Raw genomic sequence first — 72,089 nt, 5'->3', positions numbered from 1 at the left:
GGTTTATAAACTGCAGAGCTCGAGGCATTCCTCTGTCCCAGATATGCCTTACACACGTTCATAATAAATCCACGAGCACTGTTATAACGCCTCGTGAGGACAGCAGACACACACCTCTCATCCTCTGGGCGTGTACGCGCCTCATGATGAGAGACAGAGTGGAATACAGCGTGTGGAAACTCCCTCGCAGCTTTTTTGCTTCACGGGCAGCAGCGGCGAGGGTGTGGCACGTCACCATGACGACCATTACGGCACATCACAGAGAAGCCTCTCCCCCCAGCAGTTACATGGGATGCAAGAAACACTCCCGTTATCCCAGGAACAGTGTTATTTCCGGCGAATTTAACCGAGGGGCTCGCAGAACGCAGCAGCCGTGCTATGCGAGGAGTATGGAGACTCAGACCGGTGTCACGCACACTGGCGCCTCAGTGGGATTTGGCTTTGGTGTTACGCGCACTAAAGAAAAACCCCATTTGAACCTTATCAGGTTCCCCTTAACTGTATTCAGCCAAAGTAGTACTGCTTTTGGCTCTATCAGAGGAAAGGGTGATTTGTCTGCTCTCCCGGTGGCTCCGTCATGTCTCCGGATCCATGGAGATGCAGTTCAGCTGTTTTACGCCCTAACCCGGCTTCATGCCTATAAGGTCATCACAACTCTTTTAGGTCAAGAGTGATCACCCTGGCTGGCTTCTTCCCCCCTCCTCACAGGTCGGAGGAAGAAGAAACATCTCATCTCCTCTGCCCGGTGCGCGCGTTGTCTGCTATATAGCGCGCACGGCGGCATTGCGCCGTTCTCAGCGCCTGTTTGTGCACTACAGAGAGCGCTCGATCGGGCAACCTCTGTCTACACAACGGCTGTCACACTGGCTGTGTGAGGCTGTGTCACAGGCATATGTCTCCTCTGGGGTGGAGCCCCCGGAGAATATCAAAGCGCACTCAACCAGAGGAAATTCCTCCTCCTCGGTGTTGCGCGGAGGAATGTCAGTGGAAGATATTTGCACAGCTGCATCTTGGTCTTCCCCCTGTTCATTTATTCAATTGTATTTGAGGGATGTCTCCCTTTCCTCTCTGACACGCCCTGTACTGGGTGTCCTGTCAGAGTGAGTGACGTCAGGGATCCAGCTGTGCGCCTCTCTCCTGCCTCGCGGCACACAGAGAGCGGCCCTTTTTCCCCTCGTAGGAGAGGGACGTTCCCCTTCCTCTGACACACTTCGTAGGGAGTGCCTGGTCAGAGTGAGTGACGTCAGGGATCCAGCTGAGAGCTCTCCTACCTGGCTGACACGGAGAGAGCGGCTGTTCCCCCTCTATGATCGCAGGACAAGGTGGGACCTTCGTCTCTACTTTCTCACAGCGGTCGGTATATATTGTTCCCAGCCTTCACCCCGTCAGGAAAACAGGTATGTTTGCTCCAGGGACGGGGATGTGCCATTACGCATGGCACAACAGGCAGGGGGGTGTTATTAAGCAGGTATGTCTGTGCTTCTAGTGCTGGACGGACCCAGTGGGGCGCAGACTACATCATGCTTCGCCCTTAACCCAATAGCGATAGCCTTAGAGGGCGAAGCCATATACGAAATAGAACTGAGGTTACCTAACTGTAACCCAGCTTCTATGAGTATTGGCGCAGCCCTCTAAGCGCTGGGCCCCACTGGCTCTACGAATAGCTGAAGAAAATATATATTGTATGGGAGCAGATCGCCGGGCAACCTCCTTATTTATACCGGAAGGAGGCCCGAGGGTGCGGCCCACCTAGCGGGTGGGCGTGGACTACAAGTGTTTTCAGTACTGTGCGGGGGCGCAGAAGGGTAAACCCAATAGCGATAGCCTTAGAGGGCTGCGCCAATACTCATAGAAGCTGGGTTACAGTTAGGTAACCTCAGTTCTGTACCGAGCGGCAGCGGTGCCTCGGAGCCAAGTAGGCCGTCTGGTTCTGATAGCGATGGAGTAGCGGGAGAGGAAAAACAGAGAGGAGGGATGTTGGAGGAGAGGACGACGAGGACTTGCTATGTGGAGGGGAGCCAACGGCAACCGGACAAATACATGAGGGAGGCCCGATACGTCACTCATCTGGAGGAGAGGACCAGGCGCGCGCGGAGCAGAGTGGAGAAGTGCGATCACAGAGCCTGCCGAGGCTATAAATGACTTTGATTTGTTGTTTAAATAGGGGGCCTACAAAACCTATCAGCCCCAGGGCCTGATGGCAGGTTAAGGCGGGCTTGCCTATAGGATGGGAAATTCCTGACCTATTTGAAACTTACCTTGTGTTTTCACTCTCACTTAAGTCCCTCTCCCTTTGTCATCAATCCAAAATCAGCTGAGCTGCAACATAATACAGACAGGTAATAATCAACAGAATCACAAGGACATTATATGACTCTGCTAAAAACACTCACCCATAAGTTACGTTTTTGTTTACTGTTTGGAAGTCTCACATATGCACTCTAAATCCATATCAATAGCGATGTATCACAAAAATAGCTCTCTTCCTTATTATTGTGTAACATTAACTATAATTGAACTTGAACTATAAGTATAAAGGAAATTAGCGGCAAGCTACTATTGAGAGGCTCCACGATCCGCCATTGCTGTACAAAAAAGGTGTGCCGGCCGGACCAGCACACATGTTGCTGCCATTACACAGGTTAGACCCAGCGCTACCGCTGTTTTCCCGTTTCTGCCATCAATAAATGAACGAAGCGTACACGGACCATGCAATCCCAAATGAAGCTAATTCACAGTAAACATACACACACACGCGGCTAACGTAAATTAAACCGAGGCCACAAGTGAAGATTAAAAGATGGCAGTGTTATTTTTGTTTGAACAGCGATGGTCTATCATGTTAGTTAGTAGTGACAAACTGTAAAGCATTAACTCATCACTGTACCTTGTATGCAAGGGCTGGTTTACTTTCACTAACTGTATGGAGGCTCAGTCACTGGTACATTTTTATATACAAAGCCATGTTAGGGAAACTTCCATCTTATATCTGCTCCCTGATCTCATGGAAAATTGTAAGTGGCTACTGCATGAGATCGAATGCTGTGGTTTTATTAAATGTGCCAACTGCTAGGACTGTCTTAGGGAAGACAGCTTTTAGATGCGCAGCTCCTCTGTCTTGGAATAGTCTGCAAATTAAATGGAAACTGAACAATCTGGTGCCACTAAATGTTTTTAAAGCTTGGTTGGATGCTACTCAATCGGAAGCTATTGGTACCTGTTTATGTGGATAATTATGTAAATGATGCTGTATGATGTCCTTTTGTTGTTCTATTTATGTTTTTATGTTTCATGTGGAACTACTTGAGCAGGTCTCCCTTGAAAAAGAGATCAATGATCTCAATGGGATTTATCTGTATAAATAAAGGTTTGAGTAGTAGGCTTTTTTTTCAATAACTGAATAACGTATGCCTGTCAGTAATTTAGAAAATGTTGGATGTGTCCCCCCCCCAATTAGCCAATATAAAGTCAACTTTGTAACCTGAAAATGCGACCTGGAGCTCAACCATTCACAGCATAAAGCTGGAATGTAACTAACTAACTGTATACCAAGGCAGGTTTGCCATCACTTACTGTAAAGAGGCTCAGTCATTGGTACACGTTTATTTATAAAGCTTTGTTGGGTAAACTCCCGTATTATATCTGCTCTCTGATAACACAGAGAGTTGCAAGCAGCTATTGTCTGAGATCGCATTATGTAGTATTGTTAGATGTGCCAAGAGCAAGGACTGTCTTAGGTAAGACAGCTTTTATGTGCGCAGCTCCACTTGCTTGGAACAATCTTCAGCAAGAATTGAAACCGAGCAATCTCATTCCTCTGCATGTTTTTAAAGCTAGGCTAAATGAAATGCTTGTTGATACTATGGGCACTTGTAAATGTCTATAACTAGGTAAATGTATCCTGTAAATATAATGTATGATGTCCTTTATGTTATGAACAAGGTTACAGGACGCAGGACCCAAAAGCAGGATTCGGAGACAGTTGTCCAAAAATAGAATGTTCTTTAATCACAAAAACTAAATCGTACTTTCAAAAAATAGAAAGTAGTTAAAAAGCCAAAACAAAGTTGTACAGCAACACAAAAACTCACTTGACAAAAGGTCTAAATCACAAGGTACGTATCAGGAGTCAAAAGGCCTAGGTGCTCACGACATGAAACATAACGAACTGAAAAAGGAACAGAGAAACACCAGGGCTATATATAGGTGAGGGGGATGGGCACAGGTGAAAACAATCAGGGCAGGGCCAAGCAATCTCACGGGCGGGAAACACACAAAGGCAGGAAATGTGGGATCTGAAATGACAGGAAAGATTACTTTCAAAATAAAAACAGGAAGTGACAAGATAAAAACACAAAACTAGAGTAAAAACATAACTAAACCTAACATATCTGTCGAGTCACAACATTACCCCCCCCCTCTAGGGACATCTCCTGACGGCCCAGGCAGATTAGGGTGTTGCCTGTAGAAATCCCAGATCAACTCCTGATCCACAACGTAGCGAGATGGGATCCACATCATATTCTCTGCTCCATAGCCTTTCCAGTCAACGAGGAACTGCCTGCCACGTCCCCTTCTCCGGACTGCCAGCAGTTTCTTGACCGTATAAACAAGGCCACCATCAACCATTCTGGGGGGGTGGCGGAGGTTTAGTTGCGGGCACCAAACTGCTTTCCTTGACAGGCTTGATCTTCCCAACGTGGAATGTAGGGTGGACCCGCAGGAATCTGGGGAGTCGCAGGCACACAGACACAGGGTTCACAATCTTCGTTATTGGAAAGGGACCAACAAACCTGGGGGCTAATTTTCTTGAAGCGACATGGAGGGGTAGATCTTTCGTGGACAACCACACCTTCTGCCCAGGCTGGTACACTGGAGCTGGCCGGCGGTGTCGGTCAGCCCCCCTTTTCATTGAAGAAGAACTCCTTAGAAGGGTTCGACGGGCAGCCGCCCAGATGCGATGGCAACGTCTGACCAGGGCATGTGCAGACGGGACCAAGACCTCCTTTTCAGTCTCAGCAAATACGGGTGGTTGGTAGTCAAAGACGCACTGGAAGGGAGTCATACCTGTGGCAGAGGTGGGAAGATAATTGTGGGCGTATTCCACCCAGGTTAGATGCTTGCTCCACGATGAGGGATTCTGAGCCACCAAGCACCTCAGACATGTCTCCAACACTTGATTTAATCTCTCCGTTTGTCCGTTGGACTGGGGGTGATACCCAGAGGAGAGGCTAGCGGTGGCTCCAATGAGACTGCAGAACTCCTTCCAGAACTTGGAAACAAACTGTGGGCCCCGGTCTGACACAATATCCCTGGGAAATCCATGTATCCGGAACACATTGACCATCATAATTTCCTCCGTTTCCTTGGCCGAGGGTAGCTTGGTCAATGGAATAAAATGAGTCATTTTTGAAAAACGATCTACCACTGTTAGCACAGTGGTATTGCCTTGAGACACCGGGAGTCCAGTGACAAAGTCCATGGATATGTCAGACCAGGGCCGTTGGGGAATGGGCAACGGCTGCAGCAACCCAGCCCGAGGCATGGAAGAGGTTTTGCTGCGAGCACAAACAGGACAGGCATTCACATATTCACCAACATCTTTAGCCATGCGTCCATGGCTAAAGATGTTGGTGAATATGTGAATGCCTGTCCTGAAAACGCAGAAACGCTGCTTAAGTGCGAACATGGTTCCTCTAATCCTAGGATGACAAGTGAGCAAGGACGTGTGAGCCCAGTGAATGATCTTGGAGCGTAAGGGCACTGTAACAAACAGCCTATTAGGCGGACACTCACTAGGTGCTGTAATCTCAACATTTGCTTGCTGCACCTCTTTTTCTATCTGCCAAGTTACCATTCCTACCACACGGTTCAGTGGTAGGATGAGTTCTGGTTCCTTGGCAGCAGGCTCAGGGTCAAACAGATGGGACAAGGCATCTGGCTTGGTGTTCTGGGAGCCAGGTCTAAATGACAAGGTAAAATCAAAACGACTGAAAAAAGTGTCCATCTAGCCTCGCGTGAATTCAGTCTCTTAGCCTTTTTCATGTATTCGAGGTTCTTATGGTCTGTCCATACCAGGAACGGCTGAGCGGCCCCTTCTAGCCAATGTCTCCACTCCTCCAAGGCTTGTTTCACTGCCAGTAGTTCACGATTGCCCACGTCGTAGTTCCTTTCCGCTGAGGACAACTTACGGGAGAGATAAGCGCAGGGATGGAGCTTATTATCCTTTGCAGCCCGCTGAGAGAGAACTGCCCCCACACCGAGGTTAGAGGCATCCACCTCTACCACGAACTGTCGAAGTGGATCTGGGATGGTGAGGATGGGAGCAGAGGTGAACATCTCCTTTAGAGCTTGAAAAGCGTTAGCAGCTTTGGAGTTCCATTCAAACGGGACATGAGGAGAGTTAAGTACATGTAGCGGGGAAGCAATAGAACTGAAATTTATGATGAAACGTCTATAAAAATTTGCAAACCCCAGAAACTGCTGTAGTTTTTTCCTGTTGACAGGAACTGGCCACTCGGCCACGGCACTGACCTTGGCAGGGTCCATCTTTAGTTGACCGGGGGCAATGATGAAACCCAGGAACGATGTGGTTTGGACATGGAACTCGCACTTCTCTGCTTTAACATAAAGTTGGTTCTGTAGCAGGCGGTCGAGGACTTGACGGACATGCTGCTGGTGGGTTATGTTGTCAGGAGAAAAAATCAAAATGTCATCAAGATATACAAACACAAACTTATTCAGGAAGTCCCCCAACACCTCATTTATGAGGGCCTGAAACACTGCCGGTGAATTTGTCAAGCCAAAAGGCATCACTAGGTACTCATAGTGTCCACTAGGTGTGTTAAATCCAGTCTTCCATTCGTCCCCCTCCCTGATTCTCACCAAATGATAAGCATTCCTTAAATCCAGTTTGGTGAAAAATGTTGGCGTCTTGCAAAAGTTCAAAGGCGGAGGAGATGAGTGGGAGAGGGTACCTGTTTTTGATGGTGATTGCGTTCTGAGGGCTGTAGTCTATACAGGGCCGGAGTGATCCATCCTTTTTGTCTACGAAAAAGAAGCCCGCTACCGCCGGTGACGATGAAGGGCGAATGAGTCCGGCCTGCAAGGAGGTCTCAATATAATTGTTCATGGCCTCCCTTTCGGGTCTGGAAAGAGAGTAGAGGCGACCCGTGGGAATTGGGGAGCCAGGTACCAAGTTTATTGCACAGTCATTCGGCCTATGTGGTGGCAGGGCAGTGGCTCGGGCTTTACTAAAAACCTCCTTTAGGTCCCAATAGCAACTAGGCACCTTGGACTTGTCAGGGAAATCTTGCTCCTGTACTTGGATAGCCTCAGTCATTTCTGTACATGCAATCTGAACAACAGCTTGGGTCTCAATCCTTCTAGCATGGGGAGTGTTGTCACCAGTCTTATTGTCTCTCAAACAGAAATGCTTGCAGTCCTCTCCCCATCCCTTAACTCTCCCAGATCTCCAGTCTATGTGTGGGTTGTGCTTGACTAACCATGGGTAACCAAGAATAAGTGGATGCTGAGCAGAGTCAAATAAATGGAAAGTCATGTGTTCAGTATGTGTTGCATTTACGGTTACTTCAATGGGCATAGTACAGTGGGTAACGGTAAACAATAACCGACCATCCAGAGCAGAGGCCTTTAACGGTTGCGTCAAAGGAATTACCCCACAGTTCCACTTCTTGGCCAACCCCCAATCCATTAAACTTCCATCCGCACCAGAGTCTATGAGAACCCCCTGAGTTAAAACATGTCTGTCTATTTTTTCTTGTACCTGTGGCAAGGTACGAGGTGGGAATCCAGATGACAACCGGCTCACCAGGGTCCTCATCGTCCCTGATGAGCACGATGTTTTGCTGTACATGAAGCCAGGAGGTGCCCCTGCTCCCCACAGTAAAAACACCTGCCCTCCTGAATGCGCCGAAGACATTCCTCCGGAGTCAACTTAGCCCGACCCAACTGCATGGGCTCCTCTGAGACACTAGGGAGCACTCTTCTCTCAGGAGGAGTATCGGCAGGAGGTCTCCAGGCGGGACGATGGCTTGGTGTGTCCCCTTGGTGTCGAGGCAGACATGCCACACTCTTGAACCATTATTTTTGTCTTTCGGCCAGTCTATTGTCTATTCGAACTGCCAGTGCAATGACAGAATCCAAGTCTTCTGGGAGGTCCAAAGGTATTAACTGGTCTTTAATGGAATCCGAAAGACCAGACAAAAAGGCGTCGAGCAGTGCTGAAGAATTCCAGCCACTATCTGCTGCAAGGGTCCTGAACTCAATGGCATAGTCCGATACTCTGCGCTGACTCTGCTTAATCTGCATCAGTGCTCTGGCTGCCTCCCTTCCAGGAGCCGTGCGATTAAACACCTTGGTGAGAGTGTCTGTAAATACATTCAGAAAATTACAGGTAGGTGAATCTCTCGCCCATTCGGACGTAGCCCAGGCCGCTGCTCTCCCCGTTAAGTGGCTTACCATGAAGGCCACTTTAGAGTGATCAGTGGGGAATGCAGCAGGGTTATATTTATAATGGAGATCACAATGAACAATGAAAGGGCGGCAGTCACCGGAATCTCCGGAGAATCGCTCTGGAGATGCCAGACGAGGCGGTGGAGCATGGAGTGGCACATGGTCAGCTGGAACAATTGGTGTGTGAGCAACAGCAGGGTGCTGAGGGGATGAACCAGCTTCCAGGTGAGCGAGGACACAGTGCAGCTGTTCGGCAAGGTGATTCACCTGAGTATTGACGGAGGCTTGAACATTTTCCTGACGGCCGGTCAGTTCCCTCACCCCCAGGTTGATGGCGCCCAGCTGCTCCTCATGCTGGTGTGGTCTTGTTCCTTGAGCTCGCAGAGCTATCTTCACTGTCTCTGAATCCGCTGGGTCCATATTTTGGTCAGTTCGTACTGTTATGAACCGAGATACAGGACGCAGGATCCAAAAGCAGGATTCGGAGACAGTTGTCCAAAAATAGAATGTTCTTTAATCACAAAAACTAAATCGTACTTTCAAAAAATAGAAAGTAGTTAAAAAGCCAAAACAAAGTTGTACAGCAACACAAAAACTCACTTGACAAAAGGTCTAAATCACAAGGTACGTATCAGGAGTCAAAAGGCCTAGGTGCTCACGACATGAAACATAACGAACTGACAATGGAACAGAGAAACACCAGGGCTATATATAGGTGAGGGGGATGGGCACAGGTGAAAACAATCAGGGCAGGGCCAAGCAATCTCACGGGCGGGAAACACACAAAGGCAGGAAATGTGGGATCTGGAATGACAGGAAAGATTACTTTCAAAATAAAAACAGGAAGTGACAAGATAAAAACACAAAACTAGAGTAAAAACATAACTAAACCTAACATATCTGTCGAGTCACAACACTTTATTGTTTTATGTTTCATGTGGAACCTATATGCTGCAGGTCTCCCTTGAAAAAGAGATCTATGATCTCAATGGGACCAATCTGATTAAATAAAGGTTTGAAATGAAATGAAATGAAGTGCATTTACTCGAGTACTGTACTCAAGTATAATTTTGAGATACCTGTAGGCTACTTTATACTTGAGTATTTCCATGTTATGCTTCTTATAATTCTACTCCACTACACTTTGGAAGACATTGTTGTACTTTTTACTACATTTATTTGACAGCATTAGTTACTTTGAACCATGAGATTAGTTCAAAAATCTAAATCTAAATTATGATATATTATTATGGATTAAGCTACCCTGCAGTATATAAAGTAGTCAAAAATAATGTCTACGTTTACTAGCTGCAACATTATTGATGCAACACAAATTGGCTTGGGGCCACTGCTGGTATTCTCATGTCAAAAAAATACTTTTTTATTACCATTGCTAAAATAGTTTCGTCATACTTAAAATGTCTTATAATTATATTGTTGTTTTTTTTTTAAATAAGTGCATTTTACTTGATACTGGAAAGTAAGTTCTACTTGAAATTACAGCAGTACAATATACTTAAAAGTGCAAATACTGACTAGGATTTAATCAAGTGATCCTACAAGTCGTTTCTTTCAGTGTGAACTAAACATCATCTCAAGGCCAGCTCGTTCATAAGTACCATAATGACCTACCTTTTCTAGAACATAGGTGTAGGAAGACTAGGCAAAAGGAACTATGTTATATATCACAAACATGTATTCAATTCCCTTTTTTACTGATCATGCCAGGTAGTTAACAACATTTCACTGGAATAAATGTAAAAGTGGTAATTCCTGATCTGGATTAGATTTGTTTAATATCACTGAAACATTGTATATATCAACCCTACAATATAATTAGTCTATTCCAAACGGGTTTTATGAAAGGGAATGCATGTTATGTTACAGAGCTCACCTCTAATTTACCAATATTTAGTGCCTCTCCATAATCTATAAACAAGTTCCAAACTATATTGTGTCCCGTATATGTCATGACACTAAAGTGTTCCCACTGACACACAGCCACATCAATATTTTTCTTTACAATTACCCGCTCTTGATTACCCGCATGGATTCCTGTTTTAGGGCGAGTCACTGCACCACTCAATATAAAAGCTGTGGATGTGGCAGAGGGCTTCATGTGAATATGATCACATTTCTGAAACAGTGCTGCCTTCTGCTGGTAGTACACAGCTACTACATTTTATAACAGCATCACGTCTGCTGTTACTTTGAATCATATCAAACAGCACTGAATGAAATGTATTGTCTGGGATGAGGGTATAAATGATAGTTTCAAGCTGCTAAACAGACAGTCATTTTGTGGAAGCTCATCATTAATGAATCCTTTGATTTAATTGAATTCATACTGTTTAATAATAAGTGAGATTAATTATATGAATTATTAGCAGGGGCGGTTCTAGGGGGGGCAAACAGGGGCCAGTGCCTCCGTAACGCTGACCCCCCTGTGGCACCCTTCCTAAAAAAAAGTTTATAATATTAGGATTGATTGGTTATAACTTAAAGCTCTGGCGCAATAAACAAAACTAATGTAAGCATTCTAGTCAGACCCCTTAGAGCTGTCCGGCCGAAGCACAACAACACGTGTCATTCCAAAGGCTGCTCCCTTTTTACTTCAAGATAGATTTGAACCTAGAGGTTGAGAGACTACAAATCACAGAAACCGCAGGATGTTGTTGCTGTAATGTGGAAGACGAGAACACCTCAGCCGGATGCAGAGACCCGGATGTACAGCAGAGACTGAACTGAACCTTCAGTGTTGCAGCAAATACTGTTAATGTGATTGAATAAAATGTTAACTTAGTTACTAAAACAAGTAGTGCAATTTAATAAAATAACTACTGTAACAAAGAACTGTAACTTAAAGTTATTGAAATAAATACCTGTACAGAAACAAAAAACAATAACTGTATCTTATCTTTTTTTTTTACACAATTACTTTATACTGTCTTTGTCTTTTTTAATTAAAAAAAACACAAAGACAATTGAAAGAAAAAGAAGATACAATTGTTCTAGAATCTCCACTGATTAAAAGGTATTTTCATACACAACATTATGAAAGGACTTGAAAGCACACTGTGCTATCACTGGCAAATGGTCAAATATTAAGCAAAGTTTACACCTCAAGAGAGAGGTCTGAGTCTGTCACACAAAAACATGTAACCTGTACATTTAGAAAGATATTCACAGATATTTTAATACTAAATAATGGATGGATATATTACAGGTGGTGATGAGTAGGTAGAAATTGGCATTACCCCTTTCTGAAGACCCTTTTTTCTTTTCCATCAGTTGTTTCTGTCAGTTGCTAATTATTAACCTGTATTTCAGGTTAAGGATGGGGGATAAAGAATGCCATTTAAATGTATATGTATCAATTAAATAATCAATTAGAAAACTACTGAAAAAGTCAGAACACTTCATTCAAACTCTCTATTAAGCATATATAACCAGTACCAAATATTTTCATGAATATTAAACACAACAACCTCTAAACATTACAAATATTCGCCTCAATTCAACCTGGAACCTCTCTCATACAATACAATAATACAATACAAAGTGTGTGTGTGTGTGTGTGTGTGTGGCCTAGCATTACTATACTTGTGGGGACCTAAATATGTTTACATAGTCATGTGTGGGGACTCGCCTCCCTTATGGGGACAAATTGGAGGTCCCCATGAGGGGAATCATTAATTTTAGGGTGAAGACTTGGTTAGGTTTAGGGTTAGGGTAAGGGTAAGGTTAATGGTAAGGGTTAGGCATGTGTTGGTTATGGTTAAGGTTAGGATAAGTCTCCAGGAAATGCATGTAAGTCAATGTATTGTCCCCTGAAGTGATGTATACATGGTATAATAATAATACGTTTTATTTCGAGGCGCCTTTCAGGACACCCAAGGTCGCCTTACAGTGCATTTAAAAGTTAAAACAGCTAAAACAAAAACGGAACACAATTTAATCGAACCGACAAGGCAATACAGCAGCATAAAAGCATAAAACAGGCAAGACCAGGGGTGTGTGTGTGTGTGTGTGTGTGTGTGCGTGTGTGCGTGTGTGTGTGTGTGTGTGTGTGTGTGTGTGTGTGTGTGTGTGTGTGTGTGTGTGTGTGTGTGTGTGTGTGTGTGTGTGTGTGTGTGTGTGTGTGTGTGTGTGCGTGATTGTTGGAGCTATGTGCAACTCAAGGCATATGCTCGAACGGGAGCTGCCTGGACGCTGCAATCATGTTGTGCGCACTATCCGTGCTGAGTGAGCTCACTTTTCGTACAATGTCCCACTGTCTGGCTCTGGCTACCTGCATAAAGTCAAGTGCTCTGCGCAGTTGTCGGCGAAATGTCGCTCCTCTGTTTTCATTGAAACAGCTCCTTATATCCGTTAGCACAGCTAGCTAGCACCAGATGCTAACAACAACAATACACGCAAGGCAAGGCAATTTTATTTATATAGCACTTTTCAGCACGTGGCAATTCAAAGTACTTTACAGATTAAAAGCAAACGACATTTAAGAACAAATACAGCACAAATACATTATTAAAAAGGCATTTAAAAACAGGCATAATAAGCAAAGGTAATGAAATCAATTAAATAAATAAACACAGCAGGTACAGAATACATGACTGAAAAGGCATACTGTAGTGTGAGTATGGGCAGCTCAATTAAAAGCAGCGGCAAATAGGTGCGTTTTTAGTCGGGATTTAAAAATAGGAAGTGTTTCGGTGGACGTGCACGATTTAGGCAGTTTGTTCCAAATTGTTGGGGCATAATAACTAAAAGCTGCTTTTCCATGTTTAGTGGTTATTCTCGGAACAGAGAGCAGACCCGACCCAGAAGACCTGAGACTCCTGGATGCTTCATAGTGATGGAGGAGGTCGTTTATATACCTCGGTCCTTAGCCATTTAGTGATTTAAAAACTAGCAGTAGTATTTTAAAATCAATTCTTTGGCAGACTGGAAGCCAGTGTAATGATCTCAGAACCGGAGTGATGTGATCCACTTTTCTAGTGTCAGTGAGTACTCGAGCAGCAGCGTTCTGAATCAGCTGCAGCTTTCTGATAGATTTTTTAGTGAGCCCTGTGAATACACTATTGCAGTAGTCGAGTCTACTGAAAATAAAAGCATGGACAAGCTTTTCTAAATCCTGTTGCGACATTAGTTTTTTAATCCTTGATATATTCTTCAGGTGGTAGTATGCATACCTAATAACTGTTCAGGTCTGAGTCCATCACTACACCCAGATTTCTTGCTTTGTGAGTTACTTTGTAGTCTGCCGACTGAAGCTCTGTGATTACTTTGAATTGGTCCTTCTTTGTTCCAAAAACAATGATCTCAGTTTTTTGTTTGTTTAATTGGAGAAAGTTCTGAGTCATCCAGTCAGTGATGTGCTCAATGCACTTGCTCAGTGTTCTAATCGGAGAACAGTCTCCCGGTGTAATTTTAAAATAAATCTGGGTGTCGTTTGCATAGATGTGATAGCTTAGATCGCTCTTTTTAATAATTTCAGCCAGAGGTAGCATATCAATATTAAAAAGCAAAGCTCCTAAGATGGAGCCTTGAGGAACCCCGCATGACATATTTATCAGGGTTGATTTGTAATTGCCTATTGAGACAACGTTTGTTCTGTCCTTCAAGTAGGAGCTAAACCAGTTTAGAGCTGTTGCTGAAACTCCCACCTAGTTTTCAAGACGGTCTAAAAATATGTTGTGATCAACAGTATCAAAGGCAGCGCTGAGATCTAATAATACTAACAATGATATTCTGCTAGTCTGTGTTCAAATGGATGTCATTTAAGACCTTAACAAGTGAAGTCTCAGTGCTGTGGTTAGGTCTAAAGCCCGACTGAAACACATCAAAACCGTCAGTTAAAAACATGAAATTACTCAACTTTTGAAAAACTGCTTTTTCAATCAATTTGCTTAAAAAGGGAAGGTTTGATATTGGCCTGTAATTATTCATTATGGTTTTGTCTAGGTTATGCTTTTTTAGGAGCGGTTTAATTATTGCAGTTTTCAGGGCCTGTGGAAATACACCTGATTGAAGAGACTTGTTTACTATGTGTAGTATATCTGAGGCCAAGCAATGAAAAACAGTTTTGAAAAAATCCTGTCGGGATGATGTCGAGGCTACAGGAGGAGGATTTCAGATGTTGAATAATGTCTTCCAGGTCTTTAGCATTTATCAGACGGAATTGTGACATGGTGTCTAAATTGGCTTTAGGTGAACACAGGGACAAAACATTTGCTGTACCTGATGCAGAGGCAGTGACTGCCTGTCTAATTTGCATGATTTTGTCAGTGAAGAAGGAGGCAAAAATCATTGCAGGCCCTGAGGCCTGTACTACGAAGCAGGATTTTCGCTTGGCCCTAGGCTCTGGAATACTTTGCCCCTCCATGTGAGGTCGGCCCAGACCCTGGGTTTTTTTAAATCAACACTTAAAACTCACTTTTTCTCTCTGGCTTTTGTTTAATTATCTATTTATTCATTTATTTATTTATTTAGTTATTTATTTATTCATTTAGTTCTTTATTTTAATATTTATAACATAGGATTTCATAAAGTATTTTTTAAATAGTTTATACATTATTCGAATATAGGAATAGTAGATAGGATTACTTAAAATATAGTACCTTATATTTCATATTTTTTCCCTTTAGACCCTTGCGGTTTATTCTTAAAAACCCTTACCCACCCCCCATTTTCCCTCTGCTGGTCTATGGCCTTGTAGAGGGTAACGGGGTACAGAGTCGCTTAGATAAGCGGGGGAGTGCATCTGACGAAGAGATAGGTTGTTGTGCTCCCTATCTCTGTTTCTTATCCTATATATAATATAACTGCTCGGATCTTGATAGATTGAGTGGGGAAGTTCATGAGATCTTTCTAGAGGGTTATCAAGAATAACTTTTATCCAATGACCTTTTCCCTCTCTGTCTGTGTCTGTGTATTCTCTTGTTCCGATTAACCCAGCCAAATCTTTTTTCTTGTTTTGTATCTATATCTACGCCGGGATCCGGAGTCAAGGCTGATCCTCTTGCTGTAGTCCTGTGTCTTGGATCCTCTATCCTGAATTCTGGATTAAGTCGTGGACTTCGGGTCGTGGCTGAACCTGTCTCTGCGGTCCTGCCTTGGGTCTCGTCATGCTGCTTCCCTGATGGCTTCCACAGGATTGTAGCTGACATCCTCGTGGATTCATCTTCTTATTACAGACACATGCATTTCCTAACATTCGGTCTATATGCTGTAAAATGTATTATCTCTTCGATTTACACACGGCATCTATTGCACGTCTGTCCGTCCTGGGAGAGGGATCCCTCCTCTGTTGCTCTCCCTGAGGTTTCTCCCATGTTCCCTTTAAACTGTGGGTTTTCTCTGGAAGTTTTTCCTTGTACGATGTGAGGGTCTAAGGATAGAGGGTGTCGTTTTTCTCATACTGATATTCTGAACAATCTGTGCTGTTGTATTTGCTGTAAAGTGTCTCTACTGTAGGCTATTTTTATTATATGTACAGCACTTTGGCTCGACCAAAAATCGTTTATAAATGTGCTATATAAATAAACCTTGATATGATTTCATTTGATTTAGCCGGCTGGTTCTCTTTTTAGCGGGCTAGATCTCCATGGTAACTTATGCTGTGCGGCTAACCTGCCCCGGAGCAGGTTAGGTTGCAGGCTAAGAGATCAACTCAGTGAAAGCACCGCCTGCTGACCAATCAGAGCTCAGTGGAGTTTAAAGCGATCAAGTCATATTACAGGAGAAAGGAATTACAGAAAAACTGCCGTTGCAGGAAAGACGGCCGGCAAAAATCACCGACTGTGTGAACGTGAACATTAATAGAATATCACCTCCCATCTTCAGAGCAATCTGACTATTATAACATTAGCGTTAAGAAAGCTTAATTAAATATCTGCCACAACATAAGTAACCGGATCAAAGTAACAGTACAGTCCGCGGCATATCACTTCATAATGTATCATATATTTCCTTATCTGAGTCAGCTTCTTGAGCCGTATCTGGCCGTGCAACACTCACAGTGTCACATACTGTATGCAGAAGTATTATTTTAAGCAACACATTAAGTTGACGAAATACTCGAGTCAAATGTAATTAAAGTCAGATCGTGTCTTAGACAGGGCAGTGATATCATAAACCATGTACGCATTCAAACACTTGTTCTTTTACCAGCTGTATTCACCTTGCAGGTGCAGCTATGTGGCTTTTATCCTGGATAAAATGTTTAAGTCATGGATGTTTAAAGTTTAACTTCTTCATATGTCTAATATTATAGTTGACTTTTCATTCAGGAAGTATGACGCGCTGCGCTGTGCCTATGCTTCTCCATGTCTGTGATTGGTCGAATGCTCCAAATACCACCCCTTTCATGTGAACGCGCACCTAACTAGATAGGACACGGCTGGCTTGAACGATCCACTTGATAACCCGCGTCGTAGTACAGTTTAGCGAGAACGCGTATGTTTTGGATTAGGCCAACCGGCTAACTCAAACATATCCAGGTTAGGTTGAACCAGCTTCGTAGTACAGGCCTATGGTGGATAGAAATTCTGAGGCTATCGACACTGGGGGGGTTGTTAGGTCGTTGACGGTAGCAAACAAGGCACGTGAGTTGTTTTTATTTTTGCTAATGATGTCAGAGAAGAAAGACTGTCGTGCCTTTTTTATTTCCTGATTATAGAAACCGAGTTTCTCTTTATATACAGTATTTCCAAGTGAACCTGGAGATTTGTTTTTCTCCACGTGCGTTCAGCTTTTCTGCACTCAGTTTTTGCTGTTCTCACAGTCATGGCTTTTCTCCATGGAGATATTTTCTTGCCAGATACTTTCTTTATTTTAATGGGAGCGATGGTATCCATGACATTTGTTATTTTAGAATTAAAATGATTAACTAGCTCATTTACTGAGAAGTTAGCATGGGCAATTGAGGGAGTAAAAATCTGGGCAAACATTTCCTCCGCATTTTCTGTTAAGTGACGTCTAGTGGTTACCTCTTTCTTAACAGTTATATGGACGGTAATAGAGCTCTCAAAGAAAACACAGGAATGGTCGGGGATCGCAACATCAGTCACCACAAGCTTAGAGATGTTCAGACCCTTTGATACAATTAAGTCCAGGGTGTGCCCCTTATTGTGCGTCAGACCCTTGACATGCTGAGTCAGTCCAAAATTGTCGATAACACAAAACAATTCTTTAGCCCCTCTGTCCTCAGGGTTGTCAATATGGATATTAAAATCGCCAACAATGATTAAACGGTCAAAGTCAATACACACTATAGACAACAACTCGGTAAAATCATCAAAAAAGCTTGCACAGTATTTGGGTGGTCTGTAGATGTTTAGGAAAAGAGCTCGTGAGGAGCATTTCAACAGAAGGGCCACATATTCAAAAGAAGCAAAGTTTCCGTACATAGTCTGCTTGCATTTAAATAAGTCATTAAACAAAATAGCTACTCCACCCCCTTTCTTATTTAGTCTTGCCTGACTCATAGAATTACAGTTGGAAGGAGTTGATTCTATAAGAACAGCTGTGCTGTTGTTTTGGTCTAACCAAGTTTCAGTTAAAACATAAAATCCAGGTTGTGCTTGGTGATAAAATCATTGATTAAAAATGATTTACCTGCTAAAGACCTGATATTTAATAAAGCCAGTTTGAGTGTGTTTGACATACCACCACTCTGACTGTTAACGACAGACCGTGGAGTACGTGGAATCACTACACAATTTGATACATTATATACATTCAGACGGATGCCCTTGGATCCTCTGTTCTCAGTCCGAGTCGCCAGCCTGTGTAAGCAGGCCACAATACAAATGGGACGCTGCACTGGTATAGAAGCCTCTGGTCGTTGGGTGGCGCCAGAGAGTGAGACGGCAGGCGAGGAAACAGTGGCCTTGGATGATACCGCCGGAGAGTGTTAGTGTGTCAACGTGTCGCTGGAAAAGTCAGGGAGAGGTCTGAACAGCGTGATGCATGTTAGCCGCTAGCATGCGGCTACCAAGCCTGCTGGGGTGGATTCCATCAGTGCCGAAGAGGGCGGGTCGGTCCCAAAATAGATTGAAATTGTCAATAAAACCAAAATTGGCAGCTCTGCAGGCGGATTGGAGCCAGGTGTGGAGGCTGAGGATCCTAGTGAAGCGCCCTGCTCCACGGCCTAGCGTTGGGATCGGACCTGAGATAAAAAACGACTTTTCACAGCTCCGTAAAAGAATAAAAAGTTTCTTAAAATCCTTTTTTGTCAGCTCCGACTGCTGGCGGGCTGTATTGTTAGATCCCACATGGACGATTGACAGAGGACGGGAGTGAGTGCAGCAGCCCCGGGAGTTTCTCAAGGATAACCGGGACGGTGGCTCCAGGGAGGCAGCGCGTGGCCGCGTTGAAAAATCGGATGTTTCTGATTATGGAATCCCCGATTATTAATGTGGTTGGGGTGAACAGGGGACGAGGGGGTGCCGGTGATTGAGGATGTAGTGACCGAGCAGAAACAGCTGGGCTCGGAGAGGATTTTCTTGCCGGCTCAGGGCCCGAAAAACTTCCCGAGTGTCTCAGCACGGCCTCTTTGAGGAGTCTACGACGTGAAGAGGTGGTCGCCGGACGGGATGAGGGACGCCGAGTTGACTCCACAGTGGCCTGGGAAGCAGCACAAATGCTGTCGGCTGCCGGCGCAGAAGTTGCAGAGGCGGCAGGGTGCAGATCTGGACGGGTCGGTGCCGCGGGAGCATCAGCTGGACGGGCCGGATCATCTGGACGGGCCAGCACTGCGGGAGCACCAGCTGGACGGGCTGGATCATCTGGACGGGTCAGTGCCCCGGGGGCATCAACTGGATGGATCGGATTGTCGGACAGGGCCGCAAAGCGGTTCCGAAGGCCCAGGCGAGGTGGTGAAGTTACCCCATTCAAAAAGCTCATGCGCAACACTTCAGACCACGACTGCTGGTTGCCAGGAGTCGAGGAGTCGGAAGGCCGCAGACAGGTGGAAGGATCCCACAGAACTGTGTCGTGGATAGTTGCATTGAACGAGGCAAACTGTTTAGACTGCACCGATGCTACCTCCATGAGACCGGACACGAGAGACTCATTTTCTTTCAGCTCGTCAGAAAGCCGTCGGATATCCTCCTTAAGGTCTGTTATCTGTTTATTAGCTCTTTGAAGTACCACATCATACTCAGGGTGTTTTGATGGCATTCTTGAGTGTGAAAGGTTTAGGGCAATTACTGTCCCACGCAACAATGCCAAACTGCGTCAAGATGTTGTATAAGCAGGGATGGCTAAATGTTTGACGTAAGGTGTGCGCGTTCTCTCTCGCTCGCGCCACACATACACACACCCTCCCGGTCCTCCCGATGGCCAGTCCGGGCCTGCCGGTGAGCGTGGAAGTGTGGTCTGCCGCAAGCGGGCGGCAGGAGCGGGGCTGTCAGCATCAGCTTGTAGATGGTATTTTAAACTCGATGCGCTCTGAAACTACGTGGGTGTGGGCGGCTGGTGGAATTCACCTCCTCTCGAGGGGTCCAGGGGCATGCTCCCCCGGGAAGATTTTTTTTAAATATTGAAGTTAAAAGCATCAATCTGCTGCACTTTGAGAGCAACATTAGGAGATCTATGGATACATCTCTCAACACCCATATGAAACAGAACAGATTTACTTTTTCTTTATGGATATTTGACAAATCACTCCCCTTTTAAACTGTATTTTTGTGTTACTGTCCTACAGAATGAGTTGGAATTATTTCATACCTGTTATTTTCTTATTTTTTATAGCTATAATGATCGGTGTGCCTTGAAAATACTTGTTTACATAAATGAGTACCAAACCGTTTGAGATCCACTACTTAGACTAAAGTTAACTATCTAAACACTCAGAGTCCTTCACCTCACTGAGCTGTAGTTAGCAGCCTCTCAGTCTGACAGGACAGGACTCTCCCTCCACCTCTTTAATAACAGCGCCTTATATCCGGGTGCTAGTGGAGCACGCTCGTGAACTGTTAGCACCGGAGCCTCGCAGCAGGGAAACTGTGGCGTGCATAATTTTACAACTAAAGACACAGCTACGCAAAACACGCAGCATGTGTACGGCTCATGTGTACGGCTCTGAGAATCTGCCTTGGTACAAAGTAGCAGTGAAAACATGGTACGGAATTTCATTGATTTGGGCATTCTCACAATAAGCAAGTGGAATGGATTTGATAATGAAGCACTGACATAGCGCTCTACAGAGAGAGGCGAGCGGATAGATCGATTCACGGACTTTCCGCATAGTAAAAGTGGGGGGGTCTAAACTAATCATTTTTAAAAGGTGGGGGGGGACTTGTCCCACCCTCATATAATGGCTGAGACACCCATGCAGGATATACATGATATACTGTTTATTAATATAAAGTGTGTGTACATGTTTAAATCATTAACATTTGTTTGATTCCATTTTTTCCTTTTTTTTTTTATTGATTTTTTTTTTCTTTTGTTGCCTTTATTTATACATGTGTAAAATCTCATTGGGACACAAGGTCTCATTTTCAAGAGAGACTTGTCAGTGGTAACACTACCACACAAAGTTACAGACAGACAGGACACTAAACACAGAGGCAACACTAAAATACAACATCGTAAAAAAAGGTAGTCATTGAAATCCATATACAGTAGTCAGATATAGCAGGTGCAAACACCCACAGATGATTTCTCCAGCTTTTTTAAAATTAGTTTAAAATCCGTGGTGGGTATCAAACTGGTCAGTTTAAGTTCCTGCTGAAGTGTGTTCCAGGTCGAGGGGGCAGAGTATGATCTGGCTTTTTTCCCAAGCACCATGCGTACTGAGGGGTGTAATTTTGAGATCGTAGTCTATAGCTGTACTGTTTGTGTGATATGTAAGTGGATATGTAGAGGGGCAGCAGTCCAAGCATAGCGGTATGAGTTTGTACTACTGAAAACATCTGGCCTTGCACACACACTACTGAAATCCTCTCACATTCACTACTGAACACCTCACACACACACTACTGAACACATCTGGCCTTGCACACACACTACTGAAATACTCTCACATTCACTACTGAACACCTCACACACACACTACTGAACATTAACCTCACACACACACACAACTGAAAATGAACCTCACACACACCCTATTGAAATACTTTCACATTTACTAGTGAACACCTCGCATACACAACTGAAAATTAAACCTCACACATGCAACTATAAATTAACCTCACGCACATACTACTGACATACTTTCACATTCACTACTGAAAACCTCACACAGACACACTCCTGAAAAACATTTTACTGAAAGGTTCTCAGTAGGGAATGTGCATGTGTTTCACCTATGTTAGGGTGACCAGACGTCCCCGTTTTCCGGGGACAGTCCCCGTTTGTATTGGCCTGTCCCCGGTTGAAATTGTCCCCGGAAATGTCCCCGTTTTTTAATATACGTTAAAAACACATAGCAAGGTGAAATAAAACGTTTCATGTCAGGAAACACTGGGTAAACAGACTGTGGTCAAGCCAGCCCTCACTTCGAAAAACACAGTCAAGCCAGCCCGCACGTTGTATTGCGGTGCGCGAATATCCTATGGATTACGGTCAGTGTTGGGCAAGTTACTTCCATAATGTAATATATTACATATTATTTATTACTGTCTTTTGAAAGTAATAAGTTACATTACAATATTACTGTCTCTGAAATGTAATGAGTTACACTACTTTAGTTACTTTTGAGTTACTTTCACCAAAATAACCGCAAAAGAATGGCTAGGTATTTTAAATGCTAAAATGTAGTTTAGTGCAGCTCATTATACATCCAGTGAAAGGCAATGTGGTATAGCATAACAACTGTGTAGGCCCTTAAGGCTACTAACAACTTGTATTACACGGCTTAGTTGAATACTCGATTCTGATTTTAAATTCTTAACATGTGACACGTTGTTAATACAGTACAGACCACTGTCAAGGACTATAATGAAGGTTGCTAAGGAGGATCAAGAAAGAGAAAGGAAAAGAGGTTAAAAGACGGAGCGCTGGACGTCAGATAAATCACAAGACGAAGGCAGAGAGGAAGTAAACAATAACAGGACACGGAATGGGCTCTGTAGTGTGTTTAGTATATGGCCATGTACAGGCCCGGTTCCAGAACAAAATGACTCAGGGTGCATCTGAGATTACAGCGGGTTGTTGTGGCAGACGTCATTCTTTGGCGGGGGCTCCAAGGCCCCCCTCTGCCTCCGCGCGTCCTTTTGTGAATGGGTCAGATTAACAGAGGAAGAATTCAAAGCAACCATTGGTAAAGTTAGAACAAATATGCTGATTTAATGGCAAAAGATACAATAACACAACATCACGAAGTAATCCAGATTACCCCGGCTCTGGTTCCTCCCGCCGGGAGATCGAACTTACTTTGTCTTGTCAGCCGGAGGAAGAGAGGGCGAACCAAAGACAGAGCAGGCTTACATACTACTAACAAAACAGGAGGAGCTGGCGTGTCGTAGCGAATCAGCGCGAGCCAGCAGAGGACCCGGAAACAAGAGTCTCTTCGTTTGTAGCAAAACACATCTGGTGTCCGTTATCACCCATTCTTGCATAGACTTTCACACACACCCTTTTCTGCAACATTCCAGAGACTTGAGTTGTGTCTAAAGAATATTCCCTTGCTCACATCTTACTCCAAATAATGGTTTTACTCCTCATATTTCCAACTCCCTTGTTACACAGACTATTATTATTAATACAAAGTAATTAAGTACACACATGAATATATAAAAACACACTTCTATATCAGGGGACATTAAGATGAATATACCAGAAATACGCTGTATCAAACTTTCACTTCAAACTTTCAAGTTACTTCAATTTTCGCACAGGGTGCAGCAGTAGTTGGTTTACATGAGCAATAGTGGCCGGCAACAGCAATGAAAAATAGCATTGATGGTCCCCAATGAACAGATTATGGCATTTGTTATGTTTTGAAACAAGTGAGAACATTTCAAGTAAGTTAAAAGTGCAATCCACTTTGGCAAACCACTTTGCCAAAGTGGACTATGGCAAAGAAAAGCATGAAAGCTTCAAAACTGTATTGATAAAACAAATGAGAACATATTGTTAATCAAGGCAAATATGATTTGAACCAGCTCATGGTTTGAAATGGCAAACATTGAAAAGCAAAAGTATTATTGAAACCATGTACTAAATCATCACCTTGGTCCCATCATATACTCTGGGAAGAGAATATTTACTGTGCTTGAAAACTGGTATCACATCATCATGTGAGGTTGACTTTGTGACCTGGAGAACATTTCAGCTGCAACATTAGCTCGTCGATAAGCTTGGGATATGAGATATTTTTGTAGCCATTCGTGGTGAAGGCATCTGTGCTATTGTATGCTGTAAGGGAAACTTCTGTGTAGCAGCAATGCAGTGGGAGTCACCGACTCAGGAAAGAGACACGAGAAGAGCAGGAGCTTTGATGTCAAACACTGATGGTTTATTTGGAGCTTCGGCCGGAGAATTCATATCACAAGTCACAGCAGCCACGATCTGACTGCACGGTAGAGTTGCCACGTCAATTCTGAAGAACTCTACCCCAGACCCATGTATTTAGCTAGTTCAGAGAGCATCATCAACATGCTGCATAACAAGATAAAATCATAACACCTCTATCAGCTAACGTCAACAGGCAGGAACATAGAATCATAACACCTCTATCAGCTGACGCCAACAGGCAGGTACAGGGAGACAGAACACTGAGAGCACAGCAGCCAAGGTTACGAGGTGCGTGTGCTCAGTCAGGACAGTTTGAACTGATAAACTGGGTCAAAGTTATGGGCCTTGGAAAATATTCCCCAACATATGCAATATTTTTGACCCAACATTTCTACAGGCATGGCAGAATATGGCACTATTTTCACATTAATATTCTAGCCATTGTCTATTTTCATACCACGAGCTGCAAAATGACCGCCTAACCCCACTGTATAGGCGGGTACTTGTTTAGATATACCTGGGCAGGCTCTGTTTTGCCGTGGTATCCTTGCACCTGCGGGCCGCAGAGGGGCGACGTAGTTTCGGGCGACGAAGATTGCTGCTCCGGGGGCGAGGGCGGCGAGTCAGGCTAGTAAGCTAGTGTCCACAACGGAGGGTAACGTGATGTCCCCATCTGACCTGTTGCTACTGTTTGCAGTAGATGCAGTGTTGCTGGCGTTTAGTGATGGTTGCTTTAACCATTTTCGTATAAATGATTATCCACAGATGTGTCACTGCTGTGTTAGCACTTTGGAAATGATGCACACGCAGTGGAGCAGGTCACGCGCACCTGACACAATTTTTTCTTTGTATTTTTTGCTCCGTTCTCTTTTTTGAATAGAGGTTGCATAATATTCAACTGGCTATGCCTATGCACCCCCGAAGATCCCGACGCGAAGCCTGTCTCTGGTGTCGGAATGTCTCGGAATGTTAGTACATTCTTAAAAAACAAAACGCCATTTAATTTCGGGTTAAAATGTGTTGTAACTGCGTTACTGAGCATTGTAATGGGTAATATATTACCCACATTTCATTAGTAATGCGTTACATTACTTCGTTACAGCAAAAAGTAATATATTACTGTAACTCTGTTACTTTTGAAACGCGTTACACCCAACACTGATTACGGTAGAGGCCTGTAAAAACTGCCTTCAAAATAAAAGCGTTTACTCGGTCAATAACAAATATACCTAAAAAACACACCACACATATTCATATATACTGGAGCTTAAATTAAGAAATATGTACTATATAATGTGATCAATAATAATTTAAAACAAACTACGTCTAACTACCACATTATAATAATAGAGTGAATGTAAAATGTAAGTATACAGTCATGAAGACATATCTGACATTTCCACTGGGTGACTAATTTCAATTGATGTTGACACCATCTCACAACAATCCTAAAATAACATTACTTTCTGAAGCACAATTTAAAATGTATGCTGTTTAAAATCTCAAATTAGATATATTGTCCATCTATATTTTGATTATTAGTTAATGGAAACCGTCCATAATCAAAGAGTCATTCGAAGTGTTAGAAATTAAAATCAATGTTTTGATAGCATAATATACCTTCAACATACCGTCAGTTTAAATGCTATTTTATTCTGGGAAAAAACGGAAGTTCTCAATACCAAGCTTTTATTCTGAAAATCCTTCATGACGACTTCCGGGACTACCATTAGTATCATTAAAGTGGCTATTGACGCCGTTAACATGTGTTACATATAAAGTTATGAAAGAGATAAGGAGGAGAAAAGGCATGTGGAAGTAAGCAATGAATGTAAAATGTCTAAATCCTCCGACGAATGCTTGTGGGGTCTCTTCTACTCGGCCGACCACTGCGAGTGGAAGCTGCAGCCTTTCTCTCCTCACTGAACAATATTCTGCTTGTAACATTACCGCGCTTTTTATTAATTAAAGTACCCATTTGAACCTTCTAAGAGACTCCTTTAGTCTCCTTTTTAAAGCTTCTCTCCTGGACGTGAGAATAACAAACAAAGGATAACAGAAGTCAATCAAATACTTATTTCACTTCAGGGTGATAGCAGGAGACTCCATCTAGTCACTCAGAGAGAATCTGGACAATCTGATGTAGAGTTTCAAAATAAAATACTTTTGAAATCTCATATATGGGCTATCGTCCTTCTGTTTTTATACAAGAATACATTAGAAACTGTAAAATTATCCAGTATCAAAGACTTCTTTCACTTCAGGGTGATAGCAGGACACCCCGGCCGTTTCTCAATCTCGAGGAAACTGGCTTCCAAGCCAATATTTCAAGGATGCTACGTCATCGTGTGCCGCTGAAGTACTGTTCCAATCTCCAGCATACTTGGAATTCCACCGAGGCCGCGTCCTTGGTTTGGGGGAAATTTCGAGGCTGCACATGGGTAGACTTCGCATCCTTAAAATCCCCACAATGCTTTGCGCACGGACCAATTTCAAAAACCCTTGCGGAGAATGGCTGAACTGACGCAGCACACATTTAAATGTAAGTATGTAGTGGCGTAGAAAATGTGTTGGTAAATGTGTTACTTTGTTAAATGTGTTACCACCATAAATGTGTTCCGTGAAAGTAAAGCAAGTTCATAATTAGATAGACATCGTGAGGTATTTATTTTCGGTACAGTTTATGTTGAAACCGTTAGAGAGAGTGGCACACTTGTTAGCCTGTTCCATTCTTCTTCGTTTTCCGAAGCCGTGGCTTGGAAGCATACTTGCTTCGTTTCTGAAGGAAGTGACTTGGAAGTACGCGACTACCAAGCCAGCATCCTCGCGATTGAGAAACGGCCCCCATCTAATCCCTCAGAGAGAATCTGGACAATCTGATGTACAGTTTCAAAATAAAAGACCTTTGACGTCTCATATATGAGCTGTCTTCCTTCTGTTTGTATCCAACAGTTCAAATGTTCGAATTACATTAAACTAGAATTGTCCCCCTTTTTTCTTTAACAGTGAAGAAAATTGGATATGGTAATGATATATTGACCGCAAAACTCAAAATGTCCCCGGTTTTAATTTTGAAAATCTGGTTACCTTACCGTGGGTAAGCAAAATCAGCGATGTAAACGGTGATGTCATGACGCAGCAGCGGCAGCACCAGTCGGGCTCTGGGCGGTGTGAACAAAGTGGGAGTAGAAAAGGGAAACCAGAGCTGAACCAGAAAAGCTCTAGCACGGAGCTAGAATGGGAAAAGCGCTGGTGTGAAAGCCGCATGACAGGCTCGAGTTTGTGCAACCTGCAAAACTCATGCTCACCATGATTAAAAATGGTGAAATGCAATGTAAAATTATCGAAAAAATACCAGCTCACTAAATCACAACCGCTCAAACCAACTACAAACTACTACCGCGGATTGGGCAGAGAAAGAGTCCGAGAAAGTTGCTCCCCCATGTGACGTAATATGACATGTTTGACGTATGACGTTAAAAGAAAGCAGTTTTTAGTAGCAGAGCTCAAAACGGCTCCTTTCCCTCTGAATTATGTTGGAGCACCAGCCAATCGAGTGGTTGGAAGGTTCACCTCTGCTCCGCGCCGTCCGTTGATGAGTAGTCTGTTACAAGGAAAGGACTCGAACACCGAGTTATGAGATAAGCAATAAGCTGCGTTTAATGGTAAAAGCAACAATACAAAATACAGAGCACTCTGCAACAGTACAAAATACAGAGTACTCCGGGCTGAATTCTACTACCGTGTGATAGACGTATCAGGACAGTCAGTCAGAAGACAGCGCCGAGTATGAACATTGGGACAGCTTACATACAAATTCTGTAGGGTTGCTCCTCCCTAGCTATTTGTTATTGGTGATTTCACTTCTGGGCGAGCCCTAGACAGTGAGTTGGTAGTTCTCCATTGGCCGGTTTCATTCCTGGGCGAATGAGTCAGCAGCCGTTGACTCCGTCTGGTTCGCCCCATCTTCTTACATTAGCTAACACACGATATCACATGTTCTGCCTCTCTGAAAGCTATACTTGTATATGTTTAAACTAGGGCCGGGACTTTAACGCGTTAATTAAGATTAATTAATTACACAAAAATTAACGCGTTAAAAAAATTAACGCATTTTAATCGCACTTATTTTTGCACCGCGGAACGTTTCTCACTGGATGAGTTTCAGGCGTACCGATTATACTGGAGCACCAACTAACGTTCATGACTTCAGACAACAACAAACCACAGTGAACAACAGTGGGAAATGTTGTTTTAAAAAACGGACGGATGGAAGCGTCGATAAGAGCACGGTTGTGTGCAAATTATGCAAAAAGGAATTCGCATATCACCGCAGCACATCAAGCCTCAAGTATCACCTCAATGCAAAACATATAGCAGCTAGCGTGGAAGCTAGCGTGGACGTTAGCTTCTTTTATAGCGTTCACACCAAAAAGAGCCGGTACTAAAATTAGTTCATGAGAACCTTTTTACCCCCCCGAAAGTCCCTGCTAGAGAGCAGAGAGCTGCTAGAGAGCAGGGACTTTCGTACGGCTCTCTTGTGAGAAAATAGCTATATTTTTGATTGGCTGGGCGGATTGCAAAAAAAAAAGTTTTGTGAAGCCGCCATTTTATTATCCTCGCATTAGCATTATTAGCATTAGCATTATTAGCATTAGCCCAGCGCAGAAACGCAGAGAGACTAACTTATGGCAACACAAAATAAAACATGGGAGCGGTGGAGATGAGGAGGTGTCGGCGTTCTGGCGATTTACTCGGAAGGCTGCTGGGACTCCCAGCAGCTTCTACTGAAGCCAGTCCCCAACTCCGGGGACTTCCGGCCGGGGACTTTGGGCGGCAGTATACGCCGTGAAGTGGTTTGCGGCCTGCCAGTAAACCCAAAGCAGAAGAAGAAGAAGTGACGTCAGCGGCTTAATTTGCCTAATCCACCCCCAGGTTCAAAGAGTTCTCATGAACTAAATTCTCATGAACCTTTGTGGGAAAAGTACTGCGGTGTGAATGCGCCTAATGGTATACTAAAATCCATGTGAAAAAAATTGCTTCTCACTGTTCTCAGGTCAAATATTTATATGTGATTAAAAATGCGATTAATTTCGATTAATTAATTACAAAGCCTCTAATTAATTAGATTAATTTTTTTAATCGAGTCCCGGCCCTAGTTTAAACGTTATCGTCTCATGACATCCTTAGGATTAGTTAACTAACAAAGGTTAACTGTTCTTATACCCTAAGGCCTTCTCTGAACTTCCTCCAACCTCGAAGTCAGCTCACTTAAAATGAATACATCTATTGATAATTCAGAACGACCATTGTCCTTCCAACTGTGCGACCCAACTCAGCAACACACATCCTTAATATCAGGTGACATTAAAATGAATAGGCTATACCAGAAATACGCTGTATTAAACTTTCTGCTATAACACGTTACTTTAATTCCTGCCCTTATGTCTTGTAAAACATATCAAATCCTGCATTAACTTTTTTTTAATTGTAATTTCTAGGCAAGGTTAAGCATAAATGTGACCTGCTCTATCGAAATCAGTCGCATTGACTCGAAGACACATTTTGAGTTGTATACACTGCTGGAAAGAGGAGATTCCTAGCTTTCTAATGATATCAGGATTGTTCTTGTACTCCAAATATTAAGCAAAATATGTCACATTATATAATGACTGTCACCGAGTCCTCATTTTGAGAAAAAGGCCTTCAAAGTTTTCTCTTCTCTGGAATCCATCAATCTGATTGATTATTAGCGAATGATCAAAATACTACGGAGGGAAGATATTTTCGTTTGGATTACTGGTCTGGGGGACGCTCACGAGTGTGTGTGTGTGTGTGTGTTTGTGTAATTTTGCGTTTGTGTGTATTGTGTTGTGTTTCCCGGGGAAAACCCTCACGAGAAACATCGGCTGTTGTTATACCTGCTGTGACGTTAAGTTACTCCGTTCTCCGCTTGTAATTATGCCGTTACAAGCTTCAAAGCTGTATTTATCATCTGAATTTGCCGAAACAAGTTTAATATTCTGAAAGTGTTAACTGTGTTCTTATTCTCGCGTCCAGGAAAGAGAAGCTTAAAAAGGAGACTAAATGGAGTCTCTGGAGGATCAAATTTGGTACTTTAATTAATAAAAAAGGCGCGGTAAAGTCACAAACAGGATATTGTTCAGACAGGAGAGAAAGTCTGCAGCTTCCTCTCCCAGGTGCTGGCCGTGCAGAAGAGAGTTTACAAGCATTCGTCCTTCCCGCTTGCTGGCTGTTCGCTCCTCCCCTCTGGGAGCTGTGGTGACGTAGGGGACTTCCCCCCCCTAGTTCTCCTGTGTCCGATATCGCGTTAAACAGAGGATTTCGACATTTTACATTCATTGCTTACTTCCACATGCCTTTTCTCCTCCTTATCTCTTTCATAACTTTATATGTAATACATGTTAACGGCGTCAATAGCCACTTTAATGATACTAATGGGCGGTTGTCCCGGATGTCGTCATGAAGGATTTTCAGAATAAAAGCGTAACAATTGGTTGTGCACAAGAACTTCTGGTTTTTCAGTATAAAACAGCATTTAAACTGGTACATTATGCTATCAAAACATTGATTTTAATTTCTAACAGTCCCTCCTTACACACCTAAAAGGTGTGTATAATACTGAAATCAATGAGTTCTTCATCTGAACTCTGCATAGTACATAACTCATATCAAAAACATACAATCAAAATGGTTCGAATAGCCTCAATTTTACAAAAATACTTTGACTGTGTTCAAACATAAAAGTTTTCCCTTGTGCATAACTTCTAGTGTTAACATTCAATATGGCTCTTCAAAATAGCAGCAATGGCTTGGTATCAGAACATTTCTTCCTCCCTCCTTTCACAGAAACCGTTCCCATACCACGCTCAGTGTTAAGGCACTTGTTTTTACAAAGTGAAAAGAAACGACCCATTTCAGAATAGCAATGATTTATAAAACATGGGATCCATCATATTAGAACAGTGAAAAATAATAAAAATGAAAAACTATCTTGGACCAGTGTAATGTAATAATACAAATATACCATCTTGGAATAGTATATTATAAATTGAAATGGATTCACTCCATTTTAGCATTTTATTTTGCTCACTTCTTCACATGATTTCATCATTTAAAGAATCAACATTGAACAACCTGGTCTCTGAACATCCATATCATTTAACATCATTCAAACTAACTCATCATTTTCATCAACATCTGTATACAGGGGTGGATCGCCCTGTTCTACTAGCATTTGTAACTGTCCCCCATGAGAAATGTACCCTCCCTCCTTTCATACCATTTAAGGTATGAAAGTAATATGTTCTCTAGAAGAGGCCGTTGTAATCAATCGGTATTTTAGGACATGGAATTAGTGCAACATCTAGGCCTGCCCTGGGCTCCCCTATGCTATCCTTTTACCCTGGAGCCTAAACTCCCCCTAGGACTGGTCTCTTAGCCCTACTGGCTTTGGGGTGATATGTTCTAATGCAGTGATAAAGTCCCGGAAATGGTGTGAAAACCGGTGGAATATCAATAACTCATTATACTAATTTATTTTCATTTCTGGTCTACTTAAATAACTATGCTAACCTCCTTAACAGTGTGTGGAACCTTGGGTGCCCGAGCATGTGATAATTACTCCCTCCTTTAACAAGGACTTTAAAAACAGAAGTCATGTCATTAATGGTTTGTAGTTCAATTCAGGAATGTTCACTCATGGCAGATATGTTTCTCTTTTTAAATAACATCTCTAAATGTCAGGTCATCACTGATTAAATGGATGAGCATTAGGAGGTGGTGGCACTTGTCTTTTAAAACTCATACTCTGGTGCCGTGTGCTCCCTCTGAAGCTGCAGGTAAGATTTAAAACATCTGCAGGGTGGGTTGAGCAACCCCTTCTCCCTGAACGATATTTGTTGTTGAAAATATGCACCATTAAAATGAGTGATCCAAAGCCCCGCATGTATTACTCCCAATTATACTAGTTTTTTCAAAATTAAAATCTTCAATCTCTCTTTGCCTAGTGTCTTTTTAAAACTCTACATCTTGGACGACAAACAAATGTTGTTTCCACCTTAACAGTTCTCCTATGGTAATATCCATGCTACAATGGTGAAACCAATACTCTAGATTGGAATACTTTCTTTGGCTTGGTACTATTTTCCATTCAAATAAAGATTTGCCTGCTATCTATATTGTAACAAATTAAATCTTCCCCAAATTCTCACATGAATAAGAATCTCTATAAGAATAATTTGTTTATTATGATGAAAAGATTGAATAATATGTTCTACCCTCAGTGTGTTTTTAGGATTATTTTCTAATAAGTGTGTTTATGTGTAAACTCACTCACTCCTGTGTTCCTTCTCTCCCCCTCTGGTCGTCAAGCCACGACCCCCGCAGGTTCTGCTGGCCCATGCCAACTCCTCTGGTTCTGTCTTCTCCTCCGTCCTGTCTTCTCCTCAGTCCATCCGCACTTGGATCTTCCCGCTGTAACTCTTTTCAGTGGCCCAACTGCTTTGCATTTCATCTCCTCCTTTTCAGTCTCTACGCTGTTACATGGAGGGCATATTCCGCTCTCATGTCCCACATTCTGCTCTTGTGCCAAATCTCGTGGCTCAGTTTGGAACTTCATGTCCTGTTTGAGGGACCGATGAGAGTTTGCCTCTTTTCAGCATGCTGGTTTGGTTCTGGATGCCTCAGGTGGAGATGGTTCTGGATGCCTCAGGTCGTTGTTGGTTCAGCTCGGGTTCTCTGTCTGTTCGATGGAGGAGGAGGAGGAGGAGGAGGAGGAGGAGGAGGAGGAGGAGGAGGAGGAGGAGGAGGAGGAGGAGGAGGAGGAGGAGTCTCCTGTGGTGAGGTCATTTGTCTGAAGATGGGGTCGTAGCATTCTGATAGGCAGAGAGAGAGAGAGAGATCTCGGGACGCATTACCTATAGCTAATTCTAACACACTGAGGTAAAATATATCCAATCCTTTCCACTCTATTTTCCTAATCTTACTATCTGTCTTAGATGTTAAATGTCATCTAAACCCAATTAATGTCTACTAATGGTTGTGCCATATCCCTAAACATTGTTTCCACCCACTGTAACATGTTTACTCCAAATAACTCTTTCAGGAAACCATTTTCTTCTATAAATTAAAAATACCTACATGCTTCAAGCACCACATATTTCACACACTATAAAAGAACGTCCCCATATTTTCTCCATCATTTTAAATCTCACTGTTATTTAGAACATAAGTAACTTTTGTGACTGAACATATTATATCTGCAATGTCGCCACAATCTGCTGGGGAATTTTGTTCATAGAGTTTGTACGTACAAAGCTGTACTTGTGGGTTAGTAGCCTGTTTCTACTGTAATCATTTTCAATAATTGTGCTCAGGTCACCGGTTGGTTGTCCATAAACTTAACAGGGGGTGTTTCTGGCACAGACTAAAACATGGATCCAGTGTATTTGGAGATTCCCCTAATCTGTAAATTCCCATCACTTACATATCCCAATCACTTAAACCCATCTCACCTTTGGGACCGAGTATTTCTAACTCCTCCTCTTGTTGCTCAGCTGATCTTTTGGCTCTGGGGGTAAGTGAAAGTCTCTGAAACACAGCTGGAGTTTTGTTAGTGATGTGGGCATTCTCTATGAGTGGACTAATGGATCCATGTCTTACTTGATATTGTACTCCCCATCCAACCAGAAAGGTGCCAAGTGTAATGAGCACAATCAACAATGCTATTCTGACTCTTATCCCTAGGGGACCCCACAATAGCTTTGGCTTTGTTCTTGACATCATCTCTATTTTCTCCCTGGTTGTGTCAGTTACAGAATTTAAATAATGAGTACTATAATAACGTATACACAAATTGGACTCTTTTTCAAATGTAAAACAAAAATAGGTTTTCACTTTAGTGTACAATCTATAAAAATCTATAGACAATTCGTCTTTTGAGCTGTTTCTATCTTTATCTTATTTCTATTTATTGTTTTGTTCCAGCTCTTCCAAATCAGTCCTAACTCCCAATAATGTTCTGGAAGTTGCCAGTGAAGGGTGACAATGTGTGAGGTGGTGTCAATTTGCTCCTTTTTCTTTACCTTTAAACTGGAGTGCGTGTGAAGTTCATTACAACTTCTCACTGTTCCGTCCACCGGGATCAGCTCACTGTGTTTTGTGAACTTTCTCCCTCACCCAACACCTGGCCGAACAGGAGTCTCTTCTGGTGTCTCGTCTGGTATCTCTGTAGCTTTATTAGCCTGTGTAGACACAACTTGGATAATATTACTCAGAGTTCTGACATATTCATTACTTATATTCGTCTAATATCTAAAACTGGACCACTCCCTCCTTGGAGGAGGCCCAAGCGTCGGCATACCTTTTGTTGTTATGAGACCTATTATTAACTACATGTTATTATTTATTAACTACAACGTCACTGAAATCAACATATCTGTATAATCATGACACTCCCTCCTTTGAGCAGAACATGCTCAATTAATATTGCAATGATTACCCTATTCTGAACAGGACATGTAAAACCCATAACGTTGCATTAAATACATATAACTTCTCCGTGTACCCATAAGGCGTACAAAATATCGTATGATGTATGGCTTTCTGATGGTATAAGCAGTCTGTAACCAGAAGTTGGAGATATGAGGGATGAAATCTTTGTGTTATCTTTGTGAGAGAAATGTATGTGCGTTCATTTCAGGACTCCTAAGGGAGCAGGAGAATTGAGTCACACACAATTAGAGAGACAATGGTCCTTCTCATTCTGGGTAAGCTGACTTAGTGTGGATGGAAGTTCAGAGATGGCTTGGAGGTATGAAGACAGTTAGGCGTTGTTGCTGGTTCTGAGGATGTCATGGGATGATGACTGTTACATTTCCAACAAGTATGGCTTTCATAAAGAAACACATGACTTAGGTGATAAGATTTGTTTTGTTGCAAAGTGAGCCTGTTTGGTTTTCTGCTGGCCAGCGCTGAGTCACTGTGACAAAGCATATTTTGCGTCTCCCAATGAGATGACCTGAAAAGATGACCAGCTGACCCAACTCCTCCTGTTTTATTCTTATATGTAAGCCTGTTCGGCCTTGTGTTCGCTCTCTCTTCTCGTGCTGTCAGGACCGAAAGGATCTCCGCAGCACGCGAACCAGGGCAGGAGTGGGCCGGCATACTCCTTACACATTACAATATAATTGTAGTACATTATATTGTATTGTAATGTATTATATTGCATTGCATTATTACCTTTGATAATTAAAACAGATTATTGTTTAAACTGGTATCCGGGTGTTCTCTGTCTGATTTCCTTCCTGTTATGATTTTAAGCAGGACTCGTCAAAACGACACGCAGAGCTGAGTGGGATTGTAAAAACCTCAAAACTCCTACAGTTATCACATTAGTTTGTGTCGGGACATCATGGAAAAGGCTCGGGAAACGATCCACCAACTGGGTTATGTCATGCTGCTGGGCCTTCTGCAGATGACCTAACACAGTGGGCAATGTCTTTACCATCTCCGAGTTGCATAACCGAGCACCCGGCTGGTGATGTGAACGCATCACCAAACCATCGTCAGAAGGGCCGGAACTATCTGTAACTATTAACGCCGAAATAGCAACTCTTTGATTCTCCGAGCCGGCAGGCTGGCTATCAGCAGCGGCGCGGGAATGGTAGCGCTTCAACATATTAATATGACAGACGCGCGTTTTACGCCGTCTCTCCGGAGTACAAATAACATAATCCGTGTCACTGAGACAATCACGGATTTCGTACGGACCGAGGAATTTGGCTGAGAGCGCAGAGCCGGGGATAGGTAATAGTGCGAGGACCTTGTCACCTATTTCAAAGTGCCTAGGGACAGCGGCACGTTCATAGTTTCGCTTCATGACCGCTTGTGAAGCGGAGAGCGACTCTCTAGCGAATGAATTTGCTCGGTGCAAACGCTCACGGAACTGTCTAACGTAATCTAATACGGTTTTTTTCTGAAGATATATCAGCCGAAAGAAACTCATCATGTAAGATTTTTAGTGGCCCGCGGGGCGTATGGCCGAAAACGAGCTCCGCGGGACTGAATCCTAATGACTCCTGAACAGCTTCACGGGCTGCAAACAAAACGAAGGGAATTCCCTCATCCCAATTCTTCTCTGTTTCCATACAGTACTTTCGTAGCATGCTTTTTAAAGTCTGATGCCACCGTTCTAACGCCCCCTGCGACTCGGGATGATACGCACTGGATATCACATGTTTAACCTGCAGTGTTTGTAGGACCTGTTTGAACAACTTGGATTTAAAGTTTGTCCCCTGGTCACTCTGGATTACTCGCGGAATTCCAAATGTAGAAAAGAACTTCGTCAAGGCCTTAACTACAGATGCGGAAGTAATGCTACGCAGCGGAATAGCTTCCGGAAAACGAGTCGACGTACACATTATGGTGAGCAAATACTGTTGACCTGTTTTCGTACGTGGTAAAGGACCAACACAGTCTATCAACACCCGGTCAAAGGGCTCACCTATCAACTAATGCTTAATGTAATCTTTAGTTGACATCTTGACTCAACAGATTATCAACAGATAGTCAACATGACCCTGTTGACTTTCAACTGACAGATTGATTTTGAGTAGTTGATTGTCAATTTTGAAGATGTTGACACAATATACAGATAGTAAGGTTGAATATTGGTTAATACGCTGTTGACATGCTACTAAATGTCAACTGATGACTTATAGAGTGTTCAATATGGACATTGCCCCCCCCCACTTTACGGCCCTGCCCCACATTTTCGCAGCAGCGGATGCCGCGGAATACTGTACACATCCCGTTTCAATAATTCCCCTCTACTCTAAAGTCGCATCTAAAAAGAACGCCATCTGATCTAGCTGTGTATATTTTGTTATTTTTGATTGTTATATTCAATCTCAGTAGCTACAGGCATTTTTGAAGCTTGTAAAGGGAAGAACACAGCTCGCCTCTCACTCGCCACTCTGCTCTTCCACAGCGCCGCTTCCCCTCCCTCCGCTGACATTATGAATGTAAGGCATAGTAATCATAGATAACACCGCAGGGTCCGTTACAGTTTGTTTTCATCTGATTTCAAATAAACAAAGTCTTGGCTTTCAGAATATTAAACTTGTTTCGGCAAATTCAGATGATAAATACAGCTTTGAAGCTTGTAACGGCATAATTACAAGCGGAGAACGGAGTAACTTGACGTCACAGCAAGCATAACAACAGCCGGTGTTTCTCCTGAGAGTTTCCCCCGGGAAACAAATGCAAAAATACACAAACACACACACACGTATACACTCGCGAGCTTCCCCCAGACCAGTAATCCAAATAAAAATATCTTCCCTCCTTACTATTTTGATCATTTGCTCCGCTAATAATCAATCAGATCGATCCAGAGAAGAGGAAACTTTAAAGGCCTTTTTCTCAAAATGATGACTCGGTGACAGTCATTATATAATGTGACATATTTTGCTCAATATTTGGAGTACAAAAACAATCCTGATATCATTAGAAAGCTAGGAATCTCCTCTTTCCAACAGTGTATACAACTCAAATGTGTCTTCGGATCAATGCGACTGACTTCGATGGAGCAGGTCACTTTGCATTAGGTAAAATACAGCAGGCAGACATAACAGGAAGAATATGTACATTTTAATCCAATCAAATAGGACATTGTCACACCATTCAAATGTATCCATGTACATTACAACCAATAACAAAGCTTATGTGTTTATTTGTTACGTTGTTTACGTTATGTGTTACGTTGTTCAGTGTGTGTCAGCCGTTAACCTAGATAGATAAACTTGCAAACATGTCAGAAGAACCGGCGCATAAGAAAACAAAACAGTCAAACTAAGCTGCAATTCAACAACTTGAATATCACATCCATCCCTGACATCCACAACTCCGGAGCCTGGTCCTTCAACCATAGAACCAGCGCAGCCAGATGAACCCCAGCAGCAGCTCTGCGGCCGCAGAGACTGTCAAAACCGCCGCCGTCGGCATCGTTGAAAACAGGCTGGTTCCGACTGCATGGAGGTTTGTTATCGGGACATTGTGACGGGCAAATAAACGCTTATTTGGGCAAAGAGAAAGGTACTTCAATTATTTGCAAAACCACTAAACGAGCCTTCTGTGAAATATGCAGATGTGCTGCTGTCAAACGGCTTGTAACTTTCTCCAAATGTGGAGATGACAGCTTTGTAAATACCGAGTTAATAACTGGAACTTTTCACAGAGCTTACTTCAGTCAAACACCAGTCAACATTCAGCTTGTCAAACAAGAGCGTAGCAGGAAAAAAGAAGAGATGGAATGAGCAACTGCGCTGTCATATGTGGGCTGGTCTGTATAGTTTAATTTACAGGAAAGGAGTGAGCAGAGGGTTGAGTTGTCCATTCTTGTTCTGTTTTCTCTGACTATCTTCCTCCTGAAGACCCTCTCAGACTTTCATTTGCTCGCGCTACTAGAGACACGTTACCATGGAAACCAAACAATGGTGTAGCTGTATTGAAGTCCGAGTGGAAACAGTAACATTTGGTGCGTTATGTTAGAATGAAACGAATCAGATTTAGTCAGAAATCGGGAGAAATGCGGGATAAATATGACCCCGGGAGAAAAACGGGAGTCTCCCGCAAAAATCGGGAGGGTTGGCAAGTAGCCTAGCCTATGTCACATACACACGCACTTTTTGCCCCCCCCACTTCTGAAATGAATCCGGCGCCGCTGTTCCTCCCCCCTCTCTCTCTGGTCGCTACAATGAGGAAAATAAATTACGGGCCAAAAGTTGTATTTACAAGTATTCAAAGTAAGCAGAGGACACCAAACCAACTGAGACCTGTCTGTCCGCTGCATCTATGTACACACTGTACAACACACACACACACACATACACACCTACACACTGTACCACACACACACACTGAACCACACACACGCACCTACAGCTCCTAAAGCAGCATTGCTCAAAGTGTGGGGCGCGCCCCACTGGTGGGGCGCAGAGATGTGATAGGTGGGTCGCGAAATACAAAATAAATAAAAAACAAAAATAAATTATTTTTTTTTTTTTTTTCCACACTGGTGGAATATCAAAACAACGGCCCGCCCGGGGTGCAAAATGCATCAATGAAAGCGACCCTCTACCACACAAAACAACACCTGTAAATATCCCAATTTTTGTTCTTTGAAATTGAAAAGGATATTGCATTGTGTTTGTTACTTTCGTTGCAGTTGTATGTCTTAAATGTAATTTGGCATGTTTTTATTTTGAAGGCGAGTTTACGCTGTTGACAGTTGTTGTTGCTATGGAAACAAGAAATGTTTCACAGCGGGTGGAACTTGTCATAAAGTCCGCGATAATAAAGCCCACCCATTTACAGGGAAGATATGATTGGTCAATTGTACTTTCATGTGACATTACTCTCTCGTTCAGTTACTATAGCTGGCCCTCTGTGAATTCATAGCTGGACGTCCAATCAGCTCCTGTCTTCCCCTCGCAGAGACGAGCTTCTTTTATTTAACCCTTCACATTCAAACAGAAACTGAATAGGCAGATTCAAAGGATTTATTTCTTTGGAAATGTTATTTTAAATGCAATTTAATCAAGTTATTATTGGTAAAACTAATGACAAATATTACTACAAACATATTTAAAAAAAATATATAAAGAAAAATATAAATTTGTTTTAATGTTTTTAAATATTATTTTGTAGAATATCTTAGAACCTCAGAGACAGGCTCGCCATTGGTAAAAAATCTCTCATACACACATGTGAAACGCTCTCACAGACACACACAACAGCGTTGCAGTTGGGAAGAAAAGCAATGTGGAGCGAGAGAGAGAGAAAGCGAGAGAGCAAGAGAGAGAGAGCACACCTTTATCTATTTAATAAAGTTGTAAAAAATAAAATAAGAAATCATTCCAATAGGACAGTAAAAAGTTTAAAAGGGGAGGGATTAGTCAAATATGCATAAATAAAAAGAAAGAATGCTATGTAACATAAGATAAGAATAAACTAGTTTAAATGATTTGTTGTGATCATATTCTAAAGATGTTTGGATTATTGAAAAGTATACAGCTCCCTTTCATCTGAGTGTTGAGAGCTGTATCCATAAATTCATGTTGGGCTCAAAGTAGGGCTGCTCGATTATGGCAAAAATCATAATCTCGATTATTTGGGTCAATAATTGATATCACGATTATTAAAAACGATTAACCATTTACTTTGAAAACATCAATTTATTGAAGAAAATAACTTGAAAAGTATGTTTTTAACAGTTGATTACCCTGAACTTTAAGTATAATTCAACTGAAAAACCTATTTAAAAAATAAAATAAAATCGTTTTATTTCGATTATGTTGTTTTCATAATCGTTGCAAGCCAAAATCGTAATTGCGATTAAAATACGATTAATTGAGCAGCCCTAGCTCAAAGTGCACCAGATTGATGCATTTAACTTCAACATTTAAAAAAAATCTTCCTGGGGGTGCATGCCCCCGGACCCTAGAGGATGTGACGTCCACCACCAAATAAAGCAGGTTAAAATAATTAAATTGCATACATTTTAATTTAGTAAACACTGAAAACGGGTCCCACAGACCCAAACAGCACACAAAGGTTAAATGTAGCATATAATAATGTTAAAATGTGCTAAATATATACACTGCAAAAAAACTAAAAAGAGGAGTAAAAGTAGCTCACGACTGGTTTTATTTTTTGAAAGTAGCTCTCATCCTAAAAAAGGTTGGAGACCCCTGTTATAGAACGATACATTTGACAATTTTAAGCTTGGCCTACCATTTTATTGGAGCGATGAGGAACAGGTGAGGCTTGAAAAGGCCCACCTGTTCAAAGTGGGGAATGACAGAAAAAGTTTGAGAACCACTGTCCTAAAGCATAATCAGGCTACAGCCGTTGTGTATTTTATTATGTGAAGCACTAAATTGATTTAGAAAAATATCGACTCTTTGTTTGTAGATATCTACTAAAATAAAGCAAATAAAGAGAGTAGGTCTGTTATACTGAGTGATATATATATATATATATATATATATATATTATACACACTGCTCTGCTTTCTGCACGGACCTCACAGCTGTTTTCTCTGTAAACATCGCATCGCGATGAGAGCAGTTAATAACATAATATCCAGGGGATGCATGCAGAGCTGTGATTGGCTGAGATAAGTCCGGCCGTGCGTCACGACTCTTTGAAACCTCTCTGTTCCCGGAAATGCATCCACGAAGGAGCCGTGGAGGACCGTGGAGGACCCAACAGTGTATCCTCGGTTAGAGCTCCTCCAGAGAGCCTCCTCGATGCTCGATCCTCGGTCCTCGAAGTGCATTTAGAGAAATGAGATGTCCTTCAACATGGCGCGCTGAAATTCATTTCCGGGTCACTACCGGAGCCGGAGGACCGAGGAGTCGAGGAGGGGGATTTGATGAAATGAGAAAGGGCCCTAGAGATCTGAGTCCAGCGGGCTGCTTGTGTTTCTGTTCATCAGGACATCATATGACCAGCAGATCCTGTGTGAACGCTCTACGTTAGTCAGTGGACGTCCGACAACATGCTCACACTAACTTATATTGCAGCTTTAGGCTATACTTTGGTTTAAATTGCGTGAATAAACTAGCTAGAGAGCTAAAGTTAATTACATTCATCCAATGTCAGAAGGATTACCTTTTAACAAACATTGTAATGCTTTTCTTTCATTTCAATTTGAGTAAAACTTTGAAGATATAACATTGTATTGTTTTCTTTTTACACTGACTCAGATATAATGAAAAGACTACGTCAGTTGAAGCTCAGCTTTGGTAAAGAAGAGACAGGACAGGCAGAGAGAAAGAGAGAGAGAAATTGATGGAAGTCAGGGAGGAACTGCAGGTACAGTCACACAAAAGAATGTAGGCTTAATAAGCCCATCTATCTATCCATCCATCCATCCATCCATCTATAACAATAGTCTTCATTTACAATATAGACAATAGGCATAATTGTAAAACAACATACATCTATTGCAGTTATGATTTCATAATAACATACAATTGTATAAAACACAATTTGCTTAAATCTTTGTTCTCTTTTGAGAATCAAACAAAACAGATTTAAATAAAGCAAAGTGCAAACAAACAAGTGAAATGAACTAAATGGCTGAATTGCTTTTAATTCACTGGCAGGAGCGACAAGTGAGGAGGAGCAAAAAGTCAACAACGAGGGAGAGATTGAACAAAGAGAAAGGTATAGAGGACAGAGAGATTAATGAACAGGAAGAAGACAGAGAGACTAAAGAAGATGGAAGAGAGGGTGCAGGTTATGGAAAGGAGAGAGACATGGAAAGTGAATGTTGACAATGTGTTGTGATCATTTTAGCCTCTTCTGCATGTCCAGATCGTAACAATCAACTGATTCTTATGTATTACACTTTCAAAAATAATTGATGCTGACATGGTCAACCCACTGACATGGTTTGAAATCAATATATTATCCAATGTGTGACCCCCCACAGGACTGAAAAAGCACCTAAGTAGATCATGAAAATCCCAAAAATCTCGGGGGGTATCCCCCGAACCCCCCTAACATGTTTGGACCTCAGTATTTAGGAAATCCTGGATACGGCCCTGTGTCAGGACATCGAGTCCACAGTTTCCCTCATGGGAAAAGGACCGGAGCTAGCGTTCGTTCCTGGGTGCGTTATGCATCCACCTCCCTGCAGCACATACTCTCCACAGCTTTATCAGGAAACCGTATGACATCTCTCTCCCCCCCTTCGCTGCGATCTCTCTCTCCCCTCCGGTACACGGCACCGTAAGACGTAGCGTGGAGTTGCATTAGGTAACGCTGTGGTGGCTGTACTGCTCCAGCCGTCTCCTTTGTGTTTGTTTGTTTCCCCCTGTCTGTGTTGTTTGTGTGGGCGTGGTGGCTGTCACTCCTGGCTCCCGGCTCAACCTCCACTCACCTGCTGCAATCAGCTGTGCACCCTTCCCGACTACACACCTGCTTTCCATCAAGTCATTTACAACGGCATATCAACGGAGGCTCCACAACCTTTCTCCGCCAGATCGTCAAGTATCAGCCGTATCTCGCGTCTCCCCTCCGGTACACAGCACCGTAGTGTGGAGTTGCATTAGGTAACGCAAGATACAACCCAGTCTCATGGCATTTCGTCTTCACCAACACGATTGATTCGTGTTCACCAACACGATTTTCCCCTTTTTTTTTTCGTGTTGCACAGCACGATTTTAAAAGCAATGTATTTCTACTGGTAATGTGCCTGCAGCACGTCTTTTTCTCCGGTCGGGTCGTGGAAGACCGAAAGCTGTGTGGTTCATAAAAACATGTTCTTACTCAATATCAAGCCACAATTATTGCTTTTATTTTAAATCGTATAATTTCGGACCTTTGTTGCCGTCTGTGAGGAAAATAAATAATAGTGAAATCTGTACTTTTAAAATCTTTTTTTCCTTCTAATTTGTTATTCTTTTCAAAATAACACACTGTTATTTACTCACCAATAACACACAATTATCCTTGCTTTTATTTATTGGTTTAATTCATAGACTGTATATATATAAATGGATGTAGGGTCCGTGACGTCACCCATAAGATTCTGCAGTTGCCGAGAAGCAGGGGTGAAAGTGGTTTGAATTTCTTGCAGGTACTATAATGCCGACCTTCATTGGTTCATATTGTTCTCCTCCCGCCCCCAGCTTCATGCATCCCTGAACACAAACTTCACATTTTTAATGCCTTTATGGGGTAGAAATTAGAAACACTTGACAATATGTATAGTCAATTATTTATTTTCAATTGTGCATACAACTTGTGTCAAAACTTAACAGACCATTAGCAAGGCATGTTGAGGGAGGTAAACTACACACTTTTCCACATTTTCCACAGAGGGCTGAAGTAGCTCTCCTCTTCTGTGTACCGGCGAGCCATGCAGCTTGTTGAGTGGGCTGCTCTTCTTCCTTTGCCCAGCCAGGTCTTCACATAAGGCAGTGGATCCCACTGTCTGCATGGTGGTCCCACAGAGCTGATGAAGAGGAGATTTGCTAAATTTTTTGTTGTAAGTTTGCTCCTATACTCAGTTATGATGTTGTTCATTGTGCTGAACCCCCGTTGACAGTCAGCATTGCTTGGAGACAGTGTGTCCACTGCCATGAGCAACTTCTTCATTTTGTTGGGAATGTTTCTTCCTCCACTGGCCTTGTAATCTGTGAGGACATCACACAAAGCCCTCACCTCATTATCTCCAAATCGAGGATTGTCATGGTCCCAGTTGTCAGGGTTGAGGACTGCCATTTGATTGATAAGGCTGTTATAAGCCTCTTTTCGGTTGGCTGCAACACTGGCCTGTGCTGTGGTTGTGAAGAGTCTTTCTTTCATATTGTCTGCCACTGCTCGGATGAACTGAGCAGAGTCAATGATGGGAGACCTGCCAACTCTTAACTCCTCTCCCTTGAATTCCATCACTTCCTCTGCCTGACTGGCATCAACTGCATGTTGTCCTGGGTAGCGATTGAAACTTTCTATGCGTTTGACATACGTCGTCATGATGTCATGGGCCTTTGGGAGTGTGGTCTTCCTGTTCTGAAGAATTTCTGACAAGTTCTTAAGTTCAGTCAGAACATCTGCCATCAGTGCAAGACTTTTCAGGAAGTTGATGGAGCACAACTTAGAAAGCAGACCTTTGAATTTGTCCCTCTCTCTGCTGTCCCTTGTATCATCCTCTGATGCCTCACGGAAATGTTGTGCCAAGGCTGGATAAGACTGCCAAACTGCAGAGACTGCCCTCCATGAAGAAGCTACCCAGCGAACACTGAACACTTTTCCAATCCTCCTGAGGGCGATGTCCAGGTTGTGAGCACATTCACTCAGCTGCCGCATGTTTTTTGGTGACTGGCTATATAATGAATATAGGCTGTCCATGAATGCCTGGAAGTCCTTTGTTCCCCCTGTCACATCCAGTGCCTGGTCAACAGCAAGCTCCAGTCTGTGATTAAGGCAGTGCCATAGTATGATGCCTGGGAAATCATCCTGGAGCAACTTCCCAACACCTGACTTCACTCCCAGCATGACACTGGCCCCATCACTGCAAAATCCAATGAGGATTTCTCTCAGCAACTCAACAGTGAAGCCATTTTTAAGCAAGCAACCCATAATCTGTTCCTTGATATGAGCAGCAGACATACTATCCAGCTCAACCAGGTCCAATGGAAAGGCAATGGGCTCCATGTCTCCATCAACACTAGCCTTCAGGAACACAATTAGTGTTGATTTGTGCCCAACACTGGTTGACTCATCAGCCAATACTGTGATTTTGCTCTTGGTCTCTATTATCTTTTTTAGAAGTTCCTTTTTCATCTGTGATGACACATGCTCAATTATGTCAACACAGACAGTTTTGCAAAACACGCCCTGAATCAGCAGAATTTGCATGCTGCAGGTCAATCAGACTCTCAAAGTCTGTGAAAGGCTTGTTGTTCTTGGCCACATAATAGGCTGTCATGAATACCTTGGCAGTAGACTCAAACACAGACTCCTGACTACTCGCGTTCATGTTCAGAAGAATATCTTTCTTTGCTGTCTCAAGAATCTTGACTGCTTCATTATGTGCTGCAGAGTTCTTGTGCTCACGGTTTTTTTTGCGCAGTGATGAAAGCTGGACATCCCTTGATTGACCAGCTGGGATTATCTTTCCATCAGCCCACTGAATAGCAATATTAACACCACGGGATGCCATGACACCCAGATCCTTCACATCATGGCATGGGGTACAGCCTAGCCTTCCATTGTGAGCATACATCCACATAGCCGCGGGAAGTCATTTTGCTCAGGGGGTGCTGCCAAAAGTGAGGAGGGAGCCGCTTAAAAAAAAAAAAAAAGGCGGTGCCGGGCCGGGCCCAGCTGTCAGCGATACGAGCCGCATACATTGTTTGTTAAAGGCGAGACACGGCAGGCAAAAACATCGTTTTTCATGCACTGGTCAATTTTGAGATGTTGTACTATTTTGATTCCATAACATGTTTTCTTTAAGGCTTTTGGAAGTAAAACGTACAAAATACACATTTAAGTGTTCATTTTACTATAGTTGGTCTATTTGCGTCTGTATATTTCTCCTAAATTCACCAAAAGTTAGCATTCTAACGTAACATAAAGTACCGCGACCGTTGTTTGCACCATGTCATCGTTGGAAAGCTGAGTCTCTCCTGCACAATCTCATCGGATCCAAATATGGTCATTTCCTTTGTATCAGCAACCAATCGTGAAAGTACAAAGGGGTCTTAAACCAACAAACGAAATCACATTGGCTCGTGTCAACTTCTGACAACGTGATTCGTTCAGATGCGTCACGTGATGTGCTAAAACACTTCCTGGTTAGCTTTCCGCTAGAAATTGAAATCTCAAAATGGCAAAGGAACGGCGAAAAAAACGTTCACAGAGAAGACAACAACAATTGTCACTTGCACGAAGCAAGGTTATACAAAACACAAATGACCCCGAACATGAAATACCTTCACGGAGTGCGTCGATGCGCAAGCTGTCATCCAAAGAACAGAGGGTTTAGCTAGCGCCTCACTGCAATCTTTAAAGGTCGTTTTCTCAAAATGAGTTTTTTCTCCTACTCTGAGTTCGAAATTTCAACTTCAGTTGCACTTACATACACCAAACCTTCCAGTTATATTCCTATCAATATTATGAAGGCTTTTACAGAAGGGTTTGTTCATAGATCATCCATAGCCTGAATTATATAAGATGTTATACCTAGAAACATGGCGAAAATTGATATTTTAGGGCTGTTGACAGTATTTTCTGATTTATGGAGTGATAAAAAGAGATATCCAAAATCCCTTCTGTAAAAGCCTTAGATGCTAATATGACTACAAAATGAAACGAGCATTTTGAACCTGGCTTTATCCAAAGTTCAGATTTCGGTTCCTGAAATGTGTTAAAATATGCGCAAATGTAATGAGATAATGGCTCATTTGCATATTCAGAAAACTTGTAATATAAGAAACAATTGCCTTATTGTAGGAAATTAACTGGAGAAATTACCCTATTCACCTGGGGTGTCTCGCCTTAACTTTAATAAACCATTATAGACCTTAGCAACAGCTGCACATGCCCACATGCTAACTATGGGTCTTACAAACCTACATAACATTACAAATAGTCAGAAAATATTATTTACAATATTAATAAAACTATGAATTCAATTTTAACTGATTGACAAGGCAAAACACTGCACAGCGGCAGCAGCATTACAGGAAACATCGTCTTACCTTGTGTTGGGGCTTCACAAAACTCCAAATGTAGCCTGGGGTGGCACTAATGAAGACCCTCATTAGAGCAGATACATCCACATTGTCCAAAATGTTACTATGGACATGCATTAAAGTCAGATGTGTCAGTCTCTTCTGTGTCATATTACTCTAGTTGTAGAGGTGGTGGGCTGAGGAGTGGTGGTCCACTCTTTTTATTGGGTTGTTTGTTGGAGAAAAAAATCCAAAATCCTTTTTTGCGCCATTCTAGAAAGTTGTCACTCTGCAGTGTGTGTGTCGCGTCAATTACGTCACTCTCCCACGACCTATGACCTAGATGACTCGGATTTTATTTATTTGGAAAATAAATTCAAGCCACCTGATATATACAAATATATACTATGACTATTATATGCTACTGTATACAGCTAATTTAATTTTAAGTAAAATCATAACTATTTTATGTAGTTTAATCATTTTTATTTAGGTGGTCACTCAGTTTTTCAAATGTACACAACTCGCCAACAGGGGGTGCTGCAGCACCCCCAGCACCCCTACTTCCCGCGGCTATGTACATCCATTCATTTTTCTGTTTGAACTGTTCATATTGTTCTTCTTTCCATATAGAAGGGTATGCAGTAGGGCTAGCATCACCTGTGGTGGCTTCTGAGGGACCTGCTGCCACTTCTTCTGGCTGAGTCTCCTCTTCCTCCCTCTGGGCCTCAACTGTTATAAATTAGAATACAAATGTATAACTAAATTCAGCAGACAGTCAAAAATGTACAAATCTCTGTCTTTCTTTGAATTTTCAGAATATTGGTTACATAAATTAAAATACTAATAAAATAAAATGTCTCAAAATGTATGCCACAATGTGCAGATTAAAATAGAAGATATCAAAGCAAAATATTTAATGTTAAAATAGTATGCTGTGTACATGTTGTGTTCTGAGTAAGATAGCCATTGACTATATAGAGCAGGGGTGCCCAACCTTTTTTGAACCAAGACGGCAGCGATCGTTGACGGGGGGGGGGGGGGGTTATTAACTATAGTTATTTGACCACAATATTTGACCACAATTACAGTTTATTTTATTTTCAACTATATTCTTCTTCTTCTTCATATTATTACTACTACTATTATTATTATTGTTATTGTATATGTAATATTTTTCACTCCCTTCTCTTTTTCAAGTGAGGGTGCATAACATTCAACTGGGGGTGCAATGCACCCTTATGCACCCCCGTAGAACCGGGCCTGGAGGTGGCCAAACTACGGCCCGCGGGCCACATGCGGCCCATTGATCTGTTTAATGCGGCCCGTCCAATATTGGTATAAATGAGCCAGGGTTCCCGCGCTGATCTTAAAAAGCTTTAAAGTCTAAAATCCAACGATCCAATTTTTATTTACGTTATCCCCCACTGTCCACACGCCGCGCGCGCCGCGAAAAGTCCCTTCCTCCCTGGTCGTCGCTGCTGCGCGTGGACGTCGCCCCGCGCACGGGAGAATGAGATTAAAACAACCCTCAGCCCGACATGAATCAAGACGGAACCAAACAATGCCCCCCGGCCCGGCTGTCACATTGATACATCATTGTGGCCCCTGATCCAAAAAGTTTGGCCACCCCTGTTGTAGGACATTAACGATAAAACAGAATATTTTTGTTCTAGTTTTAGACATCTCGCGATCGACTGGTTGGGCACCCCATATAGAGATATACAGTTTGCTAGTTAGCTAACTTATTATATTCATCATGGCCAGGTTCATGTCCATTCCCTGGGCTAAATAAGCATCATCACCTGTGTCATCTGTGGGCGTTGTTTTTTCTAATTTTAAGCACATTCTGAGTTTCTTCATCTCTCTCCTTTCTCTTAAACATCTGAAGAATCGTCGTTTGCATTTTTGCTTTAATTACCACGTAGCCTAGCAGGCATAACAACAGCCGGTGTTTCTCGTTAGTGTTTTCCCCGGGAAACAAACACAATACGCACAAATGTAAAAATACACAAACACACACACACTCGCGAGCTTCCCCCAGACCAGTAATCCAAACCAAAAAATCTTCCCTTCGTAGTATAAATTCCACGGGTGGAGCTGTCAATTCTTCCTGGTCCTCCGGACCGCCTGGAAATCTCTTACCGGTACTAAGGACCGGGTAGGACCGGCACACTTTCAACACTGCCGAGAAGCCCTTAGTAGGCGGAGTCGGCTACTATAACACGCTCTCACTCCATAATCGTCCAGGAGCGACGTTTGGTCAGGGTCCCGTGGCGTGCAGTTGTGACGCTGCTAGGCTCCTTCAGCTTCATAAAAGGGACGCAAATAGCTTTCAACTGATTGCAATGTATTCCCATCTGCGGCGGGATTTGACGCTCATGGAAGCACGGCATTCGTTTGTGTCGGCTGCCCTTAAAGGCAATGTGAGCGTGCATTCCCATTGGATAGCGGAGAATTGTACACCCGGAAGTAAGTATTCCCCTTACTGTCGATTGATTTTACAGTGATATCTGCACTACTCATCGACTAAAAAACACCAGATTATCCTTGTTAATTACACAACATTGATTGGTTTAAATTGTGTGCAATGCTTTTGTATTTTTCCCCTTCGATTCGGAGAAACAAATATTTTTTCGGAGTAAAGGATGGCAGAAGACACTACACTACCCAGAATCCCCAGCTATCGTTTAGGACTACACCATGTGCTCTGTTTGACAAGCCCCGTGATTAGTTCTCAAGCTCTGTGATTGGTTGACCTCCAACTGCATTCCATTCATTCCAATGGTTGGCGTCTATGTCACGTGATCTTCAAATTTCTTCCTGCAGAAAAAAAAAACAAGGCCGAACTTCGTTTTATTCTCGGTTGAAAATGCCTATTTTAAAGTTAGTTTGGCCATTAAAATGCGTTTTGATGTCATTTGATGCGAGACATATGAGTTGTTATTTAAGATTATGTGTGCAGTGGATGTACATGATCTTTAGTTTGCTAGTTATTACGAAGATTACTTCAGGAAATTGCGTCCATAGAAAGTTTTCATTGTTACCGAGGTGGTTGCTAGGGACGCTGCTATCGATATTATTTCTGTTATGTTGTGTAACTGTTTAATGGTGTTATCTTTATTGCTACCCCGTCAATGTATAGTGTTGGTCCACAGCGCAAACATATTAGTTTAACAAAATCCGCATCTAAAGATACGTTATTTTCCCCTGTGCAATTCCAGTCTCACATCTCACAGCACATCGTCATTAACAAATATCGGAAACAGACCCAAAACATTTAAAAAAAAAAAAATAATACTTTATCACATCACATAACGGCATTGTAATACACGGTTCGGCTGCATTAAATATTACATATCTGCCGTAGTTCTCTATTTATAGAGCCCTGATGAGAAGACTTCTAGACAAACATGAGGAACTGCCGCCAACACTGAAAATATGACGTGGATCATAAATATATAAGCAATTAAACAACATCTTACATTTATTTTCACACAATACGTCTCCTTGCAGTATCAACAATAATTCGGCTGACTTTTATATTTGATCCAATTGGTAGATAGGCTGTATTTATACCATAAAGGTGCACAGCTGATATAAAGGGACACCTAGTGGTTAAAGCATGTTATTGAATTTCATTCTTTTTATTATTAGATATTAAGATCCCTATAAAGTATATTCATTACTCGTTATTCTCTACTAATAGTTAATTATAGACTGTATATAATGACTATTTTGCACATCCCTTTCAAGATTTCAAGATTTTATAAGGTTTATTGACATATCATATTCACAAACGGTGTAGTTATGCATTGAATGAAAAACTTGGGTCGCAGGTTCCTCAACATTGAATTACAAGACATCTATCAATATTTGTGCATACCTCCAGCAATGTTAACTATGTTGAAGCACTTATTTTAACTGATATTATACATATGTATTATACTCTTATAAGATGTATGTAGATATTTCATCTCCAACCTTGTCAGGTATTGAACAATCAATAAATAAAGAACACAGAATTGTTAAATATAAACACAGAATTTGTGTGATTATACTAAATGTAAATAAACACCACTGCATATTTACAACTGTTACACATGCTGATGTAACGCAAATGTTTCCAACTTGGGATCAATAAAGTATATCTTATCTTAAGCTAATCGATGGCTACTGCCATATTTGCAAAATTTGCCTCTGAACCTTGACAAGTGCATGTTTCAGGCTTATCAATTAATGTAATGTAATGTTATCAATTAACAACAGGAGGGGTCACAAACATAAGACCAGCTGTTAAATAAAGCTCTTCTGACCTTAGCTGGCATGTGGGTATATATATTAATGCTGCCCATTATGGGCATAAGCAATTTTCACCCATTTATTAATTATATGTTTTAAATTTGAGTGTTTCCTATCCCCTAAACCTCCAGGGATGTACACAGTATAATACTGGCAACTTCTTATTATGGGAAATACGAAAACGTCTTTTAAAACTACAACTCCCAGTAGAGACGTGCCATAGATAGAGAACATGTTGCGAAACAGAATAGCCAGCATGTGTAGTTCTGGGGACGGGGTGGGGGACGCGGTGGACCCGTTCAAATCCAGTTTTGGACAGTCTGCCGTGGTTCCATCCCATTTCAAGTGCTGTTCGACGCTCGGCGTAACCCTCGGAACACACTCTCCAATCACAGAGCTTGAGGACTATCACAGGGTTTGTCAAGCGAAGCGGAGAGAATACTTACTTCCCGGTGTAATATTCTCTAAAGCAAATGAGCTGCTCCGACCCTCGGTCCTGACGGACTCCAACTTGTGTTTATTAATCAAACAAATAAATAAACACAAGGATAATTATGTGTTATTGTTAAGTAAATGGAGAATTGCACAGGGGAAAATAACGTAGGCTATCTATGCCACAATTTTAGATGCAGATTTTGTTAAACTAATACGTTTGCGCTGTGGACCAACACTATACATTGACGGGGAAGGGGTAGCAATAAAGATAACACCATTAAACAGTTACACAACATAACAGAAATAATATCGATAGCAGCGTCCCTAGCAACAACTAGCAAGTAGTTAATAATAATAAAAGACATTAAGAAAAAGGCATTTTAAACAGTCATTAAAAAGCAACACAATCTACCTGCATTGCATTACTCTAAACGTCTAATAACGTGCTTTAACCAGTAGGTGGTTTGGGTTAAAAAGCTGTCAAGTTTACAGTGTTAACAAAATAAAATATACTGCTGTTTCTGGTTTAGTTTACGACGGATATATTTAGTTATTGTTTTGATATCTGTAACACAAAAGCGATGGAAAAAATCCACAGCAACACAGAAAATATGGTCTTAACATGACCCAGCGGTCTAGTAGTTAATACAAAACAATAATATCAAAACAAAATATGACTAACTAGTGTTATCAACAGCTCCCGGAAACGTAAGTTCTAATATTACACTAGATAGTAAACTAGAATGCTTTTCAGCCATAAACCTTGAACAATTAAATTCAATGATTCTCTCTTCTAAACCATCAACGTGCATGTTAGACCCAATTCCAACCAAGCTGTTGAAGGAAGTGTTTTCATTAATTAGCACTTCTTTATTAAATATTATGAATATGTCTTTATTATCAGGCTATGTTCCACAATCATTCAAAGTAGCAGTGATAAAACCGTTTCTTAAAAAGCACAACCTCGATCCAGAGGTTTTAGCCAACTATAGACCTATTTCTAATCTTCCGTTCCTCTCAAAAATTCTTGAGAAAGCAGTCGCAAAACAGCTGTGTGATTACTTAAAAAACAATGATTTATTTGAGAATTTTCAGTCTGGCTTTAGAACACATCATAGCACAGAGACAGCTCTGGTTAAAGTCACAAATGACATTCTAATAGCCTCAGACAAGGGACTTGTCTCTATTCTTGTTTTGCTCGATCTCAGTGCTGCATTTGATACTATCGACCATGATATCCTATTGCAAAGACTAGAGCATTTAGTTGGCATAAAGGGAACTGCTTTAGGCTGGTTAAGGTCATATCTACAGTTGCAAGAAAAAGTATGTGAACCCTTTGGATTCTCCACACATAGCGTTGTGGGTTCCTTCCAAACAACTCAACTTTGGTTTCATCTGTCCACAGAATATTTTGCCAGTAGTGCTGTGGAACATCCAGGTGCTCTTTTGCAAATTTCAAACATGCAGCAATGTTTTTTCTGGACAGCAGTGGCTTCCTCCGTGGTGTCCTCCCATGAACTCCATTCTTGTTCAGTGTTTTACGTATCGTAGATTCGTCAACAGAGATGTTAGCATGTGCCAGAGATTTCTTTAAGTCTCTAGCTGACACTCTAGGATTCTTCTTCAACTCATTGAGCATTCTGCGCTGTGCTCTTGCAGTCATCTTTACAGGACGGCCACTCCTAGGGAGAGTAGCAACAGTGCTGAACTTTCTCCATTTATAGACAATTTGTCTTACCGTGGACTGATGAACATCAAGGCTTTTAGAGATACTTTTGTAACCCTTTCCAGCTTTATGCAAGTCAACAATTCTTAATCGTAGGTCTTCTGAGAGCTCTTTTGTGCGAGGCATGGTTCACATCTGGCAATGCTTCTTAAGAATAGCAAATTCAAAACGGGTGTGTATTTTTTATAGGGCAGGGCAGCTTTAACCAACACCTCCAATCTCGTCTCATTGCTTGGACTCCAGGTTGGCTGACTCCTGACTCCAATTAGCTCTTGAAGAAGTCTTTAGCCTAGGGGTTCACATACTTTTCCCACCCTGCACTGTGAATGTTTACATGGTGTGTTCAATAAAAACATGAAAACATATAATTGTTTGTGTGGTATTAGTTTAAGCAGACTGTGTTTGTCTATTGTTGTGACTTAGATGAAGATCAGAACACATTTTATGACCAACTTATGCAGAAATCCAGGTAATTCCAAAGGGTTCACATACTTTTTCTTGCAACTGTATCTGAACGCTCTCAGTTTGTACATGTCAACGATGAATCTTCCACGCAAACCAAAGTTAGGCTCAGTGCTCGGACCTATTTTGTTCACATTATATATGCTTCCGTTAGGCAATATTATAAGGAATTATTCTGTAAACTTTCGTTGTTATGCGGATGATACTCAACTATATTTATCAATCAAGCCTGATGAAATTAATCATCTAAATACAATTCAAGACTGCCTCAAGGACTTAAAAACGTGGATTACCTTAAACTTTTTGATGTTAAACACGACCAAAACTGAAGTTATTGTACTTGGCCCGAAGAATCTACGAAACTAATTATCTAAAGATATACTAACTATGGATGGCATTAATTTGGCCTCCAGTGAGACTGTAAGGAATCTTGGTATTATATTTGATCGGGATTTATCCTTTAGCGCCCACATAAAATCAATTTCAAGGACCGCCTACTTCCATCTACGTAACATTGCAAAAATCAGGCATATCTTGCCTCAAAACGATGCAGAGAAACTAGTCCATGCATTTGTTACTTCAAGGCTGGATTATTGTAACTCCTTTATTATCAGGGTGTACCAAGAAGTCAGTCAAGTCGCTTCAGCTGATTCAAAATGCTGCAGCTCGTGTACTAACCAGAGTTATGAAAAGGGACCACATTACTCCTGTTCTGGCTGCCTTACACCATAGCCGCGGGAAGTCATTTTGCTCAGGGGGTGCTGCCAAAAGTGGGGAAGGCGCCGCATAAAAAAAAAAAGGCGGGGCCGGGCCCGGCTGTCAACGATACGAGCCACAAATTGTTTGTTTAAGGTGAGACACGGCAGGCAAAAACATAGTTTTTCATGCACTGGTCAATTTTGAGATGTTGTGCTATTTTGATTCCATAACATGTTTTCTTTCAGGCTTTTGGAAGGAAAACGTACAAAATACACATTTAAGTGTTTATTTTACTATAGTTTGTCTATTTGCGTCTGTATATTTCTCCTAAATTCACCAAAAGTTAGCATTCTAACGTAACATAAAGTACCGCGACCGCTGTTTCCACCATGTCAACAGAGATATCGTTGGAAAGCTCCGTCTCTCCTGCACAATCTCATCAGATCCAAATATGGTCATTTCCTTTGTATCAGCAACCAATCGTGAAAGTACAAAAGGGTCTTAAACCAAGAAACGAAATCTCATTGGCTGGTGTCAACTTCTGACAACGTGATTCGTTCAGATGCGTCATGTGGTGTGCTAAAACACTTCCTGGTTAGCTTTCCGCTAGAAATTGAAATCTCAAAATGGCAAAAGAACGGCGAAAAAAACGTTCACAGAGAAGACAACAACAATTGTCACTTGCACGAAGCAAGGTTATACAAAAAACAAATGACCCCGAACATGAAATACCTTCACGGAGTGCGTCGATGCGCAAGCTGTCATCCAAAGAACAGGAGGGTTTAGCTAGCGCCTCACTGCAATCTTTAAAGGTCGTTTTCTCAAAATGAGTTGTTTCTCCTACTCTGAGTCCGACATTTCCACTTCAGTTGCACTTACATACACCAAACCTTCCAGTTATATTCCTATCAATATTATGAAGGCTTTTACAGAAGGGTTTGTTCATATGTCATTCATAGCCTGAATTATATAAGTTTTTATACCTAGAAACATGGCGAAAATTGATATTTTAGGGCTGTTGACAGTATTTTCTGATTAATGGAGTGATAAAAAGAGATATCCAAAATCCCTTCTGTAAAAGCCTTGGATGCTAATATGACTACAAAATGAAACGAGAATTTTGAACCTGGCTTTATCCAAAGTTCAGATTTCGGTTCCTGAAATGTGTTAAGATATGCGCAAATTTAATGAGTTAATGGATAATTTGCATATTCAGAAAATTTGTAATACAAGAAACAATTGCCTCATTGTAGGTAATTAACTGGAGAGATTTCCAGCTGATATCTTTAAGTTAAAACAAATTACCCTATTCACCTGGTGTCTCGCCTCTGTTAGGCTTAATACACCATTATAGACCTACATCACTTAGCAACATCTGCACATGCCCACATGCTAACTATGGGTCTTACGAACCTACATAACATTACAAATAATCAGGAAATATTATTTACAATATTAATAAAACTATGAATTCAATTTTAACTGATTGACAAGGCAAAACACTGCACAGCGGCAGCAGCATTAAAGACAAAATATCGTTTTACCTTGTGGCTTCACAAAACTCCAAATGTAGCCTGGGGTGGCACTAATGAAGACCCTCATTAGAGCAGATACATCCACATTATCCAAAATGTTTCTATGGACATGCATCAAAGTCAGATGTGTCAGTCTCTTCTGTGTCATATTACTCTAGTTGTAGAGGTGGTGGGCTGAGGAGTAGCTGGTGGTCCACTCTTTTTATTGGGTTGTTTGTTGGAGAAAAAAATCCAAAATCCTTTTTTGCGCCATTCTAGAAAGTTGTCACTCTGCAGTGTGTGTGTCGCGTCAATTAGCCTACGTCACTCTCCCACGACCTACGACCTAGATGACTCGGATTTTATTTATTTGGAAAATAAATTCAAGCCACCTGACTGATACAAATATATACTATGACTATTATATGCTACTGTATACAGCTAATTTTATTTTAAGTGAAATCATAACTATTTTATGTAGTTTAATCATTTTTATTTAGGTGGTCACTCAGTTTTTCAAATGTACACCACTCGACAACAGGGGGTGCTGCAGCACCCCCAGCACCCCTACTTCCCGCGGCTATGCCTTACACTGGCTCCCTATAGAACACAGGATATAATTTAAAATTCTTCTTCTCGCCTACAAAGCCCTGAATGGGCAGGCGCCATCTTACCTTAAATAACTCAGTATACCCTACTGTCCTACTAGGGCATTGCGTTCCAAGAATGCAGGGTTGTTGGTTGTTCCTAGAGTCTCTAAAAGTACAATGGGAGCCAGAACCTTTTTTTATCAAGCTCCACATTTGTGGAATCAGCTTCCAGTTTGTGCTCGGGCGGCAGACACCCTTTCCGTTTTTAAGAGTGCGCTTAAGACCTTCCTTTTTGATAAAGCTTATAGTTAGGGCTGATTAGATTCAGCCCCTAGTTTTGCTGATATAGGCTTAGTTTGTCGGGGGACATCTTACTTCTTCCTTCTCTCTGTCTATACCTGTTAAGAACCTTATAGACACTTGGACTCAAACGCACGACTCAAAAGAGAGTTTGTTCAAAAAAAGTCTTTACTTTGTAAAAGTATAAAGTTCAAACAAAAAATCACTCCTGAGAGACAAAACATAGTAAAGCAAATTACAAACTAAATACAATTGACTATGGTCACAAAATACATTAATCTCTTGGCGAGACAAGCTGGCTCTCTAAATGGCACAAGGCACAAGACGAACTGGCACAGGACAAAGGGAGACAGGACTATTTATACATGAGGTAAGGGGGAACAGGTGGAAACAATCAGGGGCGGGGCAGACGCTGACGATGGCGGGAAAACACCTAAAGGGAGGAAGTAAGGGGGCCTGAAATGAGAGACAAGAGGTAAGTACAAAATAAAATAGGAAGTGCAATGACAGGACTAGACAGGTGAACAAAAATACTTGACTAAACATAAATATAACCTGGGCTATGAACTAAACGTGAAACAATAACATGAACCTGATTAACATGACAAACAATTTAGCAGACATGACGGGATGTTACAGTACCCCCCCCTCTAGGGACGGCTCCTGACGTCCCAGGAACTTCTGGGTGATCCCGATCAAAATCCTTAATCATGGCCGGATCAACAATGAAACTCGCTGGGATCCATGCTCTCTCTTCTAGACCGTACCCATCCCAGTCCACAAGGAACTGTCTTCCTCGCCCTCGCTTACGAACTGCCAGCAGTCTCTTTACAGCGTAGACGGGGCCTCCTTCTACCATCTGGGGGGGTGGAGGGGGTTTAGAGGCGGGTACCAATGCGCTCTCCCTGACCGGCTTGATCTTGCCGACGTGAAACGTTGGATGGACCTTTAATGACCTGGGTAGACGTAACTGAACAGACACCGGGTTTATCATCTTCGATATCGGGAATGGACCAACAAACCTTGGCGCTAGCTTTCTCGACATGACGTGGAGGGGTAAGTTCTTGGTAGCTAGCCAAACTCGTTGTCCAGGCCGATACGGTGGAGCAGGTCTCCGGCGTCGATCTACCACCTCCTTCATCCGGCTGGCACTGCGCAAGAGAGCCCGACGAGCACCGGCCCAGATCCGGCGGAACCGACGGACCATAGCGTGAGCTGATGGGACCGTGACCTCGGCCTCATTGGCAGGGAACAGAGGTGGTTGGTAGCCGTGCACACACTGGAAAGGTGTGAGTCCTGTTGCGGAAGTGGGCAGCGTGTTGTGGGCATACTCCACCCACATCAGGTGCTTGCTCCAAGATGCCTGGTTCTGGGAGACCAGGCAGCGCAAACAGGTCTCTAGTTCCTGGTTAATGCGCTCGGACTGGCCATTCGACTGGGGGTGATATCCTGAGGAAAGGCTCACGGTGGCTCCAAGGAGATGGCAGAACTCCTTCCAGAAACGGGAAATTAACTGTGGGCCCCGGTCTGACACAATGTCCCTGGGAAAACCATGAATGCGAAAGACATGACGTAACATGACCTCTGCCGTTTCCTTGGCAGAGGGAAGCTTGGATAGTGCAATAAAATGTGCCATTTTACTAAATCTGTCCACCACCGTCAAGACGGTGGTGTTACCTTCTGATATTGGTAGTCCGGTGACAAAGTCCATCGAGATGTGGGACCATGGCCGTTGAGGAACAGGAAGTGGCTGCAGCAACCCCATCTGTGCTTCAGTGGAGGTCTTGTTCCTGGCACAGACAGTGCAGGCCGCAACATATTCTGCCACCTGCTTCCTCATAGCCGGCCACCAGAAACGTTGCTTGATCATGAAGGTTGTGCGTTTCACTCCCGGATGACAGGTGAGCATAGACGTGTGAGCCCAGTTTATTACCTGTGATCAAACGGAAACAGGAACAAACAACCTATTTTGTGGGCAACCCCTAGGTGCCGGGGTCTCACCATTTGCCTGCTTCACCACTGATTCTATTGGCCATGAAACTGCTCCAACCACACGGTTAGGTGGAAGGATGCTCTCGGGCTCTTTGGCAACAGGTTCAGGATCGTACAAACGTGACAATACATCAGGTTTAACATTCTGTGTGCCTGGTCTGTATGACAATACAAAATGAAACCGATTAAAACACAATGACCATCTAGCCTGGCGTGAGTTCAGTCTTTTGGAGTTCTTAATGCATTCCAGGTTTTTATGGTCAGTCCAAACTAGAAATGGTTGCTCAGCCCCCTCCAACCAATGACGCCATTCCTCCAAAGCTGTTTTAACTGCTAAAAGCTCCTTATTCCCCACATCATAGTTCCTTTCTGCAGGTGTCAATTTACGTGAAAGGAACGCACATGGGTGTAGCTTATTGTCCTGCACAGATCTTTGGGACAGCACCGCCCCAATGCCATCGTTGGAGGCATCCACCTCCACAATGAATTGTCTCTGTGGGTCGGCCACTGTGAGGATTGGGGCAGTCGTGAACAGTTTCTTGAGCTTCTGGAAAGCTTCATCCGCCTGTATATTCCATTTGAACATGACATGGGGAGAGGTTAAAGCATGTAAAGGTGCTGCAATGCCACTAAAGTTTCTTATAAACCTCCTGTAGAAGTTTGCAAAGCCTAAAAATTGTTGCACCTTTTTCCTGTTGGTGGGAGATGGCCAATTGGCCACTGCATTGACCTTCCCTGGATCCATCTGGAGTTGGTTGGCCGAGATGATGTACCCCAGGAAGGAGATGGTCTTGACGTGAAACTCACACTTTTCAGCCTTGCAGTAGAGTTGATTCTCCATCAGGCTTTGCAGTACCTGGCGGACATGATGGGTGTGGGTCTCCTCATCGGGTGAGAAGATCAAGATGTCATCGAGATAAACAAATACAAATTTATTGAGATAATCCCTTAGCACATTGTTGAGAAATGACTGAAAAACTCCCGGAGCATTGCATAATCCAAATGGCATGACTAGGTACTCGTAGTGACCACTGGGAGTGTTAAAACCGGTCTTCCACTCATCCCCCTCTCGTATCCTAATGAGATGGTAAGCATTTCTCAAGTCCAGTTTGGTGAATAGTCTTGCATCCTGCAAAAGTTCAAAGGCTGAAGACATGAGAGGGAGTGGGTATCTATTTGTAACTGTTATTTCATTAAGGGGACTATAGTCAATGCATGGACGGAGGGTACCATCTTTCTTATCAACAAAGAAAAACCCAGCGGCCGCTGGGGAGGAGGATGGTCTGATGAGTCCAGTCTTTAGAGAGGAGTCAATATAGGCCTTCATAGCCTCCCTTTCCGGTGCAGAGAGAGAGTAAAGTCTCCTTTTGGGGATCTGAGAACCAGGCAACAGGTTAATGGGACAGTCATACGGTCGGTGGGGAGGTAGGGACATGGCCCTAGTTTTGTTAAATGCTTCCTTTAAGTCCTGGTAACACAAGGGCACTTTAGTCAGGTCGGGATAATCTGAAATGGAGTCAGGCTTATGAGTGTGTTTGTCTTGTTCCTTTTCCGGTTCTGTGGAGAACCTAGGAAGGTCTGAACAGGTCAGCCTACAGCCTGGGCCCCAGTCCTTAACCCTCCCTGATCGCCAGTCAATGATCGGATTATGTTTGATCAGCCATTGATAACCCAAAATCAAGGGGTGTAGTGCAGAGTCAAATAAATGGAATTTCATTTCCTCTATGTGTGTATTGTCAATGGTTATTTGGACAGGTTCAGATACATGGGTTATTTTAAATAATAACTTGCCATCTAAGGCACTGGCAGTAACAGGGGAAGTCAACAGAACAGTCTTGATGCATAGTCTCTTTGCCAAACTCCAGTACATCAGACTTTCGTCGGCCCCTGAATCGATTAATCTTCCCACAGTAATGTCTTGGTCACGCACTTGAATATTTACCATGGTCAATGAACGTGGAGGGAAATCAGTTGCAGAGAATTGGCTCACCAGCGCCCTCCGTCGTGCCGATGAGCCTCTCCTTTTACTGGGCAGGAAGACACCACGTGACCCTGATGCCCACAGTAGTAACAGCTTCCTTGTTGGGTTCGGCGCTGTCTTTCTTCTGGAGACACCTTGGCTCTGCCCAGCTGCATGGGTTCCTCCGGTGCAGCCGAGGGCGCTGGTTCCTTGGGCGAGGCTGAGGAAGGTGGACTGGAGCTCCATGGGTGTTGAAAAGCAGGTGAGCGACCCATGTAGCTCGGAGGTCGTGCACTGGTTCCGATTCTCTCCTTCTGCCTTTCATGAAGCCTGTTATCAATGCGAATTGACATGGCAATGATGGAATCAAGATCTGTGGGTAGTTCATGGGGTGCCAACTGGTCCTTTATAGAGTCTTGTAGATCATTCATGAAGGCATCAATTAAAGCAGGGGTGTTCCACCCACTGTCTGCTGCTAGGGTACGGAAATCTATTGCATAGTCTGTCACTCTCTGTTGTCGCTGTTTGATCTGCATAATGACTCGTGAGGCTTCTCTGGAAGGTGATGAGTGATCAAACACACGGCTTAGGGTCTGGGTAAACATGTTCAGTGACTGACATATGGGCGAGTTTCTTGACCACTCGGCTGTAGCCCAAGCAGCGGCCCTACCAGACATGTGTGACAACATGACAACATGACAACCTTAGCTTGGTCCGAAACAAAGGCAGCAGGGTTATGAGCAAAATGTAGTTCACACCAGAGGTGGGACCAAGTCATTGTTTTGCAAGTCCGAGTCAAGTCTCAAGTCATTGTTTTGCAAGTCCAAGTCAAGTCTCAAGTCAGGATGGGCCAGTTCAAGTCAAGTCAAGTCCTAAACTTTGACAAAACGAGTCATAAACAAGTCATTATGTGTTTTTCACCAAATGTAATGACATCGATCAACAGAATAATACTTAATAATCAAATTGCTCTTTATTAGTCACATTAATAATTTAATAATCCATTTTCTCTCTGCTGGTAAAGTAACGTGTGTTTTTCTAATTTAAGAGGGATCAGTAAGGTAAGGCTACCATGACGGTTTGATTCAGAAGGAGTTTAATGGATAAGATCCCTGATGTTGAGGTAACCAGAATGTTTATTTCTACTGTGTACAACATGTTATAAGGGACCCACAATCTATCTTTATGCAAGGGATAATGTGCAGCGAGGCGGTCTCTATGGGGAAAAGAACACCTGAATCTAGATCCCTCTGCAGGTGGTACTTTAAGTATATTTTGATGCTAATACTTTTGTACTTTTACTTGTAACATTTTGAATGCAGGACTTTTTATTGTACAGGGTTCCTGCAGGTTTCGCCAACTCAAATTTTAGACTTTTTAACACCTTTTTAAGACCACTTTGAATAGAATTTAAGACCTATTTCACGGCAATAAAGTATGAAGGAAAATGTATATAAAGAAGAAATACGTCCCATAATCACTTACAAAGTAAATGTATTCATGTTCAACATAAGAACAGTGACTGAACACAACAGCGTAACAGTACAGAACTGTGTTAGCGTGTTAGACAAAAAGTGTGTGTATGTGTGTGCGTCTGTGTGTGCGTGTGTGTGTTAGGGCTGTGCAATTAATCATATTTTAATCGCAATTACGATTTTGGCCTGCCACAATTACGAAAACAACATAATCGTAAAAAACGATTATTTTGCTTTGCTAGGTTGTGACAGTGCACTACAACATATTTGATCGAATTAATTTTTTAGTAATGTATCATTTATTTAATTAATTTTTGTATTGGTTTTTCAGTTGAATTATACATTCAGGGTAATCAACAGTTAAAAAGATACTGTTCAAATTATTATCTGTTTTAAAGTTCAATAAATGGATGTTTTCAAAGTCAATGAATAATCATATTTAATAATCGTGATATTAATTATTGACCAACATAATCTTGATTATTGCCATAATCGAGCAGCCCTAGTGTGTGTGTGTGTGTGTGTGTGTGTGCGTGCGTGTGCGTGTGCGTGTGTGTGTGTGTGTGTGTGTGTGTGTGTGTGTGTGTGTCTGAGAGAGAGTGACAAGAGCTATATTCAGAGCTCTGCTGCCTTGGCTACACTATTTCATCGTTGCTGTTGTATGATTGGTGTTTAGCTACGGTATTTAGCGTCTACAGCACCTCCGCTTTTAGGGTTGACGTAGACCCAAACTTAGCCCGGAGGTCCCCCGGTGTTGTTGCGGGAGCTGCTGCATTAGCTGCTGTTGCACTAGCTAACGCTGCATTAGCTGCTGCTGCACTAGCTAACGCTGCACTAGCTAACGCTCCACTAGCAAAACAAACACTAATTTCTTTTGCAAAAGGTGCAGCGGGCTTCAAACACGTTCCCTCCACTGGTTTCAACCAAGCACTAAATTAGATGTTTTCCAACCAAATACGGTTGAACTTACACTTCCCCATATTTATTTGTAAGTAGATTCGAAGATAGGCTACATGAGCTGAAGCTTGGTTGCTAGGTTACTAGCTGGGTGTTCTCCAACAAGGGGCCGGGGGAAACAAAGTTAGTGATTACTGGTTCCATGTTGATTTAATTCAATACAAATTCTTGGGGGGAACTGAAAGGCTATTACCGTACTGGTTACTTTGCAGCCCGGACATTTCCCCCAAAACACATGTAGACGCTATCGCAACATAGAAGTACCTTTCAAATCCGATAATTTTTAAGACCTTCTGAATCATATTTAAGACCTTTTTAAGGCCTTCAATTCTGATTATCAAATGTAAGACTTTTTAAGACTTGTTAAGACCCCACGGGAACCCTGATTGTAACTTTTTTTAATTGTCTGAACTTCTCCCACCTCTGACAATAAATCCTGAGTGTTTACCCTGCTCTGAAGGTTATTTTCATTTTACAAATCCTGCACTCAGCTTTGCTTTCTCCAATATCATTGAAAAGCAGCCAGATGCTGCTTCTTTCTTCGGTTTTCGCTCATTTCTTGACTTTTTCCGACGCGCTTGCATTTAAATCCGGCTCCTCGTCTCCCCGTCGCTCTGCACATGCTGTGCCCCCACCCTTCTTTCACATAATGGTATGATCCTAGTGTGTCCTCGCATATGATTGGCCGCATGGTGGCCCAGCTAAATAAAGACCCGCCCCTGCCTGCAAGGATTCTCAGCAAGAGTAGGAGCGGCTGAAGATTCTGCTTTCCCCGACGGGAGTCTGCTCTTCTAGCGGTAGCTCGCGATCGGCGTGTTGGAGACCTCTGAATTAAAGTAGCAAGTCACCTCAAGTCAGAAGGCTCAAGTCCAAGTCAAGTCCCGAGTCATTGGTGTTCAAGTCCAAGTCGAGTCGCAAGTCTTTTGTGATGTTGTCAAGTCGAGTCTCAAGTCATAAAATGTGTGACTCGAGTCTGACTCGAGTCCAAGTCATGTGACTCGAGTCCACACCTCTGGTTCACACTGTACCAGAAATGGTCGACAGTTCCCAGAGTCCCCAGAAAACCTCTCCGGAGGAGCCAGACGAAGCGTCGATCCAGGTGGGGTGGTGTGATCTGAAACAACAGAAACAGACTGTGGACCTGGCATTGCTGGAGTAGGTGCAGAGGAACCGGCTTTGAGGTGTGAGAGAACTTGCTGCATTTGAAGTGCCAGGTGATTTACTTGGTTGGTTACAGCTGATTGGAATTCAACCTGACGATCCTGAGACCAATCATTCCTTGGTTGATGGAAGACAGCTGTTCAGCATGGAGGGTTAGCTTAGCTTCCTGCGCTAACACAGCCTTGAAGGAACCGGAGTCGGCTGAGTCCATTTTCTGGCCAGTTCGTTCTGTTAAGAACCTTACAGACACTTGGACTCAAACGCACGACTCAAAAGAGAGTTTGTTCAAAAAAAGTCTTTACTTTGTAAAAGTATAAAGTTCAAACAAAAAATCACTCCTGAGAGGCAAAACATAGTAAAGCAAATTACAAACTAAATACAATTGACTATGGTCACAAAATACATTAATCTCTTGGCGAGACAAGCTGGCTCTCTAAATGGCACAAGGCACAAGACGAACTGGCACAGGACATGAGGTAAGGGGGAACAGGTGGAAACAATCAGGGGCGGGGCAGATGCTGACGATGGCGGGAAAACACCCAAAGGGAGGAAGTAAGGGGGCCTGAAATGAGAGACAAGAGGTAAGTACAAAATAAAATAGGAAGTGCAATGACAGGACTAGAAAGGTGAACAAAAATACTTGACTAAACATAAATCTAACCTGGGCTATGAACTAAACGTGAAACAATAACATGAACCTGATTAACATGACAAACAATTTAGCAGACATGACGGGATGTTACAATACCTGTGTATTCTCATGTTCCGATTAACCCAGCTTCCCCAAATGTCTTTCTTTTTGGTGTCTATATACGCCGGGATCCGGAGTCATGGATGATCCTGCGGTCCTGTGTCCTGGATCGCGAGCCCTGGATCTTGAGTCGTGGCTGTGGTCCTGGATCATAAGTCCTGGATGGATATCCTCGTGGATTCATCTTCCTATTATACACACATGCATTTCCAAACATTTGGACTACCTATGTTGCAAATGTATTATCTTTTCAATTTACACACGGCATCTATTGCACGTCTGTCCGTCCTGGGAGAGGGATCCCTCCTCTGTTGCTCTCCCTGAGGTTTCTCCCATTTTTCCCTTTAAACTGTGGGTTTTCTCTGGAAGTTTTTCCTTGTACGATGTGAGGGTCTAAGGTCAGAGGCATGTCGTATTGTCCTACTGATATTCTTTCCAAACTGTGAAGTCCACTGAGACAAATGTAACATTTGTGATATTGGGCTATATAAATAAACATTGATTGATTGATTGATGATCAAAAGATTCAGCGAATCCGGAGAAATCTCTGCACTTAAACAAAGCCGAAAACCGAATGCCGGTGACCTTGATCACTCAGGCGGCACTTCATTAAACCAACATCATTCTGTAACGGATATTACCCATCAAGTCCTCCAACTCAAATGACCAAATAGGTCGATTGTTCAAGGGCTTATTACGACCAAATAGGTTGATTGTTCAAGCGCTTATTACGACCTATAATCAAGTTTTCGACATATAGTGCTCCCGTTGACTGCAAACGCTCCGGTGGGTCGTATATTCACAAATAACCCTCTCTGTAAAATCCTAAACTGTAGGATAGTTTGGCCATAAAACTGCTTTTTGATTAGATTTCTAGCGAGAAGTGTGGGATCTATAGTTTGATAGATATTACGAAGATTATTTGAGGTCTCACCAGGAGAACGTGTATATACTACGTCTTTCCCCCTATTCATTTCTATTGACGGCAGCGTCCATGTAAAGTTAGCGTCAATCCTCACAGGGTGAAAACAGTACGTTTTCATAATAAAACCGTATTCCCCTAACTGTCAAATGATTTTACAGTGATATCTGCAGTACTCATCCACTAAAAAATATCAGTTTTTCCTTTCATTGGTTTAAATTGTGTACACTGCTTTTGTGTTTTTCCCATAGGTTTTTCCCTTTCGATTCTGAGAGACACATTTATTTTTTCAGAGGTTTTGATATAGGCTAAAACATCGAACTACCCATAATCCTCAGCTATCGTTGAAGCTAGGTGATTGGATGTTTTAGCCGCAATGCACTTTGGGATATGGTGTTTATGCGATGTGAAATCCGAAAAACATTTAAAAAATAATAAATAATAATGCTTTATTCCGAGTGTGCTTGCTTTTCTCTTTGAAAGTCATCACATAACGGCATTGTAATACACGGTTCGGCTGCATTAAATATTACACATCTGCCGTAGTTCTCTATTTATAGAGCCCTGATTAGAAGACCTTTGGACAAACTGTAAGAAACTGAATATGTGACGTGGATCATAAATATATCAGCAATTAAACAACATCTTCAATTTTTCCTCACATAATACGTCTCCTTGCAGTATCAATAGTAATTCGGTTGACTTTTATATTTGATCCAATTGGTAGATAGGCTATATTTACAGGTTGAGGTTGAACTCATGCCAGGCCCGGTGGCAACTTTTTTTCCACCGTTTTGACTTTACGTTGTCTTTCAGACCCGGGTCCAAGAATGGCAAACCTGACCTCCTCTCACTCCTCCATGACCAAGAGCCCATGGCCAAGGATCCAGAGCCAATCCTTCCACTGTCCCGTGTGGTTGGGGCGGTGACATGGCCTATAGTAGATCAGGTGAAACGTGTCAATGGTGAGGGGCCGAACCCTAGTGGCTGATAGGCTAATCGTGCCTGAATCCATGCGGTCACAGGTTATTCATTGGTCTCACACATTACTGCTCACTTGTCATCCAAGGGTCAAGCGGACCGTATTCGTCGTTCGACAGAGGTTTTGGTGGCCATCCTTGGTTCAGGATGTCTCAGAATACGTGGCTGCCTGCGTAGTTTGTGCCAGGAACAAGACATCATCGAAATCACAGATGGGACAGCTGCAGCCTCTCCCCGTCCCCAGCAGGCCCTGGTCAGACATTTCGTTGGATTTCGTCACGGGTCTTCCTCCATCCAAGGGTAGACAGGTTCTCTAAGATGGTCCATTTTATTGCCATGCCAAAGTTGCCGTCAGCTAAAGAGACTGCTCAGGCGTTATTGACTCATGTTGTCCGTATTCATGGTATTCCCAGAGACATTGTGTCGGATCGAGGTCCTCAGTTTTCCTCCAGGTTCTGGAAGGAGTTTTGCCCCCTCCTGGGAGCGTCCATCAGCCTCACCTCAGGTTATCATCCCCAGTCCAACGGATAGACGGAGTGGCTGAACCAGGAGCTGGAGACGTGCCTGCGCTGCCTGGTTTCTCAGAACCCTGCAACCTGGAGCGAGCATCTGACATGGGTGGAGTATGCATGCAACTCTTTGCCCACCTCTGCTACCGGTCTGTCTCCCTTTCACTGTGTCTTTGGCTATCAGCCTCCTCTATTCTCAGAAACTGAGAAGGAAGTGGTGGTGCCTTCTGCTCACGCCTTAGTCAGTCACGGTGGCGGACCAACGGCGGCAGGCGGCACCTACATACAGACCGGGGCAGCGGGTGTGGTTGTCCACAAAGGATCTGCCAATCAGGGTCTAGTCAAAGAAGCTCGCTCCAAGGTTTGTGGGTCCATTTCCTGTCACTAATGTAATTAATCCTGTATCTGTCCGCCTCCGTCTGCCCAGGTCACTACGGGTTCATCCAATGTTCCACGTCAGCCGAATCAAGCCGGTTCTGGACAGTCCCCTGGTTCCACCCTCCAAACCCCCCGTGTTGTTGATGGTAGTCCGGTGTACTCTGTGAAACATCTCCTGTCAGTCAGAAAACGAGGCTGAGGTCGTCAATTCCTGGTTGATTGGGAGGGCTACGGTCCTGAAGAACGGTCCTGGGTCCCGTCAAGTTTTATCGTGGGCAAAGACTTAATCAAGAACTACTACAGGTGTCACCCTGAGGTCCCTGGGCCGTCAGGTGTCATCCCTAGAGGGGAGGGTACTGTTGTGCGTAGACGGCTCTGCTAGGATTGTTCCCTAGTTTAGGTTTCATGTTATGTGTTTAGATAGGTTTCTATTTTATTTTGATAGTCTTGTCTACCCTCATGTGTCTAAAGTACATTTCCTGCCTTGTCTGTTTTCCCGCTGTTGTGATTGTCTAAATTGTCTTCACCTGGTGATGTCTGTCTAGTATATATAGTTCTCGACAAATCATTTTATTTATATTTACGTTTTACGTTTTACACACTTTATTGGAATTGGGGTTTGTACAAACCTTTATTTTCCGAGAGTAGGGATTACAAGGGGAGCCAGCTCCAGCAACAACAGCTTCCAATACATTTAACATATACGAAAGAACAACAGCACTCACACCATCCCTAACTATTTTTACTAACAAGACAGATGGAGGCCAAAGATGCAGACAGATCACATCAGGACATCTGTCACTTCATGGAAACAGCCTCCTTAATAAGTGACAAGGCTTCCTCACCCGTGGGCACAGGATGGGGGGAGGGTGGCTGTGCGAAGCAGCCGTCAAAGTCATGTGGTGCCCTTTTTTAAACAACTTGTCCCAATTACAGCCTATCACATGCAAACCGTGCCCTTGATTATCATAGGCAGAATACATCAAAGCGTCCCTGACACGAGGCTGTGCGGTAATTAGTGGACTTCACGAGGAGGGTTTCATCACCAAATGTTTTCAAAATACCCAACGTCTTCATTTGCAAGAGGGGGGTTGGTGGTTCATGTCGGGAGAGAATGATGCCCTACAGAAATAATTAAAACATAATTACAGCTCATCAGCTGTGCAAGTGCTCACAAAGTGCTGTCGCTGAAGATCCGCCACGTCCTCCGGGCATCCAAAAATGCTCATGTCTTATTAGCAGGGATACTGTCGAGGAGAAAAACACCCCTTTCAAATCAAGAAGAAGTCGGACAGGTGCACTGAAAAAACAATAGAGTTGACTTTAATTAAATGTATTACATCAACAGATTTCACACAACTGTATTAGGTTAGTTGGAAGCATTAATAATATGTTTAAATAAAAGATAGGTTCAACTTAATGTTATCGTTTTCAACTAACCCAATACAGTTGAAACCAATTTGAAGTCAACGTTTCAGTTTTTTCATTTTGATTAAACAGTTGTTGTTGTTGTTGTTGTTGTTGGGCAGTGTGTGTAATATCGCTCAACACCTTTGACATCTGCTACTAATACACTGATAGCTATTTTATTCTACTAAAATACCAACAGTCCAAATTCAAGTTAGTTTTTCTGGCTGTTAAATGCACTGAGAAAAAACTGAAACGTTGAGTTTAAATAAATGTATTACATCAACACATTTCACATAAATGTATTAGGTTACTTGAAAACAATAATAGTAAGCTGAACTTAATATGTTTTACTTAATAATATGGATTTTATCTTACCTAATACAGTTATGTCGACTCTTTTCAGTTTGGTCAGTGTGGTGGGCTTATTATGCTCCATAAACACCTGCATTTGTTAAAAATATGTTGTGTGCCAAGGTAGTGTTGCACGGTGTATCGATACTTGAACGGTACTGCGATACCCTGCCGATAAAAACGTTACGATTCCTCCGTTTCATTAGTATCTGTACTTTAAGAACAGTGTTGGGCAAGTTACTTTTAAAAAGTAAATAGTAATAGTTATAGTTACTGCTCTCAAAAAAGTAACTAGTTACTTTATTAGTTACTAAATTATAAAAGTAACAAGTAACTATACTTCTAGATTTTATTTTGTACTTTTACATTTTTTGTAAATGTTTTAGATCCCTGCAAACCAAGGTAGCCAACACATCAAACTTGGCTAAGCACCCCGCCAACCGGCATCCAGAGCTGTTTAAAGAATTTAAAGACAGACAGGTTAGCGAATGTGATAGATAACATAATTACATCATGCTCAAGCCCATGCCCTCAAATCTAAGTCAAACAAGTGTTATTTTTTTTACTTTAAAAATAATAACAATACAAATACAAGTTGTTGTGTTGTTCTGTGGCACAGTAAGAGAAAAGACAACTCCCCACATGTAGCTACATTAATGAGGTGCTTCAGGAGATTGGCTTTGCTGTTATTCGATGTGTACAATGCTTTCTGTCCTGCACACAGTTTACATTTGACCGTAATATTTTTTGCGTCCTTTATCCCCACAAATTGAAAATAGTGGTTATATCTCCAAGTTGTAAATGCGCTGCTGCTCTCGCTGATACTTGCATCTGCCATAGTGTGTGTGTGTGCTGGTGGTGGGCGTTGCCCTGTATGTGTGTGTGTTAGCAAGTGTTTGTGTGGCCGTTTCTCAATCTCGAGTCATCGAGTGCCGCCGAAGGATTGTTCCAATCTCCGACATACTTGGAATTCCACCGAGGCTGCGTCCTTGGTTTGGGGGAAATTTCGAGGCTGCACATGGATAGACTTCGCGTCCTTAAAATCCCCACAATGCTTTGCGCACGGACCAATTTCAAAAACCCTTGCGGAGAAAGAAGTATAGTGGCGTAGAATATGTGTTGGTAAATATGTTACTTGTTACATTTGTTTGTTATCACCAAAAGATGTGTTCCGTGAAAGTAAAGCAAGTTCATAATTAGATAGACATCGTGAGGTATTTATTTTCGGTACAGTTTATGTTGAAACCGTTAGAGAGAGTGGCACACTTGTTAGCCTGTTCCATTCTTCTTCGTTTTCCGAAGCCGTGGCTTGGGAAGCATACTTGCTTCGTTTCTGAAGGAAGTGACTTGGAAGTACGCGACTACCAAGCCAGCATCCTCGCAATTGAGAAACACCCTGTGTCTGTGTATTTTCCCCATAAGGCAAAACCCGCCCAACTCTGTCTCTGATTGGCTTACCCTGAAATGTTACCCACGTTAACCAATCATCACTCCTCTCTGGTCACTTTAACTTTTCCATGGTACTGTGAGAGGACATCAGTGTATTCACCTGTAAGTTACATCCGCAGGGAGATTCGGTTCAGTTCCATCACATAATGTAACGCAGTAACGCACCCATTTAAATCACAGTAACTATAACGGCGTTACTGAATGGGAATAGGTAATGTTAGAAATTAAAATAAATGTTTTGATGGTATATATGTAGTTTATGTCAGTTAAATGCTGTTTTATACTGAAAAACCAGAAAATTCTTGTGCACAACCAGTTGTTAAGCTTTTATTCTGAAAATCCTTCATCTCCGGTTAGCAGTTAGCATGTGGCTAGTTTACCATTTCTTATAGAGGTGAATTTAGTAGCGAAATGACATGGAGTGATGCACACCGAAACCTACTGATTTTAACACTGCAACTATAGACGTATTATTATTGCTGAATATTAAATGAAGGTACAGTTTATTTGAATAAAGTTATTGTTTACAGACGTGGGTAAGAT

The sequence above is a fragment of the Gymnodraco acuticeps genome, unplaced genomic scaffold (genome assembly GCF_902827175.1).
Source record: "Gymnodraco acuticeps unplaced genomic scaffold, fGymAcu1.1, whole genome shotgun sequence".
Taxonomy (NCBI): domain Eukaryota; kingdom Metazoa; phylum Chordata; class Actinopteri; order Perciformes; family Bathydraconidae; genus Gymnodraco; species Gymnodraco acuticeps.
This window is presented reverse-complemented; position numbering follows the sequence as displayed.